At 41.3% G+C, this 72,089-nt stretch overlaps 2 protein-coding genes across 7 annotated transcripts; one reads left to right on the plus strand and one right to left on the minus strand.

The window, feature by feature from the left end:
• The first annotated feature begins 7,230 nt into the window (after nt 1–7,230).
• On the plus strand, nt 7,231–31,910 carry LOC147442769 (transmembrane 9 superfamily member 7-like). Of its 5 annotated transcripts, XM_086528821.1 has the most exons (8): nt 7,231–7,327; nt 8,720–8,763; nt 29,019–29,183; nt 29,293–29,364; nt 29,448–29,565; nt 29,649–29,758; nt 29,978–30,131; nt 30,220–31,910. In XM_086528821.1, the coding sequence occupies exons 3-8, from the start codon at nt 29,077–29,079 to the stop codon at nt 31,375–31,377; spliced, it is 1,719 nt and encodes a 572-aa protein (XP_086384947.1). In that variant the 5' UTR covers nt 7,231–7,327; nt 8,720–8,763; nt 29,019–29,076; the 3' UTR covers nt 31,378–31,910. The 5 variants fall into 5 exon arrangements, with proteins under 5 accessions (XP_086384947.1, XP_086384948.1, XP_086384945.1 ...); XM_086528822.1 differs by lacking the exon at nt 7,231–7,327 and having other exon boundaries at nt 8,736–8,763; nt 29,252–29,364; XM_086528819.1 differs by lacking the exons at nt 7,231–7,327; nt 8,720–8,763 and adding an exon at nt 8,951–9,179.
• A 2,686-nt stretch (nt 31,911–34,596) lies between these two features.
• LOC147442770 (uncharacterized) lies at nt 34,597–36,452 on the minus strand. Of its 2 annotated transcripts, XM_086529706.1 has the most exons (3): nt 36,152–36,452; nt 35,398–36,054; nt 34,597–35,292 (listed from the first exon to the last, which is right to left on the minus strand). In XM_086529706.1, the coding sequence occupies exons 1-3, from the start codon at nt 36,348–36,350 to the stop codon at nt 34,862–34,864; spliced, it is 1,287 nt and encodes a 428-aa protein (XP_086385832.1). In that variant the 5' UTR covers nt 36,351–36,452; the 3' UTR covers nt 34,597–34,861. The 2 variants fall into 2 exon arrangements, with proteins under 2 accessions (XP_086385832.1, XP_086385831.1); XM_086529705.1 differs by having other exon boundaries at nt 34,597–36,054; nt 36,152–36,451.
• Nucleotides 36,453–72,089: the final 35,637 nt, after the last annotated feature.

A 72,089-nucleotide genomic window follows, 5' to 3' on the forward strand; every position in this document is an offset into this window, starting at 1 on the left:
TCTGGCATATATCACAAGTTTTACAAAAGCTTTTGACATCAGCAATCATTGTTTTCCACCACAGACCTGCTTGCAGAATCTTCTTGTAGGTTACTTCGTTGGAAAAGTGTCCACCAGACTCTCCATTATGTGCCTCTAAGATAACTTGCATTCTTCCCTCCATTGGAACACATCTCCGAAGAATACCATCCACACCCAATCGATAAAGTACTCCCCCAATGATGGTAAATTTCAGGTTTTTTTTGATTGGAGCCTTCTTCTGATTTTGTTTCCAATCTTTTGGAAAGGCACCTTGGGAAAGGAATTGATAAATATCATACCATTCAGGATCCACTGATTCTTCTGCTTCTAGCTGAAATAAATCAGCATCCACTGGTTCATCTCTCAGAGGTGATTCTGAAAATCCTTCTGTACTTCTAAAAAGAAAGTCAGCTCCACAGTGGTTTCGGCCAGGCTTATGGAAAATTCTGAACTCAAATTCCATAAAGAACATCATCCATCTTATCAGCCTGCCTTGAATAATGACTTTGTTAATCATAAACAGAAGAGCTTGATGATCCACATAAAAATGGAATAACTTCCCCAATAGGTAATTCCTGAACTTTGTAGCGCTAAAAACCATTCCGAGGGCTTCTCTTTCAGTAGTCGTATAGCCTTGTTCAGCCTGACTGAATCTTCGACTAGAAAAATAGACCAGATAGTCTGTTCTGCCATCTGCTGGCTGAGCTAATATTGCCCCCATTGCCAATCCTAAAGCATCGACGTGTACATGAAAAATAATATCCCAGTTCGGCTGCCTGAGGACTGGTTTACTGGTAATGTCTTTTTTCAAATTCTCGAAACTCTCCTCACATTCGGCAGTCCAATTGGACTTACTGGTCTTCTTTGTAAGCTCATATAGTGGTACTGCTTGAGAAGCGAATTTGTGTACAAATCTTCTATAAAAATTCACATACCCCAAGAAAGAACTCAACTCAGAAGCAGTTCTAGGAGCTTTAGCTTGCTGGACACATTGTATTTTGTCATTGGAAATTTCTATTCCATTGCGGGAAACCACATGTCCCAGTAGCTGTCCTTTCCAAACCAAAAATACTGATTTAAATGGATTCAAGCAAATCCTTTTCTCCTGACAGCGTTTAAAAACCATCTCTAGGAATAGAAGGTGTTGTTCCTCAATTGAATAGACAGTGAAGTCATCCATGAAAATGGCGAGGAACTGATGAAGAAATTCATTAAACGTCTCCATCATACACCGTTGAAAAGTAGCTGGTGCATTGCACAGGCCAAAAGGCATCACCAGATACATGAATGCTCCCCACTCAGTGATGAAAGTGGTCTTGGCCCTATCTTTCGGAGCAATCTGTAACTGGTTATAGCCGTTATAACCATCCATGAAGCTATACATCTCATATCCTGCGATCTCATCAAGCAACATATCAACAAAAAGGTAAGGGAAATGGATCCTTAATGGTCTGGGCATTTAGTTTCCTATAGTCGACACAAACCCTTAATTTCCCATTCTTCTTAGGAACGACAACTATTGGAAATAACCAATCACTGCTTGCTACTTCCGTAATGAACCCAGCCTTGAGAAGATTATCAATCTCCTCCTTGACCTTCTTTGCATAGTTAGGGTTCATCCGGTATCTTTGTAGTCTGACTGGCCTAGCGTCCGGTTTTAGTGGTATTCGGTGTTGACAGACTTCAGGATCTACTCCCTTCAAATCTGTATGTTCCCAGGCAAATACATCTCTATAGTTCTAGAACATTTTCCTTGCCTTTTCCTTCATTGCCGGTTTCAGGTGCTTGTTGACTTTGATCATTCTGGGATTTTCCTCTATATAGGCCCTTGGCTTGCTAAACATAGAGACCCCCTTGACTGCATGTCCATCCTAGCCCTTGGCCCTGCCCGGTCCTACCCTTGGCATGACAAATCTGACCGTCAGATCCTGACTACAATACATAGGGCCATTCAGAGTCAAAAAGACAAAAAGATCAAGCAACTTAAAGAGAAATTGGCCAGAACACAAGAAGAATTGGCGGACCGGAGCGCAACACATGCCATTGAGCTGCAAAAGAAGGATGTAGAAATTAGTGCTATCCCTCCTCAAACACTAGTAGTGGACGACCCAGCACCTGCAACTGGCAAAGAGCACACAAGCATGGACCTTCCCCAAGTAAAGCTGCCAAGCACTTCTCCAGAGGGAGGGTTACATGAATTTAAAGACCTAGAAGATAGAACAGACGTAAGGGGACGAGATAAAATGGTGGATTTCATAAGTATGGGACCCATCACACAAAGCCTATATGTAATATGAACTTAAAGTGTTAGAATGAGCAGCACTTCTAATGACAACACCAAATGAGGTTGCTAAAAATCATGGGCATAAAATGATTTCTCTTTTACTAATGAAGCAATAATCCCTCCTCTTGAAGTAGAAGATGTCGCTAACCCTCGAACTCTACTGCAGAAGAAGTAGTTCAAAAAGCGCCCACATGATGAAACCTATTACAAAAAGGCTCCACACATCTCAGGATTGATCCTACTTTCTGTCTTATCAATAGAAGGAAATCATGGGATAGCTTCCATTTAAGGCAAAGTAAACGGCCAGTGGTGCTCAATTATCCTGTCCTCACCAAGCCGCCAAATAACAAGAAAAATGCTGGTGAAGATTGCAAAAATAATAGTCACCTACATCATCGTATTTGAAGACATAGAGGCAGCGAAACCTCCTTGGAAAGTGTTCCTGGAAGGAACTAGAGGCTTATGCTGGAACCTCAAGACAGAGATTCCCAGCCGCAATGTAATCATGGGGATGTATGTCCAAATCATGTTTTTGCCCTCTCACTACATGTAGACATTCGAGGAGGCATTCATGATAGGGTTCTTCAAAATTGATTCTTCAATTTTCAATCCCATGACAAAAAATATGCATGCCCGCCATATAGCCTACCAAAGTACATTATGTAATAATCCCTTCAGAGAACTAGCAACAAAGGTGGAAATCGAAGCTAGGGCTGAGAAGTTCAACTTACTCACCGGCACACTAGAGAAGCGCACACTGGATTATTAAAGACTCCCACAATCAGATAACTAAATCAAATGCCAAAGCAAAAGCAAAGACAAGTTTTACAAAAACGTGCAAAGCCTAGAAAGGGGGGAATGTTGGCAGTCAAACCAAACAGGCGGCCTTCGAGTTGACCTCTTCATTTTGAGCCCAAAATTTTGATGTCCATTATTTTTTGGAAAGATTTTGCAATTACATGAGAGTCCATGATTTTATTTAGATCACCTTGAGTCTGTTTCTGCTACATCCGAGTTGTATAATTTATAAATGAGCCTTGTCAAGTCGGCCACTGGCCAAGTGAGCTCTAGGTATAAAACTGATTTTTGTAAAGTGGGGAAAGGACACTAATCATTATCAAAGTTTTGAGTTTTGGAGCATACGACTATTAGTGGCTACTCTCATGCGCCTTGTAATCCTCATATCTTGAGCTCTAGTAATCACATTTCGATTCCAAAATTTGCAATGTGTTCCTTGTCTATTGCTCTTTCATTCAAGTATATTCATTATCAATTTTGTTGTGGTTTACGACTACACGTTAGTATGCTAAATCTACTGTTTTGAGTGCGTCAATCACTATTTTTTGAAATTCTGACCATAGGAGAGTGTTCCTAGATCATAGGGCGACCTTTTTGGTATGTTCTATTGCAATTTCTAGGGCCTTGATCATGATGGATCGTGATTTTGTTACCTCATAGGATTGTGACCAAACTTGGTAGGTTAGTGCCCCTAAGTGTCTTAGACCTCCACCCAAAGTTTCATAACATTTGAACTCCATTCAAGTGCCAAAATGGTGAGATGACTGAGTGCGGTGACATGGAACATAGGCAGGTTACCAGATCCAAGAGTGATAGATTTGTTGGTGCTAGAGATATTATCGTTCCATAGGTTCACTTCTTGAGGTTGACACCCTAAAGAGTCTTCGTGCCTCATTTGAGTCTCTTCCCTGAGTATTGACATCATATTAGTGCCAAATAGCTATGCTATAGACATCCTCGCAAGGACCCGCTAACATCAAGTACGTAGATCTTGAATCACTTTTAAGAGATCATTGAAATGTAAATCAATAGCAAATATTTTTTTGGTTTAGATTTTTTTTTTGTCAAAGTTACATGGATAACATAAATATCCAATTGTTACTTAAAGTAATTTCATCTTTATTATTATTTTGTCAATTCCAAAAAGACTAAAGATAAAGGATTTAGTCTAGAAACTAGCTATCTAATAATTATATTCTCACCTCTTCACTCTCCACATTTATTTCACAAAATATCAATAACCCCTCTTCACTCTTCACTCTCCACATTTAATAATCATAAAATACCAATAAAAAGCAGCCATAATCATGATTTTAAGCGAATAATGGTCCCCTTCTCTCTCTACCTTTCTTTAATGCTCTTCCCTTCACTAGTGTAGTGACTTCCCATAATTGTTAGTTCGTTTTGGTTCATCTTTGTCTCTTTTTCGAGAGTGGCCCTCAAAACTTGGTACAAGATTTTCCTTCAAAATTGTAAAAGGTCCAATGCTGCAATTGCATATCAAAACACTCATGTCGTAGCTTGTCATTGTCACTTTGTGAGTGATGCAATGACCATCCTTGTTGATATCAAATGCAAATTAGAGTACAATCATGCATATCTTAGCGGTGTTGTTCACCCTACTTTGGTTCTTCGTGTACTCTCATATATATATTGACTATGTTGCTCTACGTTGAGCAACAATCAATGAGCCATGGGTTGCAACATTTGTACTATCATCTAATCTAGATTTGTTTCCCGCTTTTGGTGACCATGAAAATCTTCTTGATGAATCAAACACTCTTGTTCATGGTGTCTACACTTCTCAACAAGTTCATTGACACCGTAGCACCAATCCACAAAGCATTGCCCCTCTTAGCGTATTTGATGATGAGTGTTGCGAGGAGTTGTCATTTCCAACCTTCTTTTTTGGGCAAAAGAGGAAGTATCAAACATTAACCAAGAAAAAATATCAAGAGATAGCACAATGGGAGTTGAAGAACCTTGATAGACACTTTGCAAACGACACTAGTGAACTTGTTTTTCAAAACAATGAAAATAGTTATTGGGAAGGTGTTAGGCTCTATTTGGGTGAAATTTCAAATAGGAAAGCTCCAAGACAAGTAGCTTCAAGCCAAGGATGCCCATACAAGCGCCAATATTGAGTAGATACTTACATCATAACTTGGCTATCATAATTTTGAGACATTGCTCACTTACGTTGGCTATAAGAAGAAGCTAAAGCAAAATGGTTTTTGCCATGAATTGACAACTAGAATAGCCCACTTTCTTTATCACATTCTCATGTGCCAAGCAACGATGGAAAACCTTGATAAATTTCTTGATCGCACTAAATTCACATATCAAGGAGATTAAAAGTCAAACCGTGTTGAGGATATTCGTTCCCTTGTTGTGTGATCAGACCCTATAACCACATCAAGATCCAAGATACTATGTGCATACGTTCAAATAGATAAAGAAAGAGTGTAAACAAATCAATATTTTGCATTCCACTAGATGAGGAAACATTGAGTTTTGTGAGACACACATCACAACAAATAGGAACATCTTGGATGAGGACCTATAAGTAGTGCAAATTCACTCTCTTTGCAAAACATGCAAAAAGCACAAGACATCTTGTTGCTTTGGTTTCCCTCATCTACCTACAAGAGAAACCACAATCTTGTATCCAATCATTGTTAGTGACTCAAGAAAGAAGATGTTGTTAATACACAAGAAACACATTGATGAACAATTGATTCTATTGAGACAAAAATTTGACCTTTCTTTTGATACTTGGTTGAATGTTCTATCAATGGATCGTGCCCTCATATAGAGTCATGAGAACCTTAAAAATATGAAAGATCCTCAAATGACAGGAGGTTTGGAAACTACACTTGAGCTAAGGAAAAGCATGATAATTGAGCTTTGCACGGAAAAATTGACATTTGAGATGGCCTAGTGAATCTTGTGCATGGAGTCTTATGATGCAAATACACAAAATCACACTCATATATTGCATGGGTTGATTTTTCCACATTGCAATTTGCAAAGGCTATGCCCGGGGCGATGTCGGTCAAACATGGACACCAATCTTCCAAACAACAAAAGACTTCCAAGCTGGGAAAAAAATTATTGAACACGGTTTCAAGGACCCAATTTCCAATTCAAGCTACAAATGTGTGCACAATTCACAACTCACAAGGCCTAACCATGGAGACAATAGCTTTTGACCCTACTGGAATTACCGCCCATGGGTTCGCCTGTCACGTGTGACAGACATTGGAATCCTCCACTATCTAACACCAATCCATTGCAAATAAATCAAGGTCCAATGTGGTGGTCAAGGAACTTGAAAGACTCCACTCGACAATAAATTGGAAATATTTGTGTTCCCCTCCCTCAACATTCAAGGACATCAATCTCATTATTGAATCATTGAACATTGTTTCTATCCAAAAATACATTCGAAGCGTCAAAGGAGGCCCAAAATTCACATAATCAGATATTACATGCTTCCAAGACACAAAAAAAGCAACCAATGCAAACTTGATTACATCGAATTTTAGCCACCACAATATTGGCTTTGGTTTGTCCATATACTACAAACCTTCACTCCAACTATATTCCATAGAGACAATTTCATCTCCTAGCGTTGAAATACTACAATGCTTCTTTGACATTTAGGGTTGCTTGCGTAACTCATCGTCGTGTACAAGTCACCCAAGACACCTACACTTGCCTTGATGGCACAAGTCGATGCATTGACAAGAGAAAATCAATAAGCATAATCATTGGAGGCTTCAACATTGACATTATTGAAAATAACAACCATTATCGAGAATTGCATGCTATGTTGCACCCAAGACACTACATCCAAATGATCCACACTATATTCAAGCCCGTAACAAACCCCCTCCCCCACAAAAAAAAAGAAAAAGAAAAGAAAAAGAAAAAAAGAGAAAAAAAAACACTTTGTATTGCTTGGCTATCACACATCAAGTATGTATCACCATCCCTTCAAGAACAATCTTTGTGCCTCCCCATGCTTTTTACATTCCTACAATCTTTTATTTTAATTTAGTGCATGTTCAAAACCTTGTCTCTTCTAATAATGTGTTTCAAGTTGTAAGCAAGCCTTGCAATTTCATCACTTTTTTTCTTTGGCTGTTGTTGATCCAATATGTTCCACTAGTTTCATCAATAAATGTTGAAGAAGTGCAACAACCTGCATAGAGGCGACTTGTAAGTAGGAATGCTTGATTGATACCCAACGAGCATTAGACAAGAAAAGTTGCAAGCATGGTTGTGAAGTGATTACTTGGGTAGATCATAGGTTTCAGATGTAGTGTGATGGGGGATCTTTGACTAATCTAACGATTGTTCTACCCATGCCTTCTATTGGTTTTCTTTTGCCATGTACTTTATACTAGTGTTAACAAGTGTGCGATAATGTAAATGAAGTATAACTTGAGCTCAAAAATTTATGCCAATGTTCCATTGCAATCTTGATATACCCAGAAAGATATTCCCTCTTTCTCCATGACTCCACTTTTATTTACTAGAATAGTTTTATTTCTCCATAGTGCTCCATCGCTACCTAAAAAACTTTAAACTTCCAATGGCTTCTTATGTGTAACCTTTTGAACAAAAAGTTATATAATATAACTGACGTAAGCTAATAGTAACTACATTATCGCCCTTTTCTTGAGTGCCTAGAGTTTTGATTATTGTTGAGAAGCACATGTTTCCCCTTGTATCTCTTTCCTATTTCTAGGCACGCCTTGTGATTTCATCACTTATTCTTCTAAATTTGTCTCCGATCCCTCATCCTCCTCCTCTACTCTCTTGATAAACCAACGAAGTTATTTCAAATAGAGTGCCATAACCCAAAACACACACACACACACACACACACACACACACACACACACACACACACACACACACACACACACACACACACACACACACACACACACACACACACACACACACACGTCGCTATGTTCACTATTGCCACACATCTAGATTTCAACGCTACTCGATTTTCTAGAGGTGTTTGACAAAAAGCTCATGGCATGCGTATCTACCCCATGGTATGCTTTGAAAGTTAGTTTTGTTATGAACATGGCGAGCATCCACACACCACAATTCATATATGCATCTGTGTTCATTGTATAGGTGTTTTGCTTGCCACTTTCTTGATTTTTAGCTAGCAGATGAAAGTTAACTTGATGCACATCTCTAAATCCATGAAGGGTATGAATACAAATTTACTCATTATAAATTTGACTTTTGATGTGTGCAACATTATATGTTGTAGATCCAGACTAGAGATCGTATGTGAAAGATATCACTCAAGCGTGATGCCTATGAGATTTAAAAACATGATCCATAAGCGATCATATCATACTTTAACCATTCAAAAATATTTTTTTGCGATATTTGCATGATCATCTTCCACTCTAGGCTCATAGTGAGAGATTCAAAGTTTCTCATAATTATGAACTCAAAAATATGTGATTGTGAGAGTAGATTTTATAATTAATAATCCATATGTTGAGATAGTTTATTGCGTTAAAAATTGGAATTTGATGCAAGTATGCTTGATTAATACACCCTATATGCTCGCAGGGGATGATGAAAGCAAAGACGAAAAAATTGCGCATATAAATAGAGTAAGGACATTTGTCTGATCCTTTAGTCTCTCTTGCATTGTTTTGTCGTTAAAGGACCCTATGTAAGATGTGCTTAGTGCCAAATGAGGGGATTGAAACCTCCCACCTTACGGTTTAACTAGCTTAGAGACGGGGATTGATGGAGGGGTTGAAACACCAACCTCCTATCAGCTACATATCATTACACCAACCTTGTTAGGTACTCTTCCATATCTTAGAAAATGGTGGGAGAAACGTTTAGCATTTTGCATTTGTACCGGCCTCAAAGGTGAAAGCAAAGTATGTTTCTTGAGCTTCAAGCTTCTGCGATGGCGCGTGCGCGGGCCTGCTTTCTCGTGGCTGTCGTGGCCCTGCTCTTCCTCCCGTGCTTGCATGCATTCTACCTTCCCGGTGTTGCACCTCTTGATCTTAACAAGGTATGGACGATATGGCTCTGTTACAGTAGCTTGCCCACCATAGCTTCCTTGTTCGTTTAATGGGGTAGAGCTTTCTATAAATGCGATGTTCCACATCTCGTTGCAGTGCCTACTTCCTACTTATGTGGCTCCTTCCAGTCATTGATGCAGAGCGTTCGAACAGAGCATAGACACATCTTCACTAATGAAGATTGAAACGAACGTGACATTTTACTTAATAGGATGTCCATGTAGCAGGTTACAACCTGTTTGTTCTAGAGGAAGGGTATTCCCTTTGATCTTGTATGTGCTGCTAAACAAGGCAGAGACGGAGAATCTTTCAGAACAAGGAGTGCAGGTTAAAGACAAGAAATGGAGCTAAAAAGAACCTTGGAAGAGAGGTGCTGGTCAAGAGGCATAGGCAGATACTGCTTGTGAGCACGTGCACTGTTAGAATGAAGAAGCACTAAAGAGGCACCATCCGTTGGGCCATTAAGTCTTAAGTGCAGGCATTGTAGCCGCTCATTGCTTGGAAGATTAGCTTTCTTATACTTGTGTGTTTGCAATTATTTATTGTTCACCTGCCCTTCTAGTGCGCATGGACTGGTTTCACAATGTATGGCATTTAGATATGACAATGCCAGTTGTAGTAGGAAAGGGAATAGTCATGACAACGTTTTGAAAAACCTGTATAACTCCTTGACTTAAGAATGCTCCTTTCCGGTAGGTAAAGAAAAGGTGTGTGAGAGAGAAGTTTTAAGTGGCAGCGCAATAGCTACACAACTTCTTGGTTTTGTGCTAAAAAGATCCTTCTATTAGCTATTAATCTGCTTAATGGGCTACATCTCCTTCTCTTATATCAAGAGGTTACACAGTAATAAAGAAAAGGGAGACTCTCCCATGATCAATAACATATGTAGAGCAACTGAACCATAAAATGGGAGGGGGAAAGAGCCACAGGTGGCTTGGAGTGTCAATGGATACAATGGTCCACTGGAAAGAAAGGTCCAGTCCGCCACAATTGGTCTCAACCTGGTTGGAGCTGCTGTTTATGCTGTCATACACTCCTCCGAGTGTGTAAATCAGCTCCAGCCAAAAGGTGAACTGAACAATGGAAGGCTCTGTTCTGCCCTCAAAAGCTTTGAAGCATTGGGCCCACAATACAAACCATATGGCAATTCTACCGATTACATTTGATCTCTCTCTCTCTCTCTCTCTCTCTCTCTCTCGTGTCCAAACTCTGCTGAGAAATTAGGCATTGGGTAGTGCTGACGCTGTCCTGTGTGAAGTTTGATCCCAAGGTTGCCCTGCTCTCTCATAGCCCAGCGCTGCCCCTGAGCTAGCTGACCATGCCACTGGCCCCCATGTGAGCATCATGTTTGGGAGAATAGAGGCCATCACTCAAACGCTTTTGAGCAGATATCAAAGAATCCTGAGTAGATTGGTTGAGCGTGAGGATAGTCCCATAGAGAGTGTCCTTGATGAGATCTTTTTACCTGAACAGATTTTGGCACACAAAGAAAGAAAAGTTAAGGGACAGGTTGCAAGACGCTATTTGGTGAAGTTAAAGAACTATCCACCTATGGATGCAAAGTGGATGGAAGAGCATGAACTGTTAGAGTCACCAAATGTATTGCAGCTTTACCTTGAGGACTTTGGGTTACAGCCTACGTATGCCCCAACCCAACGTATGCAAAAGAGGGGTAATGATAGAGCTAGAACATCAAGTGTATATATGGATTCAATGTAATAGAAGTGTGCATCGCTCTTCAAGTTTTTGAGGTATAATGTTCACTTCTATAATAGATGGAAATGACAAAAGCATGAAGGTCTCATTAAGTCATTTGTATCTATGTGTTATGACCTTTCTTGCGGGTACATGCGATGATAAAAGGGTGCTAACAACGCAAGATGATCAATGGCATGTATATGTGGCATGCAATCGTTGGTTCCTTAGGGCGCCCACATCGAAGGCAAATTTAGGGGTGCCCTTTGTACGCTTGTGAGAACCCCACTGTTTTTCCACTGTGCCACTACCGCTAAAAGGTAGTAGTACCGTGAGATTGGTGACTAGGCCAGAGGGGAGTCTCCTCGCTGTCGCGAATGCTGACCTTTCACTGGGATAGCCTCCCGATGAACCATCAAGATGTGTTGTCCAAGTAAAGCAATGTACTTGAAAAAAGGAGGCGGAGGATGGTCTTGACAACCACTCTCTAAGGTGTCAAAGTCGACGATGCGTAAGCGTATTGACCAAGGAGAGAGAGAGAGAGAGAGAGAGAGAGAGAGAGAGAGAGAGAGAGAGAGAGAGAGAGAGAGAGAGAGAGAGAGAGAGAGAGAGAGAGAAATGGAATGTTATATTAAATGTCTTCAAAAGGCCAAAATGACCTATGAGACCAAACCGGTACAATCCTTGTGTCCAATGTCTGGGTACAAAAATATAATGAAGTAAAGTGAAAGACTAAAACTAAAAGACTCAAATTGTCAACCTGAAAATCATCATTATCATCATCCATGCTCGAGGATGCCTAGGATTGGACGTTGTCCATGGAAGTATTGCTACCGTCGTTGAAGAGATTCGTCAATGTCCCCCTCTGTAAATAATCGTACTGGGTGTCTCCCATGTTGTGCTATAATGGTTTTGATTCTCTGGTGGAGCCTCCGTCGATGTTGTGGTCGCCCCCGTAGAGGTGGACGTCTAGCTCTCCCGAGCTCAGTGGCTCTGTCCACTAATATACCTCTGGTAGAAGTCGGCTCTGAAGTCGGTTGCGAAGCATGCTCATCCATCTGTTGAGTCCCTGCTCTAAAAAGTCAGTGATTCCCCTCTGTGAATGTCTCCCACTACTTGGTCTCCTCAAGAGACTTTCCCTGTGTTTGCGTAGCTCTAGCAAAAACAACCCAAGGTATCTTTGATCGTGATATCTCATGACTCTAGCCAACGGTCCAAAGCCCTCTCTGAAAAGATAGTGAAAGTGGCCTCGTATTGTTAGGTGCAGCGGAATGATTGTTTGCGCTTTGCTCAAGATGAGTGCTCCGAACTGTGCTCAAGGTTCCTTTTAGTTCTTATGGAAGGGAGAGCCTTCCGTTCTTAATGAAAGTGCTATGATCATGTCACGTGACACATCCGAACCCTATGTGTCCGTGGACAAGCTACACCACAGCAGGGTTCAGTCAGTCCGATCAAGTTAGATTAGCAGTGATCTGGCACTTTTGTGAGTCTATTCGTAGACCGTGCATGCCCAATCACTTAGCATAGATGCATATCCTCCGGTTGCACACAACATGAGCATCGGAATTCCCATCAGAATCCATTAGCATGAGTTAGGGGAATTTTCCAATGCATTTAGCCTATTTTCCTATTTATTGGGATTTTCACTTATTATTTTTAAGTGACTTTCCTACAAAAGTAGGTAGGGCAATTTTGCTAAGTTAATATATAAGCAAACCCAAGTTAGCACTTTCTGGCAGAAGAGGCAACAGGAGCACCTTGCTCAACAGGCAACTTCTCAGCAAGACCAACCCCCGCGACTACTCTGGCGTTTTTCTCCACAGAAGACCTAGCGTTTTTGCATCAGATCAGCCTTGGCGATTTGTGCACAGCAGATCAGCCCCGGTCATCACGACATAGCAGATCAGCCTAGCGTTTTTGCATTTGCAGAACTCCGGCGACAGAAGGACCAATTTCAGGCCCTGGCGTTTTTGGATTTCAGCAGCAAATTAAGACCGGCAATATTCACCTAAAGTGTAGCAGATTCAGCCCGTAAAGACCATCAGTTTTCAGCCCTAAGAAACCTCATTTTTCAGCGAAGAAAACGCAGCCAAAACAGTCATTTTCAGCCACCGAAACAGTCCCGAAATTCAGCGATTAGAAGATCTCAGATTTCAGCCATCGTCGTCGTCGTCACCGTCGCCGTCATCGGCATAGACCAAGTTGCATAGTCCATTGCATATGCATTGTACACCTTTGTGCAATCAAAGAATAGACCACTCTCGCGGATGAGAGTGGGGCCTTCGGAGGAGGATTTTACAACCTCTCGGGTGTCGTATCTCTTCTCTCTCCTTCTCTCAGTCTCATTCACTTGCACGCACAATATCCACTCACTTTGTTCGTGATCATAACACTCTCCATAAGACGGAAAGCTCTCTCTTTCCCTAAGAACTATAAGGAACCTTGAGCAATAAAGATCACTAATCTTGAGAAAATACAACATTCATTCCGCTGCACCTAACATCGGTATCAGAGCTTTGGAAGTGTTTTGCATTACTCAAGGGAAGAACCACAAGAACCACAAGAATTTTTTCGCTTGTTGCGATCGCACGAACCCAAGTTTACTTGGGCGTGGCGATTCCTAATCGTGTTTTGTTGAAGAGTGATAGGAATCCCAAGAAAGAAGGGCTTGTCCAGCCTCCCCTTGTGTCTCTTTTCACTCATTGAGAGCGGACCGTGCACTTAGCGGCCGGCCAATCGACGTGAGGTGGGAAAAAGCAACCTTGGTGTGAGCGCAAGGCCGCCAAGGGGTGCGCCCGCAGAAAAGGGTAGAACTCGGGTGAAGAGAAGATCCTTCTCCAACGCGATTTGCAAGCGAAAGAAAACCTCAAGAACCCCAAGAACCCAAGACCCTCAAGACTCAAAAACCTCAAGAACTCAAGTTCCTCGTGAACTTAAGAACCCAAGACCCCCAAGAACCCAAGTTCCTTGTGGACTTAAGAACCCAAGAACCCAAGAACCCACAAGAACCCACGATTGCAGAATGATCGTTACTCCTAGCGGAATGGATACTTCGCTTGGAGGTGATGAGCATGAGAGAGGCGAAGAAGAATTTTCCTCACCAGGACGTTTTTCCGACCCTCCCCCTTCCTCATCTACGACAAAGATTGCTCCTATGGAGGCTTTGCAGCAATTTTTTCTGAACAGAAGTTAGAACGAGAAGCAAGAAATGTAGAAAGAAAAGCAGAAAGAGAGCGTGAACATGAAGAAAGAATGGCAGCAATAAAGCATGAGTACAAAGAAAGGTAAGCCGCTGGTACAGCCAAATGCTATCGATGATAGAAATGGGCCCAAGCGGGGCTATGTGGTCGAGCAGATGCGGGCCCAGGTGATAGTGTAGCTGTGAAGTGCGGCTGCAGCCAAGGGCAGGTGAAAGTGTATGCTTGATGCAGCTTTTTAGGCCATGGATGTGCTGTGAGGCGCTAAATTGGATGGTGGCTCTATATGCTCGAAGTGGTGGTTTTGCATGCCAGAGTGTGGCCCGTGGTGTGCTTTCCGAGCAGTTCTAGACGGCTCGTCAAACGGAGTCCCGGTGCTCAAGATATTGCAGTTTAAAGAAAGGGTGTGTAGCAGATCCCCGACGAGTAGGGCAGATGGGGACAGGTGGCCCGGGCTGATGTCAGTGCATATGTGTGTAGTGCTCGAGTTATGGAGCATGCCTGTCTTCTCGGATCGTGAATCAGAGCTTTGGATAGCAAGTTATGGCCATTTGAAGATTTTCCGGGGGCCGGGTCTGAGCCCACTTGACCGCATTGGAAAGTGCGCCATCTGGTGTCTTTTGAGTCTCGCCAAGGTTCTCGATGGAAGTGTTTACCATGTGGAGCTAGCACAAATCGACTGCACATCAATCGGATATTCGATTAGTCAGATACAGCTAGACGAAGTTGGGATCATTTGATGGTGAAAGGTTGGCAGATGTTTTTCCCGGTTTTTGGCGGCCTCAGATAGCTAGCTCAGAGAATCCGAAATGGCGTGGGGTTGGTACGGCTAGGGACCGGCAAAGTGGAGACTCGGCACCACTTTACAACTCAGTGATTGGTTTAGCCGGTGCCAGTTGGCAGGCAAGAGAAAAGAGGGGAGAAGGGAGTTTTCTATAGAGGTTTTTTAAAAAAAAACTTTAAAGCCTTGGAGGCCATTCAAAGGGAAGCCGCCACGTGGCAAGCTGGGAGATCCCACATGCGGCGCCTAAACTGCCGAGCGCGGACTATAAAGGCTGGGCCGTGAGGCCCTCATAGTGTCACAAGGGAGAGAGAGAGGCTCCTTGGGAGCTCGTGGGCTATGGCGGATGGCGCCACCGGCGCTGCGCAGGCGAGGGGTGGTAGTTGGCGGCGGTTTTGGGCGGCTCCGCCCGCGCGAGGAAGGTGAAGACGTGGCGCGTGCCCATGGGAGGGCCGTTTCCCGCGGACAATTTTGGTCCCAAACCTTTTTTGAAGGCCTTAGGGGAGCAACGACGGCGCTGTCGTTGCTCCCTAGAGGGTGCTTGTGAGTAGAGCGAAGTATGAAGCCTCGGGATATGTTCAAAATGGTCAAAGCAAGGTCAAGTCTCTAGAGGGGAGTGCCACATGTCGGCCTACCATGAAAAATGCCTAAAAATTCAAAAACGGGCCCAATAAGGGGGCAAATTTTTTTGTAACTAAGGGGTTGTTCTTTTTTGCACTGTACATGAGAGGAGAAGAGAGAGAAGCTCAGAGGAGGATTGTAGTGGAGCTTGGAAGCCATTAATGCACAACTTTTTTGGTATGTGGTGCTGTGTCACATCCCCCTTCCCCTTTTTTCTTTATCGTCTCGTTTGTTGCCAGTCGTGATGCCGGTGAAGCGTGTGTACACCCGGATCGTTGGTGCTTTGCAAAGAGAGAGAGAGAGAGGGAGTAAGTGTATGTGTGGAGGGAGGCAGAGCAGGTGCAGTGAGGTGTCGGCTCCTTTTGCGGTCCTAGATAGCGTGTGTGCGCTTGGGAATTGAGCAGGTGAAGCGGATTAGGTGTAGATTGTCAATTCGAAGGTGTTTTCGAGTGGATTGGGGTGCTGTGTTGACCTTGGGCTATAGAGAGGCATTTCTAGTCGTGCCGGGTGTCGTCCCCATTCCCCCTCTCCACCGCCTTGCTCCAACTCTTTTCTCAAGTACTGGCAGAGATGCAACAGAATCGGGAAAAGGAGACTCTCTTAGTCTCTCTTTCTCCACAGCATGACACACAGGATTTGCATGATTGTGTGAAGCATGATGATGATGATTTGATTGATAATGATTCGCATGATGATGAGAAGCATGATGAATTGAATGATTATGAGAAGCATGATAAATTGAATGACAATGATTTGCATGATGATTTGAATGACAAGCATGATGATTTGGAGGACAAAGATAAGCATGATGATTTGAAGCACAATGATAAGCATGATGATTTGGATGCCAATGATTTGCATAATGATTTGGATGACAATGACAAGCATGATGATTTGCATGATCAAGATGTGATTTCTCACAAGCATGATGAGTTGCATGAAGACGATGTGATTGTTCACAAGGATGATGTGTTAGTGGATGCTTTTCCTAGCGAAACTAACCTCGTTGTAGATTCGATCAATCACGAAGATCCGATCTTGGCTTTCGAGTCGAGGTCTAATGAATCCCCACAGGACGATTCGATCATTCAGGAAGAATCGATCTTGGCTTTCGAGTCGAGGTCCACAGATCCCCCACAAGAAGATCCGATAGATCCCGACGAAGTGATCTTGGCTCTCGAGCCTTGGTCCAAGGAACCATCACAGGAAGTATTATGTGTTCGCATGATTAACACGCATGCATGGTTCGAGTGTTTCATTCGTGAAGGTTTCCTGTATTTTAGTCAGCATCGTTATGTGATCCCTTTTGCTAGGCATGACATATTGTCTGTTGAGCATGTTTCTCTCATGGATGCGCACGAATGTATGCGGATTTTTCGTGAAAAGTTGAAAAGTTTGTATGTCAGAAAGTCACATTCCATGTCTCTTCCTTGGCATGACACAGTTTCTGAACGAGCACATGATTGTATGAGTACCAAGCATGGGCATTTTCAGTATGATTTGCCACAGTTGATTGATTTCGATCAAACAGAAAAGATTTGAGCGCATTGTTTGCATGTGTTGGATGAACGGGTTGTCACTTCATCTATTTGTTCATCTACATTGCATGCACAGTCTTTAGAGAAGACAAGATTTTTTTCCTTCACTTTACATGGAATGGGGATGTTCATGGTTTTGTGTTGGAGATTGTTTCATGAATTTTTAGCCATGGAGATTCTTGAAGACAAAAGAAGCAGGACTCTAGACGAAGTTGAAGCAAGAAAGGAGATTCAGAAGACTTTGTGTCGCTTTCGGCGTGGCCCAAAGAAGCAAGCGTTGCAGACCTTTATGAAGTTCAAGTACCGCTCGACCCACACAGCAGAGTGGGCCAGCGAAGAGTCCCTTCCAGGATTCCGGATGCTGTTGGCGATTTCCCTCGACGCCATACAGCTCGGTACCAGTACCTCACTTTGAAAAGGAGGGGATGTCACGTGACACATCCCAACCCTATGTGTTCGTGGACAAGCTACACCACAACAGGGTTCAGTCAGTCCGATCAAGTTAGATTAGCAGTGATCTGGCACTTTTGTGAGTCTATTCGTAGACCGTGCATGCCCAATCACTTAGCATAGATGCATATCCTCCGGTTGCACACAGCATGATCATCAGAATTCCCATCAGAATCCATTAGCATCAGTCAGGGGAATTTTCCAATGCATTTAGCCTATTTTCCTATTTATTGGGATTTTCACTTATTATTTTTAAGTGACTTCCCTACAAAAGTAGGTAGGGTAATTTTGCTAAGTTAATATATAAGCAAACCCAAGTTAGCACTTTCTGGCAGAAGAGGCAGCAGGAACACCTTGCTCAACAGGCAACTTCTCAGCAAGACCAACCCCTGCGACTACTCTAGCGTTTTTCTCCACAGAAGACCTAGCGTTTTTGCATCAGATCAGCCTTGGCGATTTGTACACAGCAGATCAGCCCCGGCGTCATCACGACACAGCAGATCAGCCTAGCGTTTTTGCATTTGCAGAACCCCGGCGACAGCAGGACCAATTTCAGCCCCTGGCGTTTTTGGATTTCAGCAGCAAATTAAGACTGGCAATATTCACCTAAAGTGTAGCAGATTCAGCCCGTAAAGACCATCAGTTTTCAGCCCTAAGAAACCTCATTTTTCAGCCAAGAAAACGCAGCCAAACCAGTCATTTTCAGCCACCGAAACAGTCCTGAAATTCAGCGATTAGAAGATCTCAGATTTTAGCCATCGTCGTCGTTGTCGTCATCGTCATCGTCGTTGTCGTCACCGTCGTCGTCATCGGCATAGACCAAGTTGCATAGTCCATTGCATACGCATTGTACTCCTTTGTGCAATCAAAGAATAGACCACTCTCGCCGACGAGAGTGGGGCCTTCGGAGGAGGGTTTTACAACCTCTCAGGTGTCGTATCTCTTCTCTCTCCTTCTCTCAGTCTCATTCACTTGCACGCACAATATCCACTCACTTTGTTCGTGATCATAGCACTCTCCATAAGACAGAAAGCTCTCTCTTTCCCTAAGAACTAAAAGGAACCTTGAGCAATAAAGATCACTAATCTTGAGAAAATACAACATTCATTCCGCTGCACCTAACAGATCACAAACAAGTGAATGGACACTGTGCGTGCAAGTGTATGAGACTGAGAGATAGAGAGAGAAGATAGATACGACACTAGAGACGTTGTAAAACCCTCCTCCGAAGGCTCCACTCTCGTCGGCGAGAGTGGTCTACTTATGATTGCACAAAGTGGTACAATGCGGATGCAATGGACTGATGCAACCTGGGACTATGCCGAGGACGACGACGACTTTAGGGCTGAAATCTGCGGTCTTCTAACTGCTGTCCATAAGCACGCTATGGCTGAAAATTTGGGACTGTTTTCGGTGGCTGAAAATGACTGTTTTGGCTGCATTTTTGAGGGCTGAAATTAGGGTTATTCTGCAATAATCTAGGGCTGATTCGGCTGCTGTGTTGAATGCTGAAAACGCTGAACATTTGCAGCAACAATGGCTGAAAATGAAAAACGCTAGTAGATCTGGTTCGTTGATGAAAACGCTAGGGTTCTGGGGACTGCTGGCGATGATCAGGGGCTGAAATTGCCAAGGCTAAGGGGAGATGCGAATGGAGACCAAAAACGCTAGGGCTGATTTGTGGAGATGAGGGAAAACCAAAACGCTAGGGGGTGTTGAGGGTATTGCAGGGTTCTTGCTGAGAAGACGCCTGGTGAGCGGGGAGCTCCTGTTGCTTCTTCTGCCATTTAGTGCTAACTTGGGTTTGCTTATATACAAACTTAGCAAAATTGCCCTACCTACTTTTGTTGGAAAGTCACTTAAAAATAATAAGTGAAAAATGTCAAGAATAGGGAAAATAGGCTAAATGCACTGGAAAATTCCCTTAACTGATTCTAATGGATTCTGATAGGATTACTAATGATCATGCTGTGTGCAACCAGAGGATATGCATCTACACTAAGTGACTGGTCATGCACGGTCTACGAATAGACTCACAAAAGTGCCAGATCACTTGTATTCTAGACTGACTGGACTGATTGAACCTTGATCATGCTGTAGCTTGTCCATGGACACATAGGGTTGGATGTGTCACGTGACACGTATCTGGTAGTATACCGGACAATGACAAATGTGATGTAACTCTCTCTGGATCATAACTGGCTTATCCTGGCTTCTGCTGGTACTCTCCTAAATCTGCCAGTCTCAATCTCTAGCTCATGCGATGACCAATAGCACATTGTATCCCATAGGATAAATGAGTGTCCATATAGGCCGGTCTGATCACATATCCATCCTCTGTTAGTTGGAGGAGATGCTCTCTATAGAAAGCCATCTTCGTGCCCAACTCTTGTACCGACTGTATCCATGTGCTTGTGGTATCTAGTTGAATCAAATCCTGACGTATAAGTCTAGTGGTCTCCATCTGTGTGAGAGAAAGGGAGGGTGCATCCAAGGAGTACTGGAATGGAGGCAGTCTATCCATGCTGAAGCCATGTGATTGAAACCATGATGTCATCTGTCCATACGAACATGGTGTATCCTCTTGTAGCGCTAGTAGCTGTTGGGATGACTCAAGTGCTAGCCGAGCATATCTGTCTCTGTGAAGGTCCCATAAATTATGCATGAAGGAGACTGGTTTAGTAAGGGCCTCAACTACGAGAGGAGGGGCAACTAGCTCAGCCCGAATAATCTCATGTGGCTCTAAGGCCTTAGCCCGAATAATCTCATGTGGCTCTAAGGACTTAGCCCAAATCATCCGAGAGATCGTAGAGACTAGAGGCCTCTCCATACATCTCCATTCATGAGTGCTACCAGATCTGCCTTGGTGGTCCACTGAGAGCATAGCTGAAGCCACTAGAGTGTCAAAAAGCCACAGCTTTGTTCGAGGTTCCTGAAATTGAACCTGCGAACACATTTGTCACGTGACACATCCAACCGTATGTGTCCGTGGACAAGCTACAACACGACAAGGGTTCAGTCAGTCCAGTCAGTCTAAATTAGCAAGTGATCTGGCACTTTTGTGAGTGTTCGCAGACCGTGCATGTCCAGACACTTAGTGTAGATGCATATCCTCTGGTTGCACACAACATGATCATAAGCATTCCCATCAGAATCCATCAGGGGAATTTTTTAGTGCATTTGACCTATTTTCCCTATTTTTGACATTTTTCACTTATTATTTTTAAGTGACTTTTGTTGGAAAGTAGGTAGGGCAAATTGAGTAAGTTTGTATATAAGCAAACCTAGACTAGCACTAATTGGCAGAAGAGGCAGCAAGAGCACCATTGCTATAGGCAACTTCTCAGCAGAACCCCAAGCCCTAGCGTTTTTGCTCCACAGCAACCACCTAGCGTTTTTGGACCAGATCAGCCAGTGTTTTTGCTTTTGCAGATCCCTGGCGACAGAAGACTCAACAAGAGACCTAGCGTTTTGCAGTTGCAGGCCATCCGGCGACAACAAAGCCATTTTCAGCCCTAGCGTTTCTAATTTGCAGATCAGCCCCAGTGTTTTGCAGATTCACCGCGACGGAACATCAAGAAACCTCAGTGTTTTCAGTTTTCAGCCTTTAGACATCGCAGAAGAACCCCCTAACCTTGTCGATCTCACCTTCCCGCAGCAGATCCTCACTGCACGGTCAGATTTAGCGAAGTTTGTATTTTCAGCCCGGAAAACGTAGATTTCAGCATCTGCGTTTTCAGCGCGTCGTCGTCGTACCGTCGTCATCGCCGCCGCCACCGACATAGAGTCAGAATTCAGCTGATAAAGATTTGCAGATTTCAGCCCTTAGAGTTTCCAGATTTCAGCCGTCTCGTCGTCGTCCTCATTGTCGTCGACATCGTCGGCAAGTCCAAGCATTGTAGAGATTTGTGCAATCATAAGTAGACCACTCGCGCCATAGAGAGTGGGGCCTTCGGAGGAGGGTTTTACGTCTCTGGTGTCGTATTCTCTTCTCTATCTCTCAGTCTCATACACTTCCACGCACAATGTCCATTCACTTGTTTGTGATCATTGCACTCTCTCATTAAGAATGGAAGGCTCTCCCTTCCATAAGAACAATAGGAACCTTGAGCACAGTTCGGAGCACTCATCTTGAGCAAAGTTCAAACATTCATTCCGCTGCACCTTACATTGGTATCAGAGCTTTGGCTGTCACGTGACACATCCCAACCCTATGTGTCCGTGGACAAGCTACACCACAGCAGGGTTCAGTCAGTCCAATCAGTTTAGATTAGCAGTGATCTGGCACTTTTGTGAGTCTATTCGTAGACCGTGCATGCCCAGTCACTTAGTATAGATGCATATCCTCCGGTTGCACACAACATGATCATTAGTTTTCCCTTCAGAATCCATCAGATTCAGTCAAGGGAATTTTCCAATGCATTTAGCCTATTTTCCTATTTTTGGTTATTTTCACTTATTATTTTTAAGTGACTTTCCAACAAAAGTAGGTAGGGCAATTTTGCTAAGTTAATATATAAGGAAACCCAAGTTAGCACTTTCTGGCAAAAGAGGCAGCAGGAGCTTCCTGCTCAACAGGCAACTTCTCAGCAGTACCCCGCAGCACCCCCAGCGTTTTTGGACCTCCATCTTCGCGGGCATTCCCCAGCACTTAGCCTCGCCATCCACTCCATCTTCTTGGCGTTTCTCCCCTACAGCAAGCCATCACCCACAACCTCCATTTCCTGGTGTTTGTGTCCCCTACAGGCAGCCCCCATCATTAGCGTTTTTGAGATCGTGAGCAACTCAGCCATCTCAGCGTTTGTGTGGCGTTTTTCAGCCTGGAACCCACAGCAAGTGCAGCGTTTTTAGCAAGCACAATAGCAGGTACAAACCAGCCCTAAACGCAGCCTGACAGAGCCAGCTTCTTAGCGTTTTTGCCATCAGCATGACCCCCGACAAGTCCACCATTTTCAGCCCTTAAGACAGCAGTAAAACAGTCATTTCAGCCATCAAGACAACCCTAAATTTCAGCGATTAGAAGACCACAGATTTCAGCCATCAAGCCGTCGTCGTCATCACCGTCGTCGTCATCGGCATAGTCCAAGTTGCATCAGTCCATTGCATACGCATTGTACACCTTTGTGTAATCAAAGTAGACCACTCTCACCGACGAGAATGGGGCCTTCGGAGGAGGGTTTTACAACCTCTCGGTGTCGTATCTCTTCTCTCTCCTTCTCTCAGTCTCATTCACTTGCACGAACAATATCCACTCACTTTGTTCGTGATCATAGCACTCTCCATAAAGACGGAAGGCTCTCTCCTTCCCTAAGAACTTAAAGGAACCTTAAGCAATAAAGATCACTAATCTTGAGAAAATACAACATTCATTCCGCTGCACCTTACATTGGTATCAGAGCTTTGGAAGTGTTCTGCATTACTCAAGGGAAGAACCACAAGAACCACAATAATTTTTTTTGCTTGTTGCGGTCGCACGAACCCAAGTTCACTTGGGCGTGTCGATTCCTAATCGTTTTTTCGAAGAGTGACAGGAATCCCTGGAAAGAAGGGCTTGTCCAGTCTTCCCTTGTGTCTCTTTCCACTCATTGAGAGCGGACCGTGCACTTAGCGGCCGGCCAATCGACGTGAGGTGGGAAAAAGCAACCTTGGTGTGAGCGCAAGGCCACCAAGGGGTGCGCCCGCAGAAAAGCGTAGAACTCGGGTGAAGAGAAGATACTTCTCCAACGCGATTTGCAAGCGAAAGAAAACCTCAAGATCCTCAAGAACCCAAGAACTCAAGAACCCAAGAACCGAAGAACCAAGACCCTCAAGAACCCAAGTTCCTCGCGAGCTTAAGAACCCAAGATCATAGTGTATAGTCGTCACCCGAAGCGGAATGGATTCTTCACATACAGGTGATGAGCATGAGAGAGGCGACGAAGACTCTTCTCCACCCGGAGATGATTTCTTCAACCCTCCCCCTTCGCCATCTACGCCACCAAGTGCACCAAACCCTATGGAGGCAATGGTCAAGCAGATGATGGCCACGATGGATAGACAAGAAGCAAATCGCCTTGCTCAGGACCGTGAGCGCGACGAAAGAGCCCGTGAGCGCGACGACAGAATTGCAAGAATGGCTGTAGACTAAGCAGCCAAGGACCGCGAGCGCGACGACAGAATTGCAAGAATGGCCGTAGACCAAGCAGCCAAGGACCGCGAGTGCGACTACAGAAATGCACGATTTGCCGCACAACAAGAAGAAAATCGCATTGCTTTATAACGCGAACGTGACGCAAGAAAATAAAGAAAAGAACTACGAAAGGAGGAAGTGGTAGCACAAGCCGCGGCCTTGGAGGCCGAGCGTGAAGCTCGACGAGAGCTACGCACTCAAGAATTGCTTGTCCAAGTCCTAGCCTCGAAGACCGAACCACCCAAAGATCGTGGGAGTACGTCAAGTGGCGCAAGCCACGACGCGGATTCCAATCATCCAGTCACAGAAAAGTTGACTTTCAGTAAGTATGACAGTAAGATGGATGCTACGGTTATTCATTCTTGGTTGCATCAATTTAATGCTTATTTTGCGACAACTAAGAAGACAGGAAATAGCAAAGTTTTGACGGTAGCTATGTACCTTGCTGGTGATGCCATTAATTGGTACCACGCATGGCAAGAGGCACAGCTAGCCGTGCACCTTGAGGCAGCCGACGATTTCACGCCCCTCTCTTTTAGTTGGGTTGATGTCCAAGACAAGCTCAAGGCACGGTTTATGCCACCTCAGTACCTCGCACGATTGAAGGACGATTGACGCGCTCTCAAGCAAAATGGTATGTTGGTTATGTCTTTTTCTAATCGTGTTTTGCAGAGGTACCCAATTACGCATGTTGGATGATGAACGCAAAGAGGCTTTTCTCTTTGGATTGGACGAGTATATCAAGTACGATGTCGAGGTACTCGATCCAATCGATCTCAACAAGGCGGTAGCAATTTCTCTCGCATAGGAGATGAAGCACAACAAGGGAAAGCCTAAGGAGAACAAGACTTCCACAAGTACCTCGCAGACTTCTCAGAACCCGCAGAACGGTAAGAATGGTAAGAATGATAACTCTTCTAATCAATCTTCCAACAGTCTCTCAACAAAGAATTCTTCCAATGAATCTAAGGGTAAGGCTAACACAATTGCTAAACCGAAGCTTACTCCATATGAAAAGGTAGCACAAGGAATTGTAGGAGGATACATCACGTCGGAAGAACAAAGCACTTATTCTAAGGAAGGACGTTGTTTTCATTGTCACATTAAGGGTCACATAAAAAGAACATGTCCTAAGCTTGAATCGAATGAATCTAAAGAACCCACAGTACCCACTTCCTCTGTCAAATGCAATGAATAATAACACGAGTGTGCCCAAGGTTTCTCAGGACCCTCCTATTGATGATTCTCTCATTAAATGTTATGGTCGTACGTCGAGGCACCGTTTTGTCATATTGTTTGATCCAGGTAGTATGCATGATGTGATCAGTTCCTCTCTTGTTGAGAGAGTCCGCCTCGAAGTTAGTTCGCGATCTGCTATCGAGGTCTTTGGCTTTCGTCTTGGTATGGACGCTCTCATCACGGAGGAGTGCCTTGATGTGTTGTTTGCAATTCACCAGACTGCCTTTACTAGAAGATTTGTTGTTTCTCCTCTCTCAGGATGTGATATGATTTTGGGCATTCGATGGTTTCGTGATAATGACGCTCTCATGAAATTTTCGGCTAACACTATAACTCTCGATGCCGACAGTGATTCTCCTATTGTCATTCATGGAGAGGACATTTCTCCTTCTCCATCTCTCATTGCTATTATGCAGGACAAGGTTGAAAGGATTCGGGATAAGGAGATTCTCTCAATCTCTTTTTCTCCAAAGTATGATACACAGGATGTGCATGATTATGAGAAGCATGATGATTTGAATGATAATGATAATGATTTGGATGAAAAAGACAAGCATGATGAATTGCATGAAGTTGATGTGATTGTTCACAAGGATGATGTATTAGTGGATGCTTTTCTTAGCAAAGCTAACCTCGTTGTGGATTCGATCAATCACGAAGATTCGATCTTGGCTTTCGAGTCGAGGTCCATAGATCCCCCACAAGAAGATTCGATAGATCCCGAAGAAGCGACCTTGGCTCTCGAGCCTTGGTCCAAAGAACCCTCACAGGAAGTATTATGTGTTCGCATGATTGATACGCACGCATTGTTCGAATGTTTCATTCGTGATCGTTTCCTGTATTTTAGTCAGCATCGTTATGTGATCCCTTTTCCTAGGCATGACATATTGTATGTTGAGCATGTTTCTATCATGGATGAGCACGAATGTACGCGAATTGTTCATGAAAAGCTGAAAAGTTTGTATGTAAGGAAGTCACATTCCATGTCTCTTCCTTGGCATGCCATAGTTTCTGAAAGAGCACATGATAGTATGAGCACCAAGCATGGGCATTTCCATTGTGATTTGCCACAGTTGATTGATTTCGATCAAACAGAAAAGATTCGAACTCATTGTTTGCATGTGTTTGATGAACGGGTTGTCACTCCGTCTCTATGTTCGTCTACATTGCATACATAGTCTTTAGAGAAGACAATATTTTTTTCCTTCACTTTACATGGAATGGGTATGTTCATGGTTTTGTGTTGGAGATGGTTTCAGGAATTTTCAGCCATGGAGATTCTTGAAGACAAAAGAAGCAGGATTCTAGACGAAGTTGAAGCAAGGAAGGAGCCATTGAAGACTTTGTCGCTTTCAGCGCGGCCCAAAGAAGCAAGCGTTGCAGACCTTTATGAAGTTCAAGTATCGCTTGACCCACACATTAGAGTGGCCCGGCGAAGAGTCCCTTCCAAGATTCCGGATGCTGTTGGCGATCTCCCTCGACGCCATACAGTTCGGTATCAGTACCTCACTTTGAAAAGGAGGGGATGTCATGTGACACATCCCAACCCTATGTGTCCGTGGACAAGCTACACCACAGCAGGGTTCAATCAGTCCAGTCAGTTTAGATTAGCAGTGATCTGGCACTTTTGTGAGTCTATTCGTAGACCGTGCATGCCCAGTCACTTAGTATAGATGCATATCCTTCGGTTGCACACAACATGATCATCAGTATTCCCTTCAGAATCCATCAGATTCAGTCAAGGGAATTTTCCAATGCATTTAGCCTATTTTCCTATTTTTGGTTATTTTCACTTATTATTTTTAAGTGACTTTCCAACAAAAGTAGGTAGGGCAATTTTGCTAAGTTAATATATAAGGAAACCCAAGTTAGCACTTTCTGGCAAAAGAGGCAGCAGGAGCTTCCCGCTCAACAGGCAACTTCTTAGTAGTACTCCCCCAGCACCCCCAGCGTTTTTGGACCTCCATCTTCGCGGGCATTTCCCAGCACTTAGCCTCGGCATCCACTCCATCTTCTTGGCGTTTCCCCCTTGCAGCAAGCCATCACCCACAACCTCCATTTCTTGGCGTTTGTGTCCCCTACAGGCAGCCCCCATCATTAGCGTTTTTGAGATCGTTAGCAAATCGGCCATCTCAGCGTTTGTGTGACGTTTTTCAGCCTGGAACCAGCAAGGGCAGCGTTTTCAGCAAGCACAATAGCAAGTACAAACCAGCCCTAAACGCAGCCTGACAGAGCCAGCTTCTTAGCGTTTTTGCCATCAGCATGACCCCCGACAAGTCCACCATTTTCAGCCCTTAAGACAGCAGTAAAACAGTCATTTTCAGCCATCAAGACAACCCCGAATTTCAGCGATTAGAAGACCACAGATTTCAGCCATCAAGCCATCGTCGTCATCACCGTCGTCGTCATCGGCATAGTCCAAGTTGCATCAGTCCATTGCATACGCATTGTACACCTTTGTGTAATCAAAGTAGACCACTCTCACCGACGAGAATGGGGCCTTCGGAGGAGGGTTTTACAACCTCTCGGTGTCGTATCTCTTCTCTCTCCTTCTCTCAGTCTCATTCACTTGCACGCACAATATCCACTCACTTTGTTCGTGATCATAGCACTGTCCATAAAGACGGAAGGCTCTCTCCTTCCCTAAGAACTAAAAGAAACCTTGAGCAATAAAGATCACTAATCTTGAGAAAATACAACATTCATTCCGCTGCACCTTACATTGGCAATGTCGTGTATCACTCCAGGAAAGAACCACAAGAATCACAAGAATTTTTTTTTGCTTGTTGCGGTCGCACGAACCCAAGTTCACTTGGGCGTGTTGATTCCTAATTGTGTTTTTGAAGAGTGACAGGAATCCCCGGAAAGAAGGGCTTGTCCCAGCCGCCCCTTGTGCCTCTTTTCACTCATTGAGAGCGGACCGTGCACTTAGCGGCCGGCCAATCGACGTGAGGTGGGAAAAAGCAACCTTGGTGTGAGCGCAAGGCCGCCAAGGGATGTGCCCGTGGAAAAGAGCAGAACTCGGGTGAAGAGAAGATCCTTCTCGAACACAGATTGCAAGCAACAGAAGAACCTCAAGAACCCCAAGAACCAAGACCCACAAGAACCGAAGTTCCTCGTGAACTTAAGAACCCAAGACCACAAGAACCCACGACTTCAGTGGATAGTCATCACTCGAAGCGGAATCGCTACTTCTCTTGGAGGTGATGAGCATGAGAGAGGCGAAGAAGAATTTTTCCCACCAAGAGGTTTTTTCCGACCCTCCCCCTTCCCCATCTACGACAAGGCTTGCACTAACTCCTATGGAGGCTTTGGACCAGATGTTTATGGAAAGGAAGTTAGAACGCGAAGCAAGACAAGCAGAAAGAATGGCAGGATTTGATCGTGAATGCAAAGAAAGAAAAGCAGAAATGGATCGCAAACACGTAGAAAGAAAAGCAGAAATGGAATCACAATGCAGTATAGATGATTACAGATGCGATTACAAGACATAAAGACAAACTCCCCGCTGAATACTCTCCCCGAGAACCGAAGTTTGTGTGATTCAAAGGCCATATACAACAAAACCCCCCAGACCACAGCCTGCGTCGCTTGGAGGTTTCCATTTACAACTAAATGCTCCCCAGACTGCATTTTGCGTTGCTTTAGATGTTTCTAACTCCCCCCATGGCGGAAGTCTGGGCCATGAGAATTTCACAGCTCTAATATAGTTGAATGATCCCCAAACCGCAGCATACATCATCTAGAGGCTTTCCAAAAACACCATTGAAACCGGCATCGAAACCAGAATCAAGCAATTTCAATCGGCACCAAGATACGTTCAAAATAGATTAATTCTATTTCAAACAAATTACAAACGGTATGCTCAAACAAAGCTCAAAAGTATCTACATATGAAGCAAGCTTAAAATTATTGTGGGGTTTGTCTCAGTCACTTGAACTCAAAGTATGATTGGATTGTCATTTTGCACCAAAGTGATGGTCCGGTTCTGTATCTGAATGGTAGAAGAGTACTATCAAGTATGACTTTATCACTAAGCTACTTAGCATAGAATGTCAAAGGTATCCAACAACAATTGGATTACTCATTTAGTTTCTTGGTTATGAATGATCTATATTTTATGTGACTTTGCTTGCTAGGGGGATGATCTGCTTGTGAAGGTGAACAAGTTGACCTCGACAAAGACACAATTGCCATATGTTTATTATGATCTGCCTTATTGCAAGCCCAACAAGATTTTTGCAAATGCCGAAAACCTTGGTGAAGTTCTTAGAGGAGACCGAATTGAAAACTCACTTTACAAGGTATAGTTGTCTCATTGCAGGCTTGCTTTTCTATAGCCCTCTTATATTTGTTATGTTTCTATTATCAGTTCCGAATGAGGGAGAATGAGCTATGCAAGCTAGTTTGCAGGATAGAAAAGCTTTCTACAGAGGAAGTCAAGAAGTTCAAAGAGAAGATCGATGATGAATATCGGGTCAATATGTAAGCTACAGATTGAGATAACCAAAGGGAAGAGGTGCTATGTTTTAACTTAAACAAACACTCACCTAGTTTCTTTTGCGTAGGATACTCGATAATCTACCTGTTGCTATCAAGAGAGAGAGGCATGATGGTAGTGTTAATGCATACTTTTATGATGAGGGATTTCCAGTTGGCTACAAGTCCAAAAGCAGTGAGACTGGGGTATGCTGTACTGCTTCCATGAATGCTTCGTGTTTATCTCATTTGGGTGCTGATTTGAAATCGTTTTTTCTTCCTGATTTTAGAAAGAAGACAAGTATTTTCTTCACAATCATTTATCATTCGAGGTTCTATTCCACTTGGATCCTGAAACAGCTACTTCTCGCATTGTTGGTTTCGAGGTTATTCCTTACAGGTAAGATATTCCAGTATTCAGTGCAAAATTTTGGTGTGTAATAAATTGAGATTCTTCTGTACAGTCTTAGCCTCTTTAACTCGGGAAGGGCCTTTTTTTCTCCCGTGCACCCGCCTGGGGGACCGGTGGGGGCACCCCCCTTCTTTCTGGTATTCAAAAGGAAAACAGTGCAGGTGATTTGCATTTCTTTACTCATTCCATTCGTAATTTTTTATGCAGCATAAATCATGAGTATGATGGGCCGTGGGATGCAAGTAAACCAAAGCTGACAACTTGTAATCAAAATTTAAAGATGTCTATTGCTAACAACATGCTGCCTCAAGAAGTTGAAGGAGGCCAAGAAATTATCTTTACTTATGATGTTTCTTTCACGGTACAATTTTCACCTGTTATGGCTATAGGTCTTTGTTATGCCTTGGGAAAACATCTGATCAAGTCTCTCGTTTTTGGGTAATTTTCAGGAAAGCAACATCAAATGGGCTTCTCGTTGGGACGTATACCTGAACATGTCAGATGACCAAATTCATTGGTTCTCCATTATAAATTCACTCATGATTGTCTTGTTTCTGTCAGGGATGGTTGCCATGATAACGATGCGAACATTGTACCAAGATATTGCCAAGTACAATGACCTCGATATACAAGATGAAGCACAGGAGGAGACAGGATGGAAACTTGTACATGGCGATGTGTTCAGGCCTCCAACTCATGCTGGCCTACTTTGTGTATATGTTGGATCCGGCGTCCAGTTTTTTGGGATGACGCTTGTGACTATGGTATTTGCTCTTCTTGGCTTTTTGTCGCCATCTAATAGAGGTGGCTTGATGATGGCCATGCTGCTGTTATGGGTCTTTATGGGCTTGTTTGCTGGTTATTCCTCTGCACGACTATACAAGATGTTCAAGGGGGTAGAATGGAAGAAGAACACTTTGAAGACGGCATTTTTATTTCCGGGTGTTGCTTTTGTCGTCTTCTTTATTTTGAATGCCTTAATCTGGGGTGAGAAGTCCACTGGAGCATTGCCGTTTGGCACCATGTTTGCATTGGTTTTCTTGTGGTTTGGGATCTCGGTCCCACTAGTATTTATAGGAAGCTACTTTGGATACAGGAAACCAGCTATTGAAGATCCAGTAAGGACAAACAAGATACCTAGACAAGTTCCTGAGCAAGCATGGTACATGAAGCCAATTTTTTCTGTATTGATCGGAGGCATATTACCTTTTGGGGCAGTTTTTATTGAGCTCTTCTTCATACTCACCTCCATATGGCTGAACCAGTTTTATTACATCTTTGGTTTCCTGTTTATTGTCTTCGTGATTCTGATTGTGACGTGCGCTGAAATCACGATCGTACTCTGCTACTTTCAACTCTGCAGTGAGGATTACCACTGGTGGTGGCGGTCGTATTTGACCTCTGGGTCTTCAGCCATCTATCTGCTGCTCTATGCCAGTTTCTACTTCTTTACCAAGCTGGAGATCACAAAATTGGTGTCTGGTTTGTTGTATTTCGGCTACATGGGTATCATCTCCTATTGCTTTTTTGTGCTGACGGGCACAATTGGCTTCTATGCCTGTTTTTGGTTTGTGAGGATCATATATGCATCGGTGAAGATTGATTAAAAGGAGAGAAATCTCACTTCGGAAGACAGTAAGTGTCAAGGAGACGGCATCTTATATGTCAATGGCCTGTAAAGATGGGTTCTGCAAAGGTAGAGACGAGTTTGTCTTTTTCACTGTACAGGGAGTAGATACTTGGTTGATGGACTGCTCGGAGAAGTATTGAGCTGGTAAGATCTTTGCTACGTTACACAGATGCAATCTATACACAGAAGAGTTAATGGATTTATTGACTCTAGCAGACAATGTAAACTAATGGCCAGCTTATTTTGAGGTTTTGCATTGATTTGTCTGAGAGTGGCTTGGAGGGGTTCCTTCTTTTGGCCAGCTCATAGTTGTCGACTTCTGGGATGAAGAGCTCAAAGGGCTGTGATTTTCATGTAACTTTATATGATGGTATATTACTGGAATGGTCTTCAATGTGATGTGTATGTAAACATGATGCAACAATAGTACTTTTTGACGACCTTTTTGAAAGTAGGGTGTAACATTACAGATTTTTACTCCATTGTCCCAACTAAAAAAGCTTTTTCCTATTTCTAACTCTAGTGTTGTTCATTTTACTGTTTGGATACCAAGGAATGCATGCCAATTGTACATTGATTTGTCTCATAAGAGAGTTTTGTTTGTAGAAGGCATTGATACTCTCTCTCTCTCTCTCTCTCTCTCTCTCTCTCTCTCTCTCTCTCTCTGTGGATAGTTTCCTACTACGACGTTAAAATTCTCTTCTTCTCGGGGCTGTGGGTGTGTGCTACTAAAGAGAGGAAAATGGTACAACCTTTCCATCACCCAAGTGTGGTAGATTGGTTATGCCTTTTCCATCTCGAATAATACGTATTGAGTTCCAACTCTCCTCATCGGATAGATCTTTAAGGTCTCTGGGATAGTTTCCTATGACGTTAAAATTCTCTTCTTTTTCTTCTCATAACAAGTATTGAGTTCAACCCTCCTTGTCAGATAGATTTTTAAGGTCTCTTGGGATAGTTTCCTACGATGTTAAAATTCTCCCTCTCTCTCTTTGTGCGCGTGCACAACACAGCTGCGAATCACATCACATAGCACATGATATACAAGATTAAAGATGAGCACTGCAGTGATGTCAGCATTTGTTACGAACTGCCTGGCATACAAATGAGGGGTGCATTCTCTCTTTTTGAACTAGCACCTGGTATCCTATTGTGCACAAAGATGGCGGGAGAAGCATCGATCAGGACAATAATTTAAAAATCTGTAATGGAATGTCTTCGTGTTGAATACCTAGTAGAGTGGTTCCCTCCGTTGTGTGAAGTAATTTTCCCACTGTCTTTTAAGTGGCAGCAATTGTTTCTTCTAGTCAATGTCTCTATACTGAACTTCACTTACAGTCGAGCATTGATCAGCTTTCTTGTTGACCGCTTCCCTCTTGTTGAAACCTTTTTACCCTTGTGGCACCCTTTAATGCTTGTAGAAGTGATCTAAATCACCTACTATGGAGATTTGTAGGGATGACGGTGAGACTTTCATCAACGGTCATTATATAAGAATCTTTAAGGCTTGTTTTCGTTGTAGAGTGTCTTGGCTCTACGTCAAGGCCTTTCTTCTTTCCCCATCTATTCTATCCCCTTCCCCTACTCTTCGTTCCCTACTCTTCGTTGCAGAAAACTAATCCCCTCCGTGTCATTGCCACCTGAAAGGCAGAAAATTTAATCAAGACAATAGAATTGATGAACAAAGATTTTGCTTAAACAAGTGAAGCACAAAGAACAAAAGTCAATGGCTTGGCACTTCAAAAATTTCAATGCTAGAGGGGATCCCTTTTGAAAAACCTAGGATCAGTTCCTCATGTCATCATGACTCACACATCCAAGACTTGCCAAGGATCCTTGGAGTACATAGACCCAAAAGGTAAGCGGTCGTTTCCTTTCCCACCTCCGCTCCCAAGGATACAAGGCATCAGGTTCAGGCTCTCAAGTAGACAAAGCCAACCCCTTGTACAAATGCTAGAGGCCGTAAAGTCCGACCTTGAGCTTGTGGGTACCTTCAACAAAGATAGCAAAAATCTCTGAGAGTTTCTTTGTCACCAAGGGGATTCAATATGTACGTCTATACGGTGGTAACAGGAGGGGTATTAAATGCAAGATCCATATGCATCATACAATTGTGGTAGTCTTGTGCTCCTGCTATTTCAATGATTTTCAAAATCCAAAACAAGGAAATTTAGTCTTGCAAAATCAAAATCTTGGCGACAACTTTGGTTGGCATACATCTGAAATTTTTGGTGTAATTAAATGTGCTCCCTATACATGATTTCACCCGTTCAACTGCAATGATTTTAAGATAGTTTGTGCTTATTGTGTCTTGGCAAGTAGATTCTACCCTTGCAAGAGCCCACAAAAAGAACTACAAAGAATATAGTGGAAAATTTACAAGTCAAAATTTACCCCTAGAACTCCAAGGGTAGCTATTCAAGACTGTTCAAAAACTAGTCTTCAAGGAATCAAGCAAACAAGGAGTAAAGGAGCTTTTATCAGAGCATCCTCTTACTCTAATGGAAAAATCCAATTCTCTATGAAGGCTCTTAGTTGCCAAATAGATAGCTCAACATCAATCCTATGAAGGGGCCACTATGCTTTTCTTCTCCAGTCAAGGACACAGAGTTGCTCCTTCCATTAATTGCCACTAGTACAAGCACTAATAAAACCTCAACATGCCCAAGTGTCCCCAATTGCTAGTTGTCCAAGCGAATATCGATTGGCAAAATTTGGAATCCCCTTCACCTATCATGAAGGGGAGACATTGAATACATTCATTAGTATGGAGCATCTACAATGGAGTTTCCCCTTGCTTTAACCACCAAAAAGTCAGGAGCCAAAAAACCAAGTTACACCACAACTTGAGAGCAACCACAATAGAAGCATTATTAGCACAATATCAACCACTTAAGTGCTTAAGTGCGCTCGCTCGCTCTCTCTCTCTCTCTCTCTCTCTCTCTCTCTCTCTCTCTCAAGTGTGGTAGATTGGTTCTGCCATTTCCCTCTTGAATGAGAAGTCTTGAGTTCAACTCTCCTTGTTGGATAGATCTTGAAGGTCTCTTGGGATAGTTTCCTACGACATTAAAATACTATTCCTCTCTGTCTCTCTCTCTCTCTCTCACACACACACACACACACATTCAAATTGCAATGAATACAAGATGAGAAAACATAATACAATACAAATGACATTGTAAACTTAAACTCAAACTTTTAACAGCTCAAACAGAAATTAAAGCACAAAAAATGATCCTGATTGTTTACATAGCAAGTAGTACTTGAGAGAATTTAAGACCATTGTGCAAAAATGGGTAAAAGCATGTCATGCACCTTTTGACTACATAGTGTATTGTAGGCTTGGGCAACAATAAGTAGGAGAATTAACTCTGCAACTTACATAAAAAAAAAGACCAGAAAACTCAAAATAGCTTGCTTCTGCTTTCCCTGCCCTCAATTATCTGCTCTCGCCATCAGATTTACCAACCACTGACTGCATTGCCACTTGGATTTCCCCAATCATTCCCATTATTGGAATTGCCCCATCCGGAACCTTCCACCATGCTTCGTTCTCCAGCCACTTTAGTTGGTTTAGAACCTTCCCAATCATCACCATCACCCTCTCTCTTTCTCTTGTTTGGCTGCCACCCACCACCACGCCCACCACGCCCACGACCACAACCCCGCCCACGCCCACCTCTGCCATTTCCTGTCCCAGCTGGCTCTGCACTCTTCCAAAGATCATCATTTCCTCCATTATCCTCACTGCAATTCCAGCTGCTACTGTGGTTATTAAAGCCTCCTCTTCCACGTGAATTACAACCACCTCTCCAGCCATTTCCACTATATCCTCTTCCCACACCCTTCGATATGTGACCATCATCACCTCCTTGCATCTTGTCAGTTGGTCCTGTCCAAAAGTCATCTTCCTTTTGAGCCCCATTACTTGCAAAGGTAACATCTTTGCGATGATTCATAAAAACAGTATTGTCATATGCTGGAGGTGCAGTAACACCTGCTTTAGTAGGTACTTGCAAAGGAGGGGGTGTCCGACACGCCTCCGCTGGCATTGGCTGTGCTTTGAATGCTGAATGAGGGTTGATGGGAGCAACACAATTTGGGTGGATCTGGCACCTATCCATGACTGAAGTTTGACGATGAGAATCATCAGCATCGATGTGAGAGCAACGTGGGAGGATGCGCATATGACCCGCACAGCAGACAGGTTCTGTGTACATGGCTTTAGAGGTAGCAGCAGGAAGCTGCTTATCACATGTCGGTGCGATGCTCCGACAAATGGCAAGCGGCTGTGCATCAAGCACTTTACCCGAATTGTTGAGAGCAAGCATCTGTACTGAACCAGACATATAATCAGAGCCGAACTTGCGGACCAAATCAAGAGATTTGATGGGCTCAGCCAGGGCAAGGGGACGCTGGTGATGGTGAGAATGAGCATGTACTATGTGAGCATGATTGTGGCCATGACTAATGTGTGCACAGGCAGCTGGTAGCTCAATGCGGAGGGATTCAGGAGCTTGTACAAGTTGATTAGCAGTCGTATGGTCAACAGTATGGATTGCACTTGGAAGGCATGGCGCCATATTATGTGAGAACGACTGTAGATTGTGATGATGAGGGTGGAGACACAAGCTCTCATGCAAAGAGCACCCACCTGCAATATGAATTGAAGCATATTCACTACATCTGGGCCTGCAAGCCCAATATTGAGAAGGCAAAAATGAATACAAATTAGATGGTTATATACTTACAGGGATGCATCAGATGCTGCAGATGAGGATGAGCATTAGCAGCGCCAATGGCGACTAGAGGCAAATTACTGCGCGCAGAAGACGATACAAGCTGACCGCCGCCGTGAGTCTCATCTCCTTCATGCGGTTCCCCTGCAGTCACGAAAATAGTGGCCCGGCCATTAGCGCAGCAAGCACTGCAGCTATGGCGATGCATCATGATCAGAAGACACAGAGCTCTCTGGTTCTCAGCAACGAGGGAGACTACAAATAGTAGAACTTAGAACTGAGACTCATTGCGAAGGAAGTAATAGTAGACTCTGCATGCCAAGGGAGAGGGGACGTGCATTCATTTTACACACGCATCAATGGTACTCCATATTTGCAATAGATTCCTCAAAATCCAAGTCTCTAAGTCCCCGTTCACACAAGGCCGCCCCAATTGCTGAGCTGTTGCATCAACGTCCATGGAGTTTGCACCTTGGTCTCGTTGGACAAACCAACGAGGCCAAAAAACATGAAACACCCTTGGTCATTAAGTGTCAATGTCAAGGCCGAAAATTGCAACCCTTCCCCCGCCCTTCCTTTGTTGCTAGCCCTCCACACGTCGGGAAAAATTATAGTAGCCTTTCTTAAGGACGGGCCCTGCCCCAAGGAAGGGCTTACTTTTGCAAAGCCTTCCTAGGGAAGGGAAGGTGCTAAAAATGCCCGGCAGAGATTGACGTGAATTGTCTACAGAGGCTAGAGCATGTGCCACAGAGTTTGAGAGCCCCCAAGGCTCAAGGTTGTTCAAGCATGCAGTGTGCACGGTGCACAATATTAAGTAAGGTCATTTTTTAACGAGCTGGAGTCTGGTTGGTAGTGGAAATACATTCTTCAACTTAAAAGTTTAAATTACACTTATTGACAATAGCATGGAAATTCCAAGAATCCAAAGTTCGAGCTTCGAACCTACCTTCAACTTGATATTCAAACTTTCGTTTCATTGTTCTCGCAGCTTGCAGGCGACTCCAAAAAGGTGAATCCAGATTCTAGACTCCATAGCCGATTGTCGGAGTCCAAACTCCAGAGCTGGTGGGTGCTAGCAGGGGTGCATGTGTTATGGCTCGTCATTGTCAGCCACGTGAGTTCATGACCAGCAGCCAACTGTAGCCTGCGCACAATCCATCATCCCCCTCTGACTCCTGAGCAAGCACATGCGTATTGAAAGAGAGACTTTGATGAGGCGATTGAAATCTTGCATGATTTTTTTTCTTTTAATGATGTTGCTAAGTCAAAACAAAGACGTATGGAACTTTGACACTGTGAGGAATGTGCAGGCGGTGGTGAAGCCTTCGAACTTCGTGAGTGTAGACTACTCCAGACGAGTCCAAAGTCCACATTGCACAGTCTACCAAGTGCAAAGGTGCCCCACTTCCAAGCCTCAAGGCTCTTGAGTCCTAAATCACGTGCTCTCAGTTGGATTGTTGCACAATCCTGACCGAGCCTCCAGGTACCTCTTCTGGACCTTGTAAGTTGTTAGACTCTTGAACGAAATGCCAAGAAATTTTTGGCATGTGACTATTGACATTGTAATCTAGACCACAAGTATGGGAAGCCAAACTATAGACAAGAAGAAGAAACAAGTGGATCTTTCAAATTTTTATCAGGCCACGAATGATAGAGGTAAACGAAAAGGAAAAGAGTTAAAGGAGCAGCAAACCCGCTTGGTAGAGAAACTTTTTGGAGATGGCCCTGAACTAGGACATGATAATAATGATGAAGATTATGAAGACCAAGATGTTGCAAGCTCCAAACCCACTTCGAAAGCAAAGAAGCTAAGAAGATGGAGGCCAGCATGGAATTTACAACATCCATGGGCTTATCCCGTGATAGTTGAGGGAAGAGTGAAAATAAAGTGTGAGTGGTGTGCCTATTCCGGACAAAGGACCCATTTTGCAAATGTAGGGTCTTCTCTTCTAGGCTTTGAGAGATTCTCTCTGTGGTTCTCGTTAACATGGTTACTGCAGAACGAGGATTTTCTCTTCAAAACAACATCAAATCAGCCCAACGGTCAAGCATGAGCTTAACAACTCTTGAAAATTACATGTTCATAGGTCTCAATGGTCCCGAAACAACTTCTGATGTGCCTTGGGATGATGTTTTTGCCTTATGGAGCAAGAAGAAAAAGAGGTCTATAAATACCGCAACACAGGTAAAAACGTTTTGCCATTGATTTTTTAATTGGCTACACCCTAGTATATTCCAGATCTCTACATGCTGCTAACTTTGTAACTCTTTGAGTTTTTGTCCATCTGAGATACCCATTATGATCTGGGCAAAGCTTTGTGTATTTCGCATTTTGCAGAATTTGGTACACTAGCCCTTTCATGATCACAAGATTGAAATCCCTTTTTGTTTGTTGGTTTAAAATTTAAGATTGCTCAGCATGGCATCATCAGGCAATGGCTGGAGTGTATGATTTTTGTCATGTTTTTAGTATTGTTATGGTTTTGGTGGATTGCAGCTTTATGTAATTCAGCTTGATGTAATTGATTTTGGGTATGTTTTTGCCATGTCTCAAGTGTTGTGATCAGTTATGGTGGAGAGCAGCTTAATGTAATTTAGGTTGATGTAAAATTGGTACTGTTTTGTACAGGGTCTCTTACTTTTATAGCGGTAGGTGCTGGGTGGTAACTCATTTCAACGATCTATGAATAGAAAATTCATTTCTTCAATTAATTTTTTTGTTGGTGCATTACAAAGATCCTGTCGTTGCTTTTGAGTCTATTGCAACAGTCATAGAGGTTATGCGAGCTGCCCTACTGTCGACAACAAATTTTGGATTTTAGTCACAAATATTTGTTGATGCTCTGTAAAGGAATTGGTTTTGGTTCTTCAAAGTCTTCAACTCATGTACGAGTGCATGGATATTGATCTTTTAGTCATGAGTCGTGACTCGCAAATAGTATGAGTTTGGAAGAATGCAATTTTGACTTTTTCTCTGTGGCACGATTTGTTGAGATTCAAGAGGCTATGATTTTAGTGTTGTGATCAGTTCTGGTGGAGTAAATTGCTCTCATTTTGGTGTGCGACTTTTGTAGAGTATTGAGGCAACAAAGAATTTGTCTTTACATTGAACCATGTATCGTTCTCATTGTGATCTCTCAATGTAAGCGTTTTTATCATCTTATATCGCATGTTGTTGGCTAGTTAGAATGCAATCATTAAAAACCTTGATTTTGGAAAGGATTTGATCAGAAGGTCAGAAATTTTTTTCCCCTTCCCTTTGAAGGTTGAAATGCCACACAACCCTTCCCATAGGAAGGGCACTCTGGCAAATTTCCCTTCCCTAGGATGGGTAAGGGTGCCCTGCAATTTTCAGGCCTGAATGTCATGAGATATTGAATGCAGGGGAGTGGTGGGATAATACAATCATTGATTTCTCAAAACATTGTGCACCCTTGCACATTTGAATCCTCCCCACCAGTGTGAGCCCAAATGCTAATAATGGAACACTTGGATCCTAGTGATTGATACTATAATGGTACCCACTAAAGCGTGTCATCAAACTACACACATAACACTATAGAGTTGTCATCAAACTACACCAATCGGAGTATAGATATCACTTCTTTATTGATACCACCACACCTTGTCATACACATGAAAGAGGGCTAAAAAAAGCAGTGTTCGGTAAAGATAGGAAGAAGGGTTACACACGCCCTACGGGGGCCCTTTTTTGGACATTTTTTTGGGCATCGAAAGAGAGGTTCTGGTGGCTATTTGGAAGAGGGTAGAAGAGGATCTCTCAGCCGAGTTTGGAGAAGGAGTGCTCAAAGTTTTGGAGCCGACGAAGGTGTCAACAAGAAGTCCTTTTTGGCCGCTCTCAACGAGGAGGGCTACACGGTCGTGAAGCCAGGAATTGTCAAACCTTTTTGTTGCTCGTTGTGATCATGTCGATGGAGCCGAAGGTGTAAATATTTCATGGTGTTTGTAAGTGGTGTTTTTTTGCCACAAATGAAGCAAATCATAGCAAATTTTGGTGCCATTTCTTCCCCTTTCCCCCCTTCTTCTCTTTGCTTTGTTCCAATCTTCTGGTGCCAATGTTTGAGATGTGTGTGCCTCCTTGGGCCTATATATGTGTAAGAGAGAAAAAGAAAATGGTGTGTGTTGTGGCATGGTTGTAAATAGAAAAAATTTGGTGTGGCATGCTGTCAGTTGTGTGAGTTTCGAATGTGAACTCTCGTGGATTGGGGTGCAGTGATTACCATGGGCTATAGAGAGGCAGATTGTTTGTGTTCCATGTGTGTTCCCCTTTCCCCTTATCAAAAACTTTTGCAATAACATCAACTACTCTGTCTAAGAAGAATTGAGGATGGTAGATGGGCTTCCAATCGTTGTATATGTATACAACATTGAGCACTTAGCATCATTGGCTCTATGCACAAGGTGAAACCACTCCCAATGACAGATTTTATGGGTAGCAAGTAGGCATGGCCTATCTATCAAGCAACTGATTCATGGCACCACTTGAAAAGATTAAGAGAGACTCCACGTAGGTAATATCTTGTGTAAACACCTTAGAAAATCTAGTATGACTATTTTCTTTGGGGGTATTTGACATCTTTCTCCTCTGTTCGTGGAGGGAGAAGATTCTATCACGACTTAGTTGTGAATAAGATTCCAACTGAAGAAGATTTGTTGCTTAGTTGTAACACTCATTAGAACTCTAGGAGTGGCATTTTCAGGGGTATGGCCCCGCAAATATACAATCAATCCATAGGTTTTGGGAGTCATGATTTGAGCTCAGCATACTTGTACTTTCAAGGATTAAGTATGTAATCTCCCAAGGGTTTGCAAAGTGCACATGGATACAAGTAGGTGAACGTTATGTTCAACCTTCAGGTATGGATATGATTTGGTTTGCTTTCATCCATTTTGCTCTTCAGAGACATGACAAGGTCATGTAAGAGCAAAGAATTTTGGGCCGGAGTGTCCCAAATACACTTTTGTATTATGCAATTATGGACCTATATGTAGGGTTTTCTTTGGCACATGTTGTCACATGGGATACAACATGGTTTAGGAACTCAAGGAATTTGGTTGGGCCATTGTGGAGCAACGGTAATCAGGGTGCTTCTCACTCATGTCGCTGAGTGTTTATAGTTACCTCCACAGACAAGTACATCTCGTACTAAAAGGATGTTCGTTTTTCAAACATCCTTATTTGAGACATATTCCACACGTGGAGTATTTGAGTCTTTGAGACTGACACTGACGCCTGCTATTTCAATTATGTGTTGGGATAAAGTCCCTAGGTGCTGGACAAATCAATTTTCTAGACTATTTTGAACACATAGTATCAGGAACAGTTTCAATGGCCATAAATTGTCGAATACTTAGAACATGTTAAGATTACAAGTACTGTTAAACAACATTAGCGAATGGTTGTTTATGCATATAGTAAGGCTATGTGTTGCTAATGATTTTTTTTGATTGTTTGTACCTAGAAGTGACTTATGTTTCACATTCTAGTATGGTTCAATGTTTTAGCAAGGCTTGCAAATGATTGCAGTAGAACGTAATTAGTTTCTTTTTAGAACTATTTACACTCCTCTTTCATGTGTGCTATGAGAATCGTATTTGCCATAAGTATTGGAAAGTATGGTCATGGATATGCAGGTTTATATCTTTTTTTTTTTGCTAAATGCATGCACACTAGGTGTTATGGCCGCTAGGGTTTAGCAAAGGTTGATTTGGAGCAACATGCACATTAACGACATGGATCTAACAATCACCAATAGTGGTCATGGCTTGGTTTGGGTGCTTGTGGATCTTTCTAGTTAACCAAGATGGTTATTTATATTATTGTTGATTCCTCACCCATGTTCTAAGGCACTATAATCCCTGTTTACCAGTCATTTTGGAAGACGGTCTCTAAACACTGGGGAAACATACCTCAGTACTGTCATTTATTCAAAGAGGATCTGCATATTATAATAATTTTGTGCTAAAGGATATGTGAAGTGCATAAGTTAGCACCAAGAAATACAATTAGAAAGCATGTATCTCTCAGGTAAAGCATGTTTGTGACTAGGTTTAGTCTCTTCATGTTTAAGTCACGTTCTCAACCTTGAACACTAGTTATGCTGGGGTTGTTTACTGATGCAATAAGATAACAAGTCAAGGAATTATACTTTGCTGATGAGTTACGTCAGCCAGTTACTTTCATGGAAAGTGAAAAGAGGTACTCTTCTGGGTATATCTTAGTTCGGATAACTCGTCTAGCATACTAAAGTGAGTTCTAAATGGAGTCTACATGCTATGTTGGATATGTGCCAGCTACACAAGACAATTTCAAAGGGACAACAATATGGGAAATCAAGATGTTATTCTTGATTTCATTGAACCTCCTACTGAACCGTTTTTTGATCAAACAAAGAGCTGGATCCGCGAAGGATGCCACTGTGGAAAACATTAGTGTTCTTATGAAGATACAACCACTTTTGTTTTTGAGAACAATAATGCTTCTCCAAGGAGGGAGTGATGTCAGGCCTAGGGTAAGACTGGGCAAGCCAACGGCCATGACCGATCTGCAGTACAAGGGGTCCCTATTATTAGCAACACACGGCGTATATAGGGCAATATTGGGTGGAAAGTGGCATGCTCCAATCCCCTCAGTCTCACACACACACACACACACACACACACACACACACACACACACACACACACACACACACACACACACACACACACACACACACACATACACAATGTATTTACTTGTCTATAAGATTCTCTAACATCATTGACATCTTGTATTCTACTAAACACACTTCCTAGTTTTACTATATAGGGTATCCACCATGGGATATGTCCCTATAAGTCGTAAGTGATACTAAAAACCTAATAAACTAGTTTACTGACTTTTGTAAACCTGGCCGTGAAGGCGCTATGGTGGTTTTTTCCCTTGGCATACCGCATCACAGGCGGCCTCGCTGTCTCGGATCCCAGAACGGGATTGCTCCACTCATTACTCTCTGCACGCTACACAATGATGGTAGCCTTCATCCTCCTATTTAAGAAGTGAGGGTGCATCTTTGCCCCTCACTTAGCTTTGTATGTACTTTTGCTTGCAGGAATTGTAATGGACCGTGTTTCTATTTTTTATTGCACCGAAATATGGAGCTTGCAACACAAAGAACACAGGTTGGCTACTCTGCTTGTTATCATAAGTTTTGTTGCAAACCTATTTTTTAGGGCAATATAACTGGAATGGTGTTGCTCTATGAGTTTGATGCTATGGCACATTATGTGGTTTTTACTCAGCGTAGAAATACTTGTATAAAGATGGTTGGTCGATAACTACATGGCTTATGGTTGATGGTTTTTGTTGGCAAAGCTTTGACCCCACTACTGGGTTTTGGTTTTTAGTAAGCTCGGCATAATACAGCCCTATGGTTTTGATTATAGGTGTTCTCTAGAAATTGGGGTATGGCACATTAGCCGCTTAAACTTGGATTCTTTGTTGTTCTACGTTAACTGTTCACTAGCTTTTGGAAAAAATTGGGGTTGCTGCCGCTTGGCTTGGCAAGGCAGTACTCTGACGTTAAACACCTGACAAACTGATGGTGCTTATTGTTCATAAAAAAGCTTCGGGATTGACTTGGTACTGTCGCTTAAGCATGGTACATTGATCACTGTCACATAAGCATGGTAAGCCCACCGTTTGGGTTGGCTAAGTGAATATAACAGGGTTTTTTGACCTACTGCTCATTGATGTTGGATGTTTTTTGCTAGGATCTATAGGGGAGTTTGCCTTGGTTGCATACCGATGCTATACTTGTTCATTACTTGGTTGTTTGTATGAGATAATGCAATACATGATTTGCATTCACATGAGCGTCTGTAGTTTCTGGTTTTTTTGAAAAAAAAAGCTTTGGGATTGACTTGGTACTGTCACTTAATCATGGTATATTGATCATTGTCACATAAAGCATGGTAAGGCTCACCGTTTGCGTTGGCTTAGTGAATATAAATGGTTCTTTTGACCTACTGCGCACTGATGTTGGATGTTTTTTGCTAGGGTTTGTAGGGGAGTTGGCCTCGGTTGCATACCGATGTTGTACTGGTTCATTAACTTGGTAGTTTGGATGAGATAATGCAATAAATTAATTGCATTCGCATGGGCGTGTGTAGTTTCTTGGTTTTTTTAAAAAAACCCCTATAAACATCTAGTTATTTTTTTGGTTTTTAACATTCGGAACTAGATGGATACCACTTGGTTTGCTAAGAGATTGGATTCCGATTCCATATAAACATAAACTGTATCTATTCTGAATAAACATAAACAAGATTGAACGATTGATGGATTTTTTAAGGCTTCTTTTATGGCTTCATATGATGGAGCCTCATTAATCCGGGAAAGAAACTCAATAAATTGTTTGATGGGGGGACAAGACACTTGGATTAGAAAGGGTTATGGCCTTCTAATAAAAAATTAAATTATATTTATACTAAAAATTAACTTTGGGATAATAAAACATTTTTTGAGCACATAATTACTTTGGACTAAAGCTTGTAAAGTTTTAAAAGAAGTTGTGAGATGGACATGGATAACAACTGGTATAGTCCATTGATACTTGTAAAACACATCCAAGACTAACATATCTATTGTCTTGTTTGGATGGATGCAGGTAAGGACTCTATTTTATCTTGGATTTTTTTTTTTGGCTTTTAGCAGTTGTCCAATACAAGAGTACACATACACCTACTACAAGGGAAGTATTTTTGTTATCTGTATATTGGAATGAGGCTTCATTCTTACAAACATTGTACAAAGATAATTCTAAGACTGAGTTGTTTTTGTACTTATCATTTCCTTTATTCTGGAGCCAGTTGTCTTTTGAATGTAAAAGTTCAATTATGTCTTATCAATTATGTTAAAATAGCTACACACACACACACAACAACAACAGCAACAACAGCAACAACAATAGCAACAACAACAACAACAACAACAACAACAACAACAACAACAACAACAACAACAACAACAACAATTGTGTTCCATACGTCCTTGCTTGCCTTTGGGGAGCTATGGCAGACACAAGACCACCAACCCAATACATTGAAAAAATGACCATGAACAAAGCCTTGCACTTTTTGGATGCTCATGAAAAAGTGATATAATACTTTATTTGCACTCGATACATCCGCATTTTCCATCAATTATCTGTTGCAAACAAGGAGCACTTATGGCTCATGCATCCAATATCCAAGAAAGTAGGTAACTTTGGATGGAACCTACAAGATCATTGTCAGAATGCATATTCATCAAGACACTAATAAGACAAAAATTATCAATAAAAAGCTAGCAACATAACATGCCAAATGTTCTTAGGAGGATACTATCTCTAACTCTAATTCAACCCAGTATCTTGGACATAGGACTATGCCATATTTGGCTAAGGAAGTAAAAAAGATAGTACATTATCCTCATTGAAATTTGTTATGTATTTACTTAAGTAAGGGGGTTTTCTTGGGATTAATTGACATAGAAATTGACATATATTACAAGCGATTGAGGTGGCCTTGTACCTATCTTTCCACTAAGCTAGATTGTGTTCTAATACATATGTCTTGTTGGATGGTGACATTGAGTACAAACTTTAGCCTTGTTGTGTAGAGGATCCATTTCCACACCTCATGTATCAAGTTCATATATTTGCAAATTTATAACAAATAAATTTATTGTATCATTGTGTCACAATTTGCAAAGGTTATGAGTGGGAGAAGCAAAAGAGCACAATGTGGGTGGAAATCAGTGAGGATAATCCCTCACACTCCTTGTTCTTTTGGGATATATGTAAAGAATATGATGGGAGAGAAACTGGAGTCCGACCAATTGGCTTGAACCCCCACTTGAAGGCCAATGTGGCTCAGGTGGCCTATGTATGTACAACCTGTACAACCGTGAACCATTCCAGTGTCTCCAATCATCTCAATTGCAATGTGCAAACCGCTTTGAGGCTAGGATCTTTGTGAGAGCATCTACAGGGTTGTCATGTGTATGAACCTTAACTATCTTAATGTGCTTGCCAATAATTATTTCCTATATCACATGATACCTGACCTCTATGTGTTTTGAGGTTCTTTGATAACACAATAGGAACATCATTCTTGCTAAGTTTTGGATATCTTGCATTGGGGTACTCAATGTAGCTTTCCCCCTTGCATACTAGAACGTTTCAAGACCTTGTAGATATACATTTCCTGCTAAGATAACTCCAGTATTCCACTGTTCCTATCCCTCTTGATATACGTACCAAGAAAATGACTTGCATCTTTTAAATCCTTCATAGAAAATTGTATGCTAAGTGACTTATTTAAGATGTAAATCTCATCTTTCAACTCTCAACAATGAGCATGCCATTGACATAAAGTATCAAGATTATAAGCAAACGATCGTTCAACTTCTGGGTATACAAGTAATGATTTTCTTAGCTGTATACATAACCTTGGGACTGCATGCACTTGTCAAGTTTTTGGTACCATTGCCTTGAGCTTTGCTTTACGCCATACAATGCCTTATGCACTCTACAAACTAGTTCTGTTCTCATAGGCTTTTTAGGTTCATCTTCAAAGTCCTTTGGGTGTTTCATGTAGATGTCTTCTTATAAATCCCTGTGAAGGAAATCCATCTTCACGTCCATCTGGACAAGTGTTGTGTCCTTAGTGGCTACTAGTCAAAGCATAAGATGTAATGTAGTCTTCTTGACTATTGGAGAGAAAATATCATCAATTTATAGGCCTTTCTTCAGCTTGAATCCCTTAGCAACCAATTTAACCTTATACTTAGGCTCAAGATCTTTTGCCGTGTATTTCTTCTTTTACACCCATTTGGAAGGCAAGGTTTGTTTTTCCTCTGCTCAAAACTATGTCAGCTCCCAAGTCTCATTTGCCATAATTAAGTTATATTCCTATTGAATTTCCCACTCTCACTTTATGCTATCTTCCATCTGAATAGCCTCTTGATAGCAAGTAGGCTCTTCGCAGTCAGTGAACAACAAATAGTCTAACCCAGGCTGAAAATATATGGGACATGAGACACTCACGTAGATATCCTCACTACTTGGAAGAGATGGAGAAATAGTTTCTTCAAATGAGCATTTGGATGTTCAAGGGGTTCTACGTACTGATGCTGACGTGGATGTGTTACAGGAACAGTTGGTTCAGACAGGTAGAAATGTAGGGTAAGTATTGAAAGAACAACTGGAAGGAGTGGTTGTTAAGCCATTTTAGGAATGGAGAGAGAGAATTATCTTTGATGCAGACTATGACATAGTCATGAAAAATGAGCAGTTGGATAAGAAACTGGAGGAGCTGGAAAAGAAAAACTGAGGGTTGAGGATGTAGTTAGCAAAATCGCAGAGCAAGAAGGAAGAACATGACATCTTAAGTCTTCATACTCTTGTTGTGATATTTTTTGATACAGTGCATCAGACTCTGGTAAGTGAGGAAGTTGTTAATCAGAGAATGGTTTTTCAAAACTTTAATACAGGGAGTGTTGTTGAAGAAGTGAACATACCAGAGGTGTTACTGAATACATGGGATCCGTTAGTGTTACCATGTGGACAAATTGATAAGGGGGATTGTATGGAAATTAAAGAGGGGAAGACAATTGATGTGGAGATGAAAGAACTTGAATAGAGGGTTAGAAGACTTTGGAACAAGGAATGACAAAGAAGTGGACCGAGGAGTGGTCCAGCCAACTGTTTGATGTTAAGCTTGTTCTTTAAGGGAGTTAAAGTTTTTTTGTATACTCTGAAACTTGGATTTAGTTCCATGCACTTTGGTGGATACAAGAAAGCTTTGACTTACCTTAAAAAAAAACAAATTTTTTTTTGAAAAAAACAAAATTGACATATTTTGTGCAAGTTTTTGATGAAGGATTGTGGGTATCAGGTCAGACTTTGGGAAAATCAACCACCGGGCTGTGCCATGTGTAAGATAATTGGAGATGTGAGAAGGCAGCGTGATATTCAGAAATCTATATAAGAAGTACTTCTCTTGAATCAAACATAATGGATGTAACTAAATTCTTGAACTGCAATACGAATGTCGAATGCCACCATCTTTGTGTATTCTGAGCGTTCTGCGGATTCATGAGAGTGTTCTTATCATTCACGTATGAGGGAGAAAGTGTAGTCTGTATTGATTCAAAGAATCAGAATTCAGTATGAGTGTATATTCTGACACTGTGTTGGCTAGTTATCAAATTCCATGTGTATGCATCTAGCATTTGTGCCAAGACACAATGGCTTGGCACTAGGTCTATGCCTAATACGGTGCTTCAACATTAATTTCGTTGATATGTATGTCAACTGTGGCGCGCCCTTCTGAAAGAAGATTAAGTTACTGATGATTTGTTTTATTATTTGGAAATTTATCACTTGGAGAGCATTGATTGCGAAGTATGTCCAACCTAGCTATGGCACGGAAGCTCTAATGCATTTAACTGAATGTGAAGGAAAGGCCTTTTGCCAAATGCAATCACCAATACTTGCATCTTGAAGCATTATTTAAGAAATTAAAAGGGGCAACAATTCATGATGATATTGTCAGTCAAGGGCTGCTTTGGATGATATGTCATGCGGGGCAATGCCTTGGTTGTTTTGCATGCAAAATGTGGTGCCCTTAGGATTTGAAGGGTCAAACGGCTGCCCAAAGGCAATGGCCACCCGTAAGCTTCATATAATGACCGTGCAATGTAAAATTGGATGGCCCCAAGGGTCTTAATGTGTGGGAAGAAGGCTGGGTAGATAGCGGCGCGGGGAGGCAGCGCATGGGAGAGGGAAAGAGCTCCCAACGAGCTCTGTGATGCTCAGATCGTGACACCCATGAAGGGATTAATGGAGAGCATGCAGGGGTGATAATATTTGGTGTTGTTGACGATCAAAATCATGCAGTTCCGTGTCAAAATGCCACATCATCAGCAATGTTCCCATGCCACGTCAAAACGAAGGCGCCTTCAATGATAAAATATAGGAGGGGTTATTTTTAACAAGGAAAAATAACGTATGAAGAAGAACGTGAAGAGGAGGGAGGTAATGAGGAAGGCAAGGGAAGAAAAAGGGATGAAGAAGACGATATGGGAGGGGGGAGAACTCTCAGTATCTCTCTTGACTAGGCTTGGTGGGAAAGCAGGAAATAGAGAATCAAGAGGGATGGAAGCTCGTGGCTTGCCGTGGTAGGAGAGTAGGTCAAGAATCTCTCATGCTCTCTCAATCTAAATCCTGCAAGGCTACTATCTCTCTCTCTCTCTCTATAAAGCAAGGCATGCAAGGGAAAAGTAAGCATGTGATTTGGAAGGCAAACAAGAATATGAACGAAGAAGATGATTGAAGCAAAGAAGGAATTTGAGTTCTTTTTTTGGAAATTAGAGACAGAGAAGAAGAGAGTTTTGACAAGGGGAATCAAATAGATAGAGCTTTTGAGAGCTAACAGAGCAGAATTTGAGGGCTCTTCTTGGCGATTAAAGAGGAGAGGAGCTTCATCATCGTTATGAAAGAAAGCAAGAAGAGCGACAATCAAAGAGGGAAAGTTTTTGCAAAGATCTTGAGAGCAATCAAAGCAAGACAATTAGAGCAAAAGTTTGAAACTTATTATTGGTAATTGAGGCAGTAGGAAAGAGAAAGCTCTTGAGGGCTATTGAAGCAGGGAAAGATCGACATAAAAGAGAAGATTTGCAAATCCATGAGGGCAATTGAAGTAAGGAGAGCAACATGGACGAGATCTCCATCATCGTCATCAGCATAAACATGAGTAATCATCTTGATAAGCCATGGAGCCATTAACAACTCACTTAAACTTGAAAAGGGAGCTTAAACTCCTAGTTATTATTTAATCCGAGTGACCGTGTTGTTAAGGACCCACCTTGGTTATCAATTAAGTTGTATCTAAATATTTATTCAATTAATTAATGATTACGATGATTGCCAAAGCTTTTCATGTCTATTGTTCTCTCTCCCTAACAACATAAACATGAGTAATCATCTTGATAAGCCATGGAGCCATTAACAACTCACTTAAACTTGAAAAGGGACCTTAAACTCCTAGTTATTATTTAATCCGAGTGACCGTGTTGTTAAGGACCCACCTTGGTTATCAATTAAGTTGTATCTAAATATTTATTCAATTAATTAATGATTACGATGATTGCCAAAGCTTTTCATGTCTATTGTTCTCTCTCTCTAACACCTCACACAGCCAAAGGCCGTGTGCCTTCTCAGCTCACGTTTCGTACATATTTTCTCCGACACATTTAGTGAACGTGACACGAAAGGAGCTGGGGTGGGAGATGTAGATGAAGAATTCAAAGCACAATTGAGTGAAGCGTTAAATTCGAAGGGTTTTGATGGAAAGTCAATAGTTCCAAATTTGGAAAAGATACTCGAGTTGATACAAGGGTATCTACATGAGAGATGGAAACCAAGAAAACACAACAGATGAGGGTTGAGGAAGCTGTTGACATAGCACTAGATGCTATGTATGAAGAACAATTTTTTTGTTCAGGGTATGATTCTGAGGGCTACGTAGAGTCCTATGAGTTTGAAACCAAGTCAAGAGGGATACTAGAAGAGTTAATGATTAGATTGTTTGAGCAATTAGTGAGTTCAGATTTGAAAAAGCAGATTCAAGATCTCATTGAAGCCTGCAATGACAATTAGGAATATTTCAAAGAAGCTATTATACAAGTAAGTGATGTGCATCATGCAAGATATCAAGAACACATTCCAAGTTTATGAACTTACTCATATATTCGAGGAGAAGTACGATCAAATTAGAACCTATGATTGATGAGTGTCTTTTACATGATGCTACTTTCTTACAGGCTGATGATGAAGATATAGTTCAAGTTGTGTATGAAAAGTTGGGTTTTGCAGATGCCTTTCATGAATTATAAATCTTTGAGGGTGAGGCTACACAGCCTGGAGGTGAACTTTGCAAAGAACATATACATGTAATACATGAGGAAAAGGAATCAAGGGATCAAAATGAAAAAGTGGTTAAAGATCACGATGAAATTATGCAGGTGTATGAGTGCAATCGTATTCAAGTAGACATGCATGAAGACTTGGTTACAACTGATGCTTTTGCTACTGACTCAGAATTAGAGCAAAATTTTTGTGGTACAGATTATTCCCTAGAGTTGATTGATGATGCAAATGTTATAGGTCAAAGCAAGGTTGTTGTTAGGGCCATGGACTTGGGTATACCAGATTTACAAGGTTTGGATACACTAGATATTGAGGGATTGGATGTGCAAAAGTATGTTTTTGAAGATCTACAAAGTGAAGATTTACAGGGGGTGTAGACTCCTTCTTTATCAAGATTTTGTGACTCAAGGATCACACTATGACAGAATGATCATGAAGCTGATGATTGTTAGTAGCGGCTAACACATGCTACACTGATTATGCACCAAGTTACAGATGTGCTATGGATGTGCACAATATTTTCTATTCACATTGTATAAGGTCTTCAGCTCATTTGGGAGTTCCAAATTGTATATGCTAGCTAGAGGGATCAACTTAATCCCATAGTTTAAAGGCTTGTGATATAGGCCTTTATAAGAAGCCCTTTTATGCAAAGAGGATTCATTCTTGAAGATCCAATCTTGAGAGCTCACTCTTGAGTGTTCACTCTAAGCCTTGAGCTTAATGCCAATGCTTAGAAGGCTAGTGCTAATACTTTGTAATTAGAGAAGCACTTTTTGATTAATCTAATATCTACTTTCTTCATTATTCTTAATTCTTCTATATTTCATTATGTCATGAAGTAGTTTCACCTTCTCATTATTCTAGATTTGAGTGTATGTGGTGATGACTTCTTGCTTATTGACCACTCCTATCATTGTATGAGTACTCAATTTGTGACATCTCTAATTAGGTTGATTAAGTGGGTTCTTAATCTTGTGATTAGAGTATGTTCCCTATTGTTTGGATGGGTTTAATGAGAATCAAGCACCATTCACCCTTGTGTGTGTAGCTTTTGATTAAGTACCTTGATTGGTATGTGGTGATTGGAAAGGCCAACACCGATGCGACTAGTGTGTGCTTGTCAAGAGAGTGCTTTGAGATTCAAGTCTATGGCAAGTTGGACTTTGGTGGGCTTAATGTGTGTAGGTGATGCTTGATTGATGATTATGGTGTGATTAGAGTTAGTGATTCATGGTTAATCTCTATTGCATTGGAAGAGCATTCTCTTGAATCGTCTCATTCAATACATCCAATGATACTCATGCATCCAAGTTCTAAATGGGTTGCCGATCCATAAATTGAAAATTTTGTTGGTCTTGGGTTGTGATTAGGTGATGCTACGATGACCCCCACATTTGGTGCCGCTGCCGAGGATAATGAAATACACATCGTGAGCTTATGACGTTCTCTTCTCTACTTCTCCTGCTTCTATCTTCCTTGTTGGTTGTCACATTACAATGCCGTCTATTGTGTTGCAACCATAGGTAAGCGATCTACACATTGACGTAAAAATATCATGATAAATCGTAGCATTTGACGTCGCCAACCTACGGCCTAATTTTATCATAAGTAGAAATCTAAGCTAGGAAATCACAAAGTAAGTATAGGAGGGTATTGGGGCATCATTGCTAAGCATTTAGATGCATTCAGGGTTTGAAACGACTAGGTCAAAATCCCACTACTGTTAATAATCGCATCTTTTGCCACTCATTGAAAGTGAGATTTGAGACCATAAGCATGTGTGCTTAGGTCTCTTATACTTGTTCTAGAAGTTTCATAGCATTGATGCTCTAACAATCATGGTTTGATTGCCGATTAGTAACTAGATTTTAATGATTTAGGTCATTTGAGTGTAGCTTGAGCTAGATGCGAGTTGTCTGTTGTTTTCCAAGAGATTGACACCCTCTTGTAGCCTCCATGCACTAGTCGAGTTAGACTCGTCCCATGGATTGACAATTATGTTTGTGGTTCTTGCTATGTCTGCAATAAGATAAGAGTGAGGTTAGAAAACCCATCAACATTTGGCGTCCCTGCTGGGGATTGATAACCTAAGCTAGTGAGTAGAGGATGTCTAGAATAGAGTAATTTCACTACTAATTTCATTGATTTTGAGTGTGTGTAACTCAATTTTTGTTTGATTTGATTGTGTGTACAAGTAATTGAAGCTAACTTTTGCGTTATGAATACCCCAAACCCCCAATTCCAACCCCAATTTCACTAATTTCTCACTAGCCATTACTAATTTTGATCCATTTCCATGCTAATTGTACTAATTCCATGCTAACTTTTACTAATTTTTGACTAACTTTGCTAACCTAACCGCTAACATTTGATGCGTGATGTATGTTCAATCCCCTTATAAGAGGTGGAATCAACACTTTATTCAAGTTACTTGTGCTATTTTGTGCCTAGCTTGATGATTTGAGTGTTGATTTTTGGCCATTAATTGGTCAATTTTTGGACCAAAATTGGAAGAGCCACACATATGTGTGCAAGGTGGAATCATCATGTGGAGCAAGGAATAGCTTGGAATGTGTTGGTAATAATATAAGTGCATTAACTTGCTCAATCAAATTCTTGATTGTTTAATGTTACTCCAATGTGTGCTAATCACTTGGTAAAATTAGGTGTGTAAATCAATTGACCTACACTTTGCACCTGATTTGATTCACATGGATGAAATTGATGATCAATTTTGAAAATTGAATGATGTGTGTGTCAAGATTAACCTTGATTTGCAACAAGAATTCATGTCTGTGTAAATATCAATGTGTGTGTAAAGCACCAAAGAGGAAAAAATTGCCATAAAATTCAAGTGAGTGTGCACCTAATCTTGAGTGTGTGCATGCATGAAAATTGATGGAATTGATGATATATGAGTATGCAATCATGTAAGTGATGTGTATGTTAAGCTAATTCAATCATTGGATAAGCTTAAATGCCAAAAAATTGGGCAAAATTGGAGTGTGTGTGCCCATCCAAGTCCACTTGATTTTCAATGAATGATGGTCAATTGGGACACCCAAATGCTTGTTGATTGTAAAATGTGCACTGAAAGTGTGTGCAAGCATTAGGGACTGGCCTAACTGCATTGTCAATTCAGCTAAATTTGAACTTTTGTGCTTAATTTTGGAGTGTGTGCATTGCTTGATTAGGAAAAATTAAGATTAATTTTGAGGAATTGAGCATACATTGGTTTGCTTATGTGTGATAAAGCTTAGAATTTGAGCTTTGCAATGTGTAATTGATGTATTGGTTACATATAAATTTGTTCTAAATTTGGGTGTGTGTACCTACTCAATGGCATTCAATATCCGCGATGAATAATTGTAGCAATTACCAATTACAATGGTTATTAGACCTAAAGATTGGTGTGTGCATCATAAATCGATTTGAATTTTAATTGAATGACTCAATTTGTGCATAATTGGGGATGATTAAGGTGTTATGCCACTACCATATGTGAAATTACCAATTACAATGGTTATTAGACCTAAAGATTGGTGTGTGCATCATAAATCGATTTGCATTTTAATTGAATGACAATTTGTGTATAATTGGGGATGATTGAGGTGTTATGCCACTACCATATGTGCTAAATTAATTGGATATGGTGTGCCTATGAGTTGAGCGTGTAGCCGATGTCACCCAAGAGCGTTGAAAGAGAACTACAAGACACCAAAAGATTTGCAATATCCTTTTGAAACACCACAAGTCCAATAGGAGTAGACCCTTGGGAATTTACTAGTCGTCGCCCACCGAAGAGACTATGTCACATAGGAGCAAAACCCTCTCAAAGCACGGATTTACATCACACGTTGACCAATGCATATGAAGAAAGAGCCTCCCCTTTCACAATCAAACATCACAAATCCACAACTTCAACATCAATTCCACAATTCATAGATACATGCCCTCCGAATTTGTCTACACACAATTTGCCACTAGGCTGCCATAGCCATAACCCTGCAGAGAACTAGTCGTAACCTGAAGAGCACAACTGAAAAATGACTGACAAGAAATCTGAAGATGACCAAAATTGATTCTATACGCCACCATGAGCAAAATTGACGTGAACAGAAAGCTCTCCCAGCACGACTACACGTAGAGAAGGCTAGTAGGGGCAAAAAACTGCATCCAAAAGCACCAAGGAGACACAACGAGCTAAAACCTGCAAATTTTTGATGTTTGGCTAAACGTTTTTTAAGTTTGTACATGAGTTTTGATTATATACAAGTCTCACTTCAAAAAACTCACTTACGGGCACTTACAGTAGCCCGACAGCTGTCACTAGACTAGCGACTCGCAGTGCATGTACATGTGCTTGCTAAAGCAAGCTAAAAAACCCCACAAAAAGAAATCCCACACACGCTTTCGACATTGGGCGTCATGTTCGTATGTACAAATTTACAAAAAACGGGGTGTCAGAAATGCGCCCAACATAGTTTGCCACACCCTAGCCTGCTAGATCATTCATGATCAGCAACACAAAAGAGATCCTGTAAACCACATGAGAGAGTCTTCACTTCATCTTCATCATTAGCCACATGATCAAAAAATTATTCAAAAGAAGGCTCATCCTCAATCATAGTCATCAACCTTGCAATATACTTTTGCAACCTGTAGCCATTCACATGTGCTTTATGTGGGGTACCATCCAAGTTAGCAAGCTGATATGTGCCATTTGGAAACCGGTTTAAGACCAAGAAAGGACCTTGCCACTTGATTTTCAATTTCTTTGGAAAAATGCTATCAAGCTTAATACTATTGTAACGAAGCACCATGTCACCCTTCTTGATGTCCTTGTCCTTCACTTTCTCATTTGCTTTGCTTGATTCTTCTTCAAGACCTGCTCATAATACTCAAAAGCCAACAACCTATCCAACTGTACACATTGCAAATATAGAAGCCTTTCCTTGAATGTATCATTGGGCCCTTCTTCAAGCTTTATCATCATCTTCAAAGCTGGTATCTCCACCTCAATAGGAAGTAAAGCCTCTTTGCTGAAAACTAGATGAAAGGGAGAGAAACCAGTACATGATTTGATGGCAATCCTGTAGGCCCATAGAGCACAAGGTAGCTCTAAATACCAAGTCTTCACATTGTTTCTTGTCATCTTTGTAAGCATCCTTATGAGCTCTCCATTACACCTTTCATTCATGCCATTGCATTGGGGATAATATGGAGTAGTAAACCTGCGATGCACATGAAGCTTCTCACATAGATAATCCACCAACTCTCCCCTAAAACGTGGACCCTTGTCAGAAAGTAACTCCAAATGGCATGACAAATTTACAGCAAATATCTTCATATATAAATAAGGAAACATCTTTACTCGTGATGTGCTTAACAGCTTTGGCTTCGGCCCACCTGGATAGATAGTCAACAATAGTAAGTATATAACATTTGCCTCTATCTGTCATAGGTAGAGGACCTATTGCATCAATACCCCACTTCTCAAACACATCATAAGACACACTGGTGCCTCTAATTTCTGATTTGAGAACCCTATTTGCCATGCTTTGACACTCTTTACAAGACTTGCACCAATGATGAACATCACGTTGAATGCTTGGCCTCACATACCCCTCCTGCAAGACTTTATGCAAAGTGATCTTTGAAGCAAAGTGACCACCACAAGAACCCTCATGATTCTCCTCTAAAATTTTGTAAATTTCCTCTTTCCAAGGCACTTTTCTCATCACAAAATCAGCCCCCTTCATTTACAAGGCATCACCAAGTAGCACATACCTTTTGGCACGACGTAGGAAGGCATACTTTTTTGACTTCTCCAACTCCGATGGAAGCATACCTGTTTGTAGAAACTCTTCCTCCCTCTCTAAAGCTTCCCTTCCCAAATAAAGAGGAGAATCAGCCCTAATCACATACAATTGCCCAATTGAAGCTTGCGCTGTACCATGTGCTTCTTCATTTTGAGACCTATCCACATGCCTTAAACTCCAAGCTTCAAAATGTTTAAGCAGATTCTTCACTTGAAAACACATATTTTTCAGCCTTGGATTCTTACTTTGCCACAACCCAAGTACTTGCTTAACCACCAAAAGAGCATCACCTCTTACCCTCACACGACGGATGCCAAGCTCAAGGCAATGGTTGAGACCTTTTTCTAAGGTAGCATACTCAGCTTCATTGTTGCTTTGTGCTGTAAGCTTCAAACTCCCTTTAGTTACCAATGCACCTTAAGGATCATAAATTACAACACCTCTGGAAGCTTCACCATGTGCTTTCCTGTAAGATCCATAAAAAAACAATAGATAGGAATTGTCTATGTCAGGAGCTTCCATGTGTTGCCTCTTCACTGCATCTTCCTTAAGAAGAAGAGGGATTTCCTTATAAGTAATCAAATCAGCCAATGTAGCCCTTGTACTCTCGTCAACAAGAAAAGAGAATTGGAATTCCTATAGCTCCACAATCCACTTCATGAGCCTCTTTGACAAAGTAGGGCTATTCACCAATTGAGGTAAAAGAGTGTAGCTAGTGAGGAATGTGAATGGTGTAGGGAGAAGGTAGTGCCTAAACCTTGTACATGCATAAATCACACTCACCATGATGAGATCCCCTCAGTGTAGCCTCTTTCCACCTCTAGCTTCACCCTGCTAGCACAATAGATAGGCTTCATGTAGTGGGAATTGTTAACTCGTTGAAGAAGCATAGCTCCAATAGCATCCTCACCTACTGATGGATTCACATAAAACTCCTTATCCCAATTAGGAGCTTGCATAGCAGGAAGAGAACCAAGAACCTCTTTGATACCTTGGAAAAACTCTTCACATTCATTTGTCCATTGTAGAGGATCCAACCTTGCTACTTGTTGTAGAGGATAAAGAAGTTGAGAGGACAAAGGAATGAACCTTGCCATATACTTCACTTTTTGAATAAAAGTAGAAAGTTGCTTTGTATCTTTAGGTGATGGGAGGAGCACCAAAGCCTTCACTTTGTCAGGATCCGCTTCAATCCCATTCTCTGAGATCATATGCCCCAAAAACTTCACTCTTGGTTGAGCAAGATGACACTTCTTTGGGTTGAGTTGACCTCCACTTTCATCATATTGCTTCAATTCCATCCCAAGATTTGCACAATGATCCTTTCTTGAGCTATAAACACAAAAGTCATCAATAAGATCCTTCACAAATTTGCCAAGAAAGGGAGAGAACACCTTGTTGACGCGCTTTTGATACCACGCACAACCATTCATAAGACCAAAAGGAAGCACACAATAACAAAAGCATCCCCATGGTGTGATAAATGTGGTCTTCTTTCGATCTTCTAAAGCCAAGGTGAGCTGAAAATATCCGGAAAATCCATCACATACGCTATACCTCTCATGCCCTCCAATAGAATCAAGTATGTCATCTATGAAAGGAAGAGGATATGGATCCCTCTTCATGGCTGTGTTTAGGGGCTTAAAATAAACACATATCCTCCACTTTCCATCCTTCTTGGGTATGACAACAACAGGACTCACCCATTCTGCAGTATTCACAAGACATATGAAACCTGCTTCAAGAAGCTTGTCTACCTCTTCCTTTAAAGCATTAAGTTGTACCTGTCCCATTCTCCTTTGCTTTTGGCGTATGGACTGAGCTCCTTCCTTGATTTGAATGTGAATTTTCTCTCCCTTAAATCCTCTAATTTCCTCATAAGAAGTGATGAATAAATGGGGAAATTGTTGTATCATATGTAGGTACTCACCCTTCTCATGACTAGTCAAGTCGGGAGACAACATACCTTGTATCAGCTCCTGTTTGACATTAGGTTGAAATTTGGGTCGCATCAGCTCTTCAATTTTCTCATAAGGACCAGAGATATCTTCATTCTCCATAAGGCCAAGAAATCTTTGTTTCTCATCATGGTCTTCTTCAAGAAACAAGGAGAAAACATCTAGATCGCTATCCCTACTATCTTCCGCTTCATTGCCATCATCCCCATTGTCTTCTTCTTCACTTGAGTACTCTTATTCATCACTTTTCTCATCAAAATCAGCATCCAAATATTTCTTGCTAGCCATGCCAAACCTCTTCTTATCACCCCTTCTATTGTAGAGAGTGATGGTACTATGTCCCCAATCCTGTACAGCTTTGGTTGCCTGTAACCATGGTCTTCCAAGGATGAGAAGGAAAGCACCAATACCTGCAGGCATAACATGGAAATTGACCATCACTTTAACATCAACCTCCAAGTCCTTTACAACTCCCAAGCACCTCACCCTTGATTGGTTGGCAAACTTTATGCGAAAACTTGAATTCTTCGCCATGTTGAGTCCCAACTTTGATACACAAGCTTGAGTAATAACACATACCTGTGCACCTCCATCAATATAAGCCTCTCCAATGGACTTCCTCTTATGACATGCATCCATAGTAGGACATATATCAGGTCGCTCATTCAAAGAAAAGACTCTCACTGACCCCCTTGCAGGCTCCTTCCTTATGGGGTTGACTAAATGCTTCCATTGCCTCTTTAACTTGGGACACATCTCCATGAGTTTCCCAAAGGTAATGATAGCCGTTTTTCGGCTCTCCATAATTGCCATAGTAAGTTACTCCACCCTACCAAATTCACCCAAACGCTATGGCTATCCCTACCATTTCACTGTACATAGGCGTGTGTGAGTTAGGGGGCTTTTCCCATATCTTCTTAAAAACCCTCAGCTAGCTAGTCACTGGGTTAGTTGAGCCAAAAAAATAAAAAAAATAAAAAAATAAAAGTATATTATGGCCTCTTTGTGTGTAAATATTTCATTGTATATATGGCCTAAATATAGGGATTTTTTATAATTATTTTGGTATTTTATTTAAATATTCTACTTAGGTGTGTGTTTTATTAAACCTATGTACACCTTCTTTCATTCTCTTACACCATAATTATATTTTTTGCCAATATTGTACATACTCTAACCTCATATTTTTCCTTTATACAAATCACTCCCACATTTTCACCCTCACCCTCGTGAAAACAAAAAATTGATTTCTACTCATTGGTTACTTTTATTATATTATTTACTTGCATACCTTTTCCTCTTTCACCCAAAATAATTTAAGGAGGGACCATATCATATGATTCCAATATCTTTCCATATCCATAACTCCTCTATATTTTTATTATTATTTTTACTCATTATTCTAACACCATGTGCTCATTGAGCTAAAGTCCATGAATAGTCCATACACTAGTCCTACCATGTATATATTTCTTTATTCACCAATAATCCTCCTCCATGCATGGGTCAAGGGCAACTTGATGCTTTGTATTATAATATGACAAAGGAGGGGCTCACTCTTGGATGCATTGTACAAATTCAACAAAGGAGGGGGCCACTAAAAGACTTTTGCAGGCATAAAAAACAGGCTTTTTGGTGAGAATTTTGGCACCTATCTCCACTCCGAATTTGGAGCGGTGGTCAAAAGAGAAAATATAGCCCACGCTCTGAAAAGTCACTTCAAATTTTTTCATGATTTTTGGAGCTACCAGCGGTGAGTTATGATTTTTTGAGTGGACCCCAGTCTGCCCACTTTTTTCACAAGTAGCCCATAGTCTTCTCTCACCTCTTTCCACACTTCTACACACACACACACACACACACACACACACACATTTCTCTCAATCCCTCACTCAAACCTGCACCTTCAATGGTTTCTCTCACCTTCTTCACCATTAACCTCCCCACTTACTCCCATAGCTCTCATATGAGCTCTCCATGTACATACACCATCTCTATGCCTCTCTCTATTATCTCCAAAGTACAATTCCATCTTACCCCTTATATATATATACATAAATTCAGCATGTGTACCATGTTTAACCTCTGCCAATCAAAAGATCTCATCAACGGAATTACCATTTTCATCACGATGATCAACCTTGGCGGCGGTGGCGTAAAGAAGAGAAGACGAAGAAGAAAATCGATAGTCATTTTGAGAACCTACACAAGTGAGTTCAAGCTTCTTCAAGCTTCACTATCTCAATGATTCTCTTTTAATTCACCCCTCTTCCTTCATCAAATCAACTCACTCTACCCATTGTAAATGTAACATTAACTTTTTAGTGATTACTAACGACTAACATACTAACACAAAATAGCATTGACCTAACCATAAAAGACACCTCACCTCAAGACATGTATAGTAACTCTCTCTCTCTCTCTCTCTCTCTCTCTCTCTCTCTCTCTCTCCCCTTCCTTAAAACTTACTTTCACCTTATCTACCATCAATAATGCTCTCTTTTGAGCCCACACCCATGACTCAAGCAGACAAAGAAGGCCCGCAATGTTTTGATATTCAAAAAAATCATAATCCTGATTTGTTAGCTTGTAAATTAGGATTTCCAATAATCTTAATGAGGGGTCTCCAACCTATAAATAGGCCCCTCTCCTTCTTGTAAAACAACCTCCAACATCTCACATAGCACCCCAACACTCTATGCATGAGGAGAGACTTAGGTGTAGCAACCACTTGTGAGCTTCACTCTTGGTGTGAGAGAAACTTTCAAGCTACACATTGCAAGTGAGAGAGCGTGAGTTTCACAAATCTCAAAACCACTATTGTATATGCTCCTTTATCATCAATAAATTGAGGTTTGGTGCATCAAAGGCGTGATTCGACGTTCAAATCTTCGTCCTTCCATTTGTGCAATACGGTTTGGTGAATTCAAGGTGACTTGTGTATTTTGAGTTTTTTATCAGTTGATCTTGATTTGAAAGTGTTTTAGTGTGTTTTTCATTGCCAGTTTTGTGTCCATTGTAAGAGGGTATTGTGGTGAGAGGTCTCCCACACCCTAAGACAGTGTGTGTGTGTTTTGGCAATGTTTAGCAATCACTAAGCATTGAGTGAGTTTTATACAAGTTCTACGATAGCATCATAACGAACCATCTCCATTTGCAAGTCACAAATAAGGTATTACGCAAGATCCTTTTCTCTCTCTCTTCCCTTTGCTCTAGCTCTCTCTGGTCCAGTTTGTGTGTGTTGTGTGGTGCATCTTCTTGGTTGTGCCAAAATCTCTCTTGCGTCCTAGTTCGCATACCATAACTAGGTGGTGTCCCTATCTTGTTTGGGTTTGGCTGTGGGTTTGTTGTTGTGTTGTGCTTGTGGTTGCCCCAGCCCCAATTGAGCAGCACGGGAGCCTTGAGGGGTGTTTAGAGGTCGCCTCTCTTGTTGCCCGCCCCGGACCGCCTCAGTAACATCAGCCTTTATACCCATCAAATCAGCCCTTAGACTATAATTTGGTTGCCCTTCTCCTAAAGGAAGTCGGATGCATTGTAATGTTGCTTGGGTTTTCTCTTCTTCTTCTCTTTACCTATACCTGTTTCGACCTGTTTCCCTCTTTTATGGATGGGACTTTCATCACTCATACCATGATCTCTTGTAACCCTCTTACCTACATGCATGACAATAGCTCCGGAATTATCCTCTTTCTTCTCCAAACGGATTATGCTTACCACTTTTGTTTTACCCTTCTCTTCAGCTGTCAAACCGCTTGGACCTTCTTCCCCTTTAATCTCAATACCGTAATCTTAAGCTCGAGAAGGAATTTGTGGAGGAAGAGGAAACATGTCGCCACCCATTCTCTTTGGCTTGTCACATTGAGGGCTTTTATGACCCCATTCACCACAATTGTAACATTGAAACATATCCCCTCTTCCAACCATGCCTCTTCCTCTACCACCTGTACGTGTCCATATCCATAACTTTGACCTCTTGCACCTCCCATCATATGCACACTAAGATTCTTCATAAGACCTACAACCTCTTGCATCTCCTTGCGAAAAGGATTCACATCATGAGAAGCTTGTTGATCATAACCGGGCTCCCTGATGAGGACCCTTGGTTGCTCTATCGCTTTCACTTCAAGCTTTGGCTTGACATTGATTCCAAGTTGATGAAGACGATCTGATTTCCACTCTTTATTCTTTGCAATTTCAACTGCCTCTTCAAAGGTCCTTGGTTGCTTAAGCTCTACCTTCAAGCGTAGGTTACTCCTCAAGCTTGCAAGAAACCTGCCCTTTTTCAACATGGCTGAAGGAATTTCAGCCCCCAAAGATGTACACCACTTTGTCCATAATGCATTGAACACCTTCACAAAGTCTTCTATGGTTTGGTCTTCACCTTGTACTAAGCCTTGAATAAACTGCCATACCTTTTGTGGGTCTTCCACCTGTTGAAAGTGTGTAAGAAAAGCATGCCTTACCATTTCATAAGTCATAACTTGAGGAGGTTGGGCTGATTGTAGCTCCTTTTCGTAGCCTTCCAACCATTCCCTAGCATCTCCCTTCAAACAGAAGTAGAAGATTCATAGCACCAACGCTGGGTCTTTCTTGTCAGCAAGAAGGAAAGCAAACTCCATTCTCTCAATGAAACCTTCAGAACTTTCATTTGATTTCCCACTAAAATCCAAAAAATTAAACGCCATGTCTTCTAAAACCTGTAAACTGAAGGTAACTTGAAGCGATTCCTCGATGGCGGGCACCAAAACACTGTTGGGAAACAAGCAAACTGAAACACCTCTATATCGATGTCACCCAAAAATGTTGAAAGAGAACTACAAGACACCAAAGGATTTGAAAAATTCTTTTGAAACACCACAAGTCCAATAGGAGTAGACCCTTGGGAATTTACTAGCCGTCGCCCACCCAAGAGACTATGTCACATAGGAGCAAAACCCTGTCAAAGCACGGATTTATAGCACATGCCGACCAATGCATATGAAGACAAGAGCCTCCCCTTTCACAATCAAACATCACAAACCCACAACTTCAACATCAATTCCACAATTCATAGGTATATACATTCCCTCCAAATCTGTCTACACATAATTTGCCACTAGGCTTTCACAACCATAACCTTGCAGAGAACTAGTCGTAACCTGAAGAGCACAACTCCAATTGGGTCACTTTAAAGCTTGGAAAAAATATTGAAAAATGACTGGCAAGAAAGCTAAATATGACCAAAATTGATTCCATACGCCGCCATGAGCAAAATTGACGCGAACAAAAAGCTGTCCCAGCACGACTACACGTAGAGAAGGCTAGTCGGGGCAAAAAACTGCATCCAAAAGCACCAAGGAGACACAACGAGCTAAAACCTGCAAATTTCTGACGTTTGGCTGAACTTGTTTCAAGTTTGTACATGAGTTTTGATTATATACAAGTCTCACTTCAAAAAACTCGCTCACGGGCACTTACATTAGCCCGACAGCTATCACTAGACTAGCGACTTGCAGTGCATGTGCATGTGCTTTTGCTTACCCTTTTAGTTTTACCTTGAAGGAAAGCCTTTACTTTTCATACATAATCCATAAATCTTCCTTAAATGTCTTGTGGAGGCAAGGTACAAGGCCCAACATTCCCTGGCACTTTAAACAAATGCTCTTTGATCCTCGTAGCATTTCCATTGAACACATGGTGACAATACTTGCACTTCAATCGAGATGGAGTTCCTCCTGGCACTACTTTATGCACGTACGTCCATGCATGACCCCGAACCATGATGCACAAAATAGATCTGTAAAAACTAGACGATTGTAATTTGTAAATTGATCCATTTTATTAATCACATGTGAAGTATACAACTTATTAATTGATTATGCCAAAAAATTAAAAGTACACAATTAATCAGATCCAACAACAGTTTTACATTGTATGCACATATCTAAAAAGAGAATGTAACATTTTTAGGTATTTGGAACAAATTTTGAATATTGTACACCTACAAATGATAAGAATTATACCATAAACAATATTTTGTTGCATTATATCATCTCAAAGTGTGAGCATGATACTCTAACTTAACACGATGGTCATTGTTTACGAACGATCAATTTTGGATTGTAGCTATATTATCATGATTTTTTACAAATGACATTGGTAAGAACAATATGTATTGATCATTACATATCTTTTTAAAAGTGTGAGCAACTACTCTAACACAACAAGATGATAACATCATTGTAACAAAAGCACTTCTAGTAGTACAAGATAAACATAAAGTATGGCCAAAAAGCTTTGATTGAAAATACACATTAAAGTGTGAGCAGCTGCTCTAAGACAACAAGGTGATAGCATTATCGTAGTTGAAAAATTTCTAACCGTACAAGATAAGCATCAAGTACGATAGAAAAGCCTCAATTAGAAACTTTGTCAACATTTTGCCATGTGTGAGTATACCACTCTAGCACAAAGACTTAGAGAAATTCTTAATTTCTAAACCTTAATTTAAGTGAAACAACTGATTATCTCTAGTGCAAGTAAACACTTTTACTATAGCACAAAATTAAATAATCACTATTTACGATACACACCCCTCTTCAAATGTGAATGTATACTCCAACACAATGATAGATGGTTCTTGACCTAATTTTTTTCTCTTTAAGTGTAAAAAACTCCAACACAGAAAGAGCAAGTTTTAAATTTTTATTTTGATTCAAAAGTATTCAATTCAAATTTTTTTTTAAAAAAATTCTACAAATCATAAAATTGAAATTGAAATTAATTTTAACTAAATTTTACTTTCTTGTAGAAAGAAGATGATTACTTTTATCAATTAGCTCAATGTTTGGTTGTGTGAAATGTTCCTGAGAGAGCTTCGGTGATTGCATATAAATATATTGAGCACTTCAATTAGAAAAATTCTTTGATCAAAGAATTCTTTGGTCAGAGTACAGAGAAATAATACAAAGAGCCAAATTCAATGACGTGTTATCGTATAATATGATCATTTTATACCCCTAACATATTATACGGGCATTAAACATGTATTATACGTTTAATGTTTAATGTATAATGCAACTTAGATGACGTGCTCTAGCTATGGTACAAGTTTGGTCTCAGTCTCTGATAGGGAGACATGGATCACGATCTATGTACCCTTGTGTTAGAAGGTGATGAAACTTGACACAAAACTTGCCCTTGGTATCATGATGTTAGCTATTTGGTTTTTATATGGTTTGTACTTGATTGGGTCAATCAAAAGTTCAGTCTAGGTCTGTTTTGTTGTTTTTCACCTTAAACTATTTCTGGCGCTTTTGATGAGTTTTTTGAACTTTTTTACAAACCTCCTTTGGGACCTTTTATTCACAATGATCTCTGCTACAGGCTGATATAGTTTCTATCCGAAAATTCACATAGAGGTCATGGATCGCGATCCATGTTCCAGTACTTCAGACTTGGGATTTTGTGAGCTGATAGCTTATGGTGTTTGTAGCCTAACTCACAAATGTTTATGAATTTGGATCAGTTTTGACCAACCAAAGGTGAATTCTGCAGTCTACTGTGACAATTTTGACAATGTTCTGATTTTTACTCTTTTGACCACTTTTTATATCTTTTTTGCATATAGTTTTTTTGAGAAAAGTGTTTGTCTATGTCTAAGCTACCTATTCCTTAAATCTCAGCCAAAAATCTTGATGGGGAATATGGATCGTGATCCATGTTCCATCAAATCAAGACACCCAATTTGGCATGTTGATTCCTTGCACTATTAGCAGTCTACTCCACCACTTATTTTTGGATTTGGACAACTTTTTTTCATTCAAAAACAAGTTTTTCTATCTGCCCTTTAATTTTTGGCTAGTTTATGTGTTTGGCTATTTTGACCAAATTTTTTTTTAGTTTTTTGCTATGTGTAAAGTGTGAGCTTTGTCCTAGAGTACTAGAGTATGGGTCAAGGAGAGGAAATATTATCTCACATGCAATGGTGCAAGGCTATAGAGATACTTAAAGCTCATTTCATGAATGAATAAACCAAGTCTATTTTGAGTTACATCTCCCTTGTTTATGGTGAGGCTGTGATGGCTTAGCAAAATACTCAAGATCATGTTTATGAGTCCAAGTTAATTGATCTTGGAACCTAATTTGCTTGAGTGATAATCTAGACAACACACACTCACTTGTGTGCATGATGTTTCTCTTTCATCCATCGAAGCTAGCACGATCCCATTCCCATCAAGTGGTATCAGAGCACCAGGTTATTCTATCAAGGTTTGTTGTTACGCTTTTGTGTGTTACTGACTAGCACTCTTCAATTGAGCATTTCCTAATCTCCATTTGCATTAGCTTAATAATCCTAATCCCTAATCACCAATTGGGCAAGAGCATGCTCCATTACCCTTTGGTGATTAGGTGAGGTGGAACTCGCATTTTACATTGCAATTACCGTGTTTATCACATTTAGTGATTTTTGTTTCATATATGCGTTTTTGCTGTGCATAACCCTTTGCAACAAGTCGAGCCTTATGGAGATCGATCTCACCATCCGGCTTGCGTTTTAACTTGTAAACCCACTTCGTACCAATGGCCTTTTTGCCAGGAGGTAAATCACATAAAGTCCATGTGTCATTTTCTATAAGTGTATCATATTCTAATTGCATGGCAGCCATCCAATTTTTTGAATTTTGTGCTTCATCAAAAGACAGAGGCTCCTCAACATCATGTAAGCTAGACACAGCCAAAGCATAACAATCTGATGCATAAGATGCATGGCGAGAGCCTGAACAAGTACGACTAGACAAAGGTGCATCCAATTTACTATCATGCAAAGTGTGCACCAGCCATTTTGGCATACCTCTAGCCTGCTCATTTTCAGCCCTTTCCTCATCAAGAACATCATGTACATCTGTATCAGTAATAGGCTGTTCTATAACATTTTTAGAAACCCCCATAGGCTGTACATTTGCCTCATTGGAACTTACATTCGTATTTCCACCACTGAAAAGAGGCAACAAAGTGTCATAAACATCTTGTGAGCTTACATTACTGTCTCTAGTACATGACATCAAGGGCTAAATAGAATCTTCCACAAACACTACATCCCGTGAAACTAGAATACGTTTTGCTTACGGATGATACAACCTGTAACCTTTGCTTTCAACACTATAACCAACAAAAATACATTTGACAGTCTTATCATCCAATTTTTTGCGCTATGTTTGTGGCACCAAAGCATATGCCAAACAACCAAAAACACGCATGTGCTCAATAGAAGGCTTTCTATCATGCCATGCTTCATATGGAGTAATAGACTGAAAGCTTTTGTAGGACACCTGTTTAGTACATAAGTGGCACACATGATGGCCTCAAGCCAAAAGGAATGCGGCAAAGCTTGACTTTTGACCATACATCATGCCATTTCCGTAAGTGACCTGTTTTTCCTCTCAGCAACACCATTTTGCTGAGGTGTATAAGGCACTGTACATTGGTGTTTTATCCCACGACTAGCCAAAAATGCATTGAATTCATGAGACATATACTCCCCCCCTCGATCGGAACGGAGGGTGCCCATAGTACATTTCGAGACATTTTCAGCCATAGCCAGAAATTTTTTGAAGCACATAAAAACTTCGGACTTCGCTTTAAGTGGAAATAGCCATGCATGCCTGGAATAATCATCAATGAAAGTCACGAAGTAAAGGTAATTTCCCAAGGACGGAGTTTGCATGGGCCCACAAACATCACTATGCACAACTACAACCTGCATGTGGCCCGAACTGAACCATCCTTTGGAAACTTAGAACATTGCATCTTACCCAAAATACAGCCTTCACAAACATGTTTGACAAGTGCTTCAAGAGGCGGCAAAGAAGTAACCATATCAGATTTCTGCAAACGTAGCAAACTGGAAAAATTCAGATGACCAAAACGTGCTTGTCAAAGTTTTGCATCTGAAATAGCCCTTAAATCTGCAACAGCATTTGCAAAATTTTGTCCACATTTGTCATACAAAGTGAGCTTATACATTCCACGGCACAAAAGGCCAGATGCAACAATTTCATCACCAAAACTGAGATCATGAACTATACATCTGTCATCCACAAACTTGACTACAAGTCCAAGTCTCGCAAGTGTGGATACAGACAAGAGATTCTTCTTGATCCCAGGTACATAAAGTGCATCAACAAGTGTGAAGGAACTGCCATTTGCAGCAGTAAGCACAATCTTTCCAACTCCTTGAATTGGATAAGAGGCATTGTTGGCACAAGTGACTGAATTCGCATGAGGGACAAACTCGAGAGAGGTGAACAATTCACTATGTGAGGTAATGTTCTTTGTAGCACCACTATCAAAATACCACACATGTGAATCTGCAGCAACTGACAAGCATGCATCATGGAAAGAAGGATTGGAAGTGCACTCTATGCTAAAAGCCCATTCTGCATCAATATTATTACAATCTCCTTTTATAGAAGACTCAACAATGGCTCCATTTGTAGTGGAACCAGCATTTGCAGTGGAACCACCCTCTTTCTTCTTAGCCTCTTTGGCCTTCAACTTAGGACACTGCTTGATCAAATGATCATTAGCTTTACAATAATGGCAACACATCTTCTTTTTGCCCTTATCACGAGAATTTCCAAATGAATTGCTGCCAGCAGAAGCATTAGGAACACAAGTTTTGCCACTTGCAGTAGAACCATAAGAAGTGGCTGCATTGCTGTTACCATCCTTTCTTTGAGAAGCAATAAAATCATGTTCAATTGCACACTGCCTAGTCCTATTTTTTCTGGAAAGTGACTCTTTCAATAGCAATGTGCATAATGCATCAAACTTGACAACTTCATGATTTTCTTGGGTCATCAGTCTCCAAGTACTAGCAAAAGTCTGGTAGGAATCTGGTAAGGCATCAAGAACACTCTGCTCAAGGGAACTGTCTGAAATGACTTCACCTGCAGAAATAAGTTGCTCATTGATATCCTTGACACCAGCAAGGAAAGTGTCCATATCATCTTTCATATGCATAATTTTTGACTCCAGATCTTTACACAACAAAGAAATTTTAGCCTCATTACAACCAGCCAATATATCCCAAGCTTGTTTTGTAGATTTTGCTGAACAAATGTGAGGGAAAATGGTCCACTTCACAGACAACACAATCAATGCATGAGCCTGTGCATCCTTTACATCCCAACGAGCTTGTTCTACCATAGGCAAAACAACTCTAATAGCAGCAATCCTTGCAGCATGACCTGCAACATCCTCAACATCGCCTGGATCCTCAGAACCAGGACGTACATCAATGCCCTGCACAATATTCTAGACGCCCTTTGACACAAGAACACGTTGCATCATGTAAGCCCACATAGGGTAATTGTCCCCATCCAGCCTGTCCTCAACATTAAACATCTTGAACAAATCTGTGTTGTTGTCAGCCATGGTAAATGCTGCACCTGATGTGAACACTACCAAAAAATAGGAGAAACGGAGTAGGAACAACACGTGCTATATAGCACAAACCGTAGAAGATTGTGAGGCACCTGTTATGAAAACGACACTGAAAAACATTCTACAAAAAATGAAGAAATAAATTGTGTAGATGTAGTGGAAACGGAGGCCGAAATGCGCCCGAATAAAAAATCTGACCGAAATTTTTGTCGACTTGCATGCCAAAGCTCACTGAAATTGAAGAAAGTGAGCAGGCATGTGGTGGAGCAGGTGGCGACTAAGCCCGGGAGGATGCAAACTTCTCTGATACCAATTGTTGGAATTAGGGTTGTAGAGAAATGCACATAGCTTGGAGAAGACAAAGGAAGCTCAAGGCACATAGTAGAGAGTATGTTACTTAGTGTGCAATGGAAAGAAAGATAACCCTAGAGTGATTGGTGTATGTACAATGCTCGGGGGAAAAAACCTCCTAAAGAGGGAAAAAATGCCCCGATGGTCTTAGCGTGTTCACACACATCACTACCACATATGGTAACACTCAATGCACTTGCTAGCCAATATGTCACATATCACATGATAACAAACTTCTACGTATTTTGACTTGGAGTGAAACATAGGAATCTTCCCTAATGCAATTGAAATTTGACTATCACAAATGCAATACTGGTGTCTAATTAATTCCAAGATCTCCCACTAAAAAAATTAATCACACAGCTTCCTTGCTAGCATAAAAAACTGCCACATACTTTGTCTCTGTGGTGGAAGATAATGTATAGTCCTAGAGACATAATCTCCATGATATGGGTACTCCATCAAAGAGGAAAACATAGCCAGACATGGACCTTTGACTATCCACACAACCTGCATAATCCACTTCTATGTAACCCAAAATGGATGCATCACTATTCCCAAATCATAAGCACTTGCATGCCATGTCTTTCAGATATCTCAAGATGTCCTTCACTCTTTCTTATTGCTGTCAACCAATATTTTCCATAAATCTATTCTGTTTACCATTCCTGCTTTGCAAAAGCAATGTCCTGTCTTATGGCTAGCATGGCATACATAAGACTAGCAAACTACTGAAGAATATGACACCTTGACCATTTTTTCTTTCTCAGCATGAGAGTTGGGAGCATTATTCTTACTAATTTCTTGACCATTTTTTCTTTCTCAGCATGAGAGTTGGGAGCATTATTCTTACTAATTTTGTCATATGCTTGCATCGGAGTAATCAATGTAGACTTCCCCCCATGCATATTTAAATGTTACAAAACCTCGTGGATATACATTTCTTGAGACAACTCCACATTTTTTTATCACTCTTGATATGCATACTAAGACAAGAATTGCATCTCTCAAATTTTTCATAGAACATTGCGTGCTAAGTAACTTCTTCAAGATGGAAATCTTGTCTTTGGAATTCTTAGCAATGAGCATATCACGGACATAAAGTATCAAGATGATAATTGATCTTCCTGGGACTGCATATACTTCCCAAACTTTTGGGCATACACCTGCTAGCTCCTTCCATACCCATGAGACTGCATTTACTTATCAAACTTCATGTACCACTTGCTTGAGCCTTATTTTATTCCATACAATGCCACATGCAATCTACACACTAGTTCTACCCGTGTAGGCTTCTCAGGTTTGACTTCAAAATTATCTCTTTGTTTCATGTAGACAGCCTCATCAAGATTCTTGTGAAGAAAAGTCGTCTTCACGTCCATCTGGATAAGTTCCATGTCCTCAATGTGGC

This window comes from Adiantum capillus-veneris, chromosome 14 (genome assembly GCF_014529385.1).
Source record: "Adiantum capillus-veneris isolate H3 chromosome 14, ASM1452938v2, whole genome shotgun sequence".
Taxonomy (NCBI): domain Eukaryota; kingdom Viridiplantae; phylum Streptophyta; class Polypodiopsida; order Polypodiales; family Pteridaceae; genus Adiantum; species Adiantum capillus-veneris.

Excerpts from the sequence above, each read along its gene's own strand:
- LOC147442769 (XM_086528818.1), top strand. The coding sequence starts at position 9,045 with ATGTTTCTTGAGCTTCAAGCTTCTGCGATGGCGCGTGCGCGGGCCTGC. Across the intron at positions 9,180-29,018 it reads CACCTCTTGATCTTAACAAG|GGGGATGATCTGCTTGTGAA; the intron begins GTATGGACGATA and ends TTTGCTTGCTAG. Across the intron at positions 29,759-29,977 it reads TTCGAGGTTATTCCTTACAG|CATAAATCATGAGTATGATG; the intron begins GTAAGATATTCC and ends TTTTTTATGCAG.
- LOC147442770 (XM_086529705.1), bottom strand. The coding sequence starts at position 36,350 with ATGATGCATCGCCATAGCTGCAGTGCTTGCTGCGCTAATGGCCGGGCC. Across the intron at positions 36,055-36,151 it reads GCAGCATCTGATGCATCCCT|GTGGGTGCTCTTTGCATGAG; the intron begins GTAAGTATATAA and ends TTCATATTGCAG.